Raw genomic sequence first — 71,081 nt, forward strand, 5'->3', positions numbered from 1 at the left:
AACTCAACAACCCTAGTATGGATCTGAGCATGGCTCAATTAGGTCTTTCAATTAGGTCACAAATACACACACACACACACAACCATAGCGGAGCCCGCGGCCGGGCTGCGGAGCCCGCGAGGAGGATTGAATTGATCTAGAAATGAAGTCCCTCAATCTTAATTGGCTTAACACCATCACCAACATTCTGAAACATCCATTAACATCCACGTTTGCCTCAAACAATGTTAGGCTTACAGCCCATGCAAGTAGTTGTGAAATAATGTTCTTGTTGTTCTTTTAATTGTTTGTTACTCTGACCATTCTGTTTGATATTGTGGAAAAGATGTTAGTGAATGATTCAGAGCATGATGCATTTTAGATGGCATCGCTTTTGGTCTTGTGTCTTCATTTTTCTTAAAACAATTGTAGCTGAAAATAAACATAGCCAAATTACAGCCAATAGCTTCAGTCAATGAGGTCAAAAATAGGCCCAATGCTAGGCCTAGATTTTTAAATTTATTTTTACAAATCAAGAGTAGGCCTGATTATATAATTGGCTTTGCATCCTTTCCTTCTGCCCTTGTAGTCCAAGACATGCTTCCCACCAGCTTTCAAAGTACAATGCTGCCACTGGTGGATTTGTATCAACTCACATTATTATCCCTCCCTGCTATTTTGTAGCTCCCCAAAACACCCTGAAACAACTTGAGTCTCAAATACTTATGCCACAATACGCCACTAACAGTGCAAGGAGGCCAATGGCAACCAAGCACGCAGTCCTCCCTCCCTCACTTTAAAAACCACCCACTGATTTCTTCGCTGTGTTCCTTAATGACAGAGTAACAAGCAATTCCATGCAGATGGAGACTCAGCGATTGCGTAACTGCGATTGCATATTATACGGACAAAGGAACAGATAATAAAAAATAATGATTCAGTGCAACGGCAGAAAAGACAAGCTAGGTTTGAATTCGAATTAGCAAAGCTAACACAGATGGTCTTTGTTTCTCTCCGCCCCATTTCATTTCATATAGTGGGGTCGTTTAAGGTTCAGTCATTTCAAATTGGTGTTAAAGTTTGGTTTTCACTTCCAAGTTGAAGTTAAGGGTCTATAGAACAATTTGAGTCCGAGTGTCAAACACACAGATAGAAAATGGCCTCTAGGGGGCGCCTTAAAATATGTAAACTGCTACAACGTTTGATTAGATTATCCAATTTTAACATATGATGTATGTATGGATTCAGAATTAAAAGGTGAAACAGGTATGCCAAGCACTGGTGACCAGATTAAAAATAAATACACTTTTAGCCCAATATATTAAATGGACACAAGCAAAATTATGCTTTTTTCGAAGATAGTCTTGAAATGTCCTCAAAGCTGCTATGAAACATGATTTTTAAAGTTATTGTAAATAAAGGCTGTGTAATGACTCAAATGGATTTAAGATTGGTGTTTAGAATATCCCTATAGCACATAGATAGCTACAAAGATACCCATACACAAATATGGCTGCATATAGCCTACGTGATATGAAGCACCCAACTTGCAGGTCCCTGTGATGGTAGTGGACCAACCCCTCTATGACCTGCATTTATGAAAAAAATGCAGTGGACCTTCCCTGACATCTTCGGAGAAGACAAGTTTGTGGTGATGTTAGGTGGGCTCCACATTGAAATGGCTTTGTGGAGTACCATGGGAGATCTTCTGCGTGGATCAGGATGGCCGAAAGCCCTGAAAGAAGCTGGGCTAGTGAATTCAGTGGCACATCATTTCTGAAGGCATCCAATGTGATGAGAACAAGATATGCCCATCGAGTTACTGTTGTGGTACTCCACAGCCTTCTAAAGCGAGCCTATGAGGACAGTGGAACCGGGATGGTCCTTGAGGACTGGGTTGAGAGAGTTGCCCATGAGAGCCCAACATTCTCCTTCTGGCTCCTTGTATACAAGTACCAACAGAGTATCTTCATGTTCATACGAGCACATCGCGAACGGAAGATCGATCTCATGGTCACAACCCTGCAGAAGCTTGTTCCTCTGTTCTTTGCTCTCGACCATCATAATTATGCCCGGTGGCTTCCAGTCTTTATAAAGGACATGGACTGTCTCCCAGATAGTATCCGGGCAGAGTTTGAAAATGGACATCCGACGGTAACTCGCAGCAATCAGCGTTTTTCAGCTATGCCGATTGACCAAGCACTCGAGCAAGCCAACAAAAGGGTGAAAGGAGTGGGTGGCAAAATTGGCCTCACAGAGAACCCAAACATGTTGGAACGCTGGATTGTGACTGGCCCGGAAATCAGCCGTGTCCTGGAGTTTACCACTGTAAATGACAGTGATGACTCCGAATGGCGTCCTCATCATGAGGAAGGATCAGCATCACAGCAGCGTTTTCAACGTCACACCAAAGACCTGATGGAGCTGTTGCTCAGCAATGGGAATACCTTTTAGGAGAGCAGTAAAGACCTGGTTACTTTAGATAACAAGCTGTGCGAGTCTGCAGCCGCTGCAGCATCGGTCCTTAAAGTTGAGTCAATGGGACAAGAGCAGTACAACAACTTCAAAAAGACTCTGCTGGACTCACATGACACACCACTGACAGCTCTGATCAAGTGAAACAACCTGATGTTGTTCCATGAGAAGAAAACACGCAAGAAGACAGCAGCTTAACTGAGAACGCAGCACTTCAAACATCATGCAGAGCTTTATGGGAAAGCTCTCATTGTGCTGGAAAGCCGGAGTGGGAATTTGGAAGAGTTTTTTCGCCACGAGTCTTCTCCATACCCACCTGCATTATCATGTGAAGGATCCCTCAACTCCTGTACCAAGTCAGATTTGTTGTTTTACATTCTGGGAAATCCTATGAGTGGAGGAATATCTGACAATGAGGTGATCGTTGCACCAGATCTTTATGATTCCATTTTCCCAAGAGTTCAACGTGACTTGAAAAGATCAACACGAGTGGACATCGTCTGGGACCAGTATCGTGCTTTGGCAATCAATGGAGGAACGAGAGAAAAACGAGGATCAGGCATCCGACAACGCATCTCTGGCACTGCCAAAGTCCCAAGAGATTGGCAGGCATTTCTGGCAAATAAGGATAATAAGACAGAACTGTTTTCATTCCTGTCAACTGCGCTTGTAACAAATGGACAATTCCCAGATGACAAAGATGTCTTCATCTTTGTCAATTTTGTCCGCTATTTCATCCGCTATTTTTGTCGTTTTTGTACTGCAACAGCTTCAGACATTGCATCACACTAGGTCAGATCAGGAACGTTCAGCCTCAGAACGAGAAAAAAGAGAGTAAATGCTTCTTTTTTTTAAAATGCTTTTTAAAAGAGAGTGTCCTTTCACTAAAGCACTTTCTCATTTCCATGTTGCCAGTGGCTATCCTCCTGACATTACCCACGATCTCTTATAAGGCATTGTGCCTGTTGTAATAGCATATTGTCTTACATAACTAATATCAAAGAAGTATATCACCTTGGATGATAATAATAATTCCATTCAACATTTCCCATACCAGTGGACAGACAAAACATATAAGCCCCATATTTTGCCACAGAATAGTTTATCACAAAGTGTATCTCACAGACAGGGAGTTCAACCAAGTTGCAGAGGCGCTAATCTTGAGGCATCCATGTTTACAAGAAAATGGCTCCGACACTGGCTATGGGGGTTGGAAGACCAGCCTCAAATACAAGTTATCAATCAACCGCACACATCTCCGGAAAGTGGGATGTCCTGAAGTATGTGTAAATGCTTTGAAACATAAACCAGATGGAAAACGTTCCCCTGCTTTTGCTGTTAAGAAACCAAAGAGGGGTAAAGTGGCTTACTGCACCTCTTTTCCACTCGGAGAAAGTCATCAGTCCCTGGAGAAGATGAGGGTTGAACTCCTTTCAGATATCAAGCAGCGTAATATTAGAGAGACAGTTTGGGCTAAAATGGAGAAAGCATTTGCATTACGAAGGCAAGAAGTCATTCGTGATGCCCCAATGATCATTGATGTACAAGTGAGATGGCCTGCTCTCTTCGATGTAATGGAGGCAAGAAAAAAGGTTTTCAATAATGCTGACTTGTGCTTAAGATATTATGTGCAACTGTAAGAATAATGCTTGGCTCTATTAGGATGCAGTTAAAAAAATGAAATGATGATTAACAAGCGCATGCTGTGAATTTCGGAATGTGTAGTTTGAGTGTAACAAATGTGTGTTTATGGTTTTATGTTTCAGATAAACGCAGAGTTCAAGCGTGTCACCACTATGCCTCTACAGTCAAGGTTTATATCACAAATCAACCTAAACTATGCAAGTCTGCTCAGGGTGTTTGAGAAGCGTTCGGGGCAGCAGGGCAAAAAGCTCAGAGACATGGCTGCCATGATGACGGTAAGAACTTTATAACATATTATAAATTGTATTGCATTAGGTCAGAAGATTGACAATGTTCAATATGTTGTAATTCTTTAGGATGATATCGATGCTGGCAGAGAGGCCATCATAAAAGCCCTCTGCATTTATCTCAACGAGGATCCTGAGTATCTGGTGCAGGAGTACATGCTGAGTGTGCACTGTGGGTGTTGCCACATTTTCTTTGCAACATTTGAAAAATATATATGTTTCAAAAGAAAAAATAGTCCAAATGAGGTTGAGTTTTAAAAAAAGAAAACTAAAACCTATATTTTCTTTTCACCAGGACTTGACTGACGCTAACACCCTCGGGGCCATAGAGGGCACAACCGTTGGCATTTATGTCATCAGAGAGACTCCCAACAGCGACGTTTCGGATGTGGGTGTTATCATCGAGGGTAAAGTGGCACTTCAAGATCTGGAGACGGTGGCACTTGCAGCAGCCATGTTGTTTGGGCTTTTTTACACCCTCAACATGAGCTATCCTTCAAAGCTCCGTTACACCTTTGAAGTCATTCCAAAGCTCATCATGGAGTTGGATGCAGTTGAACTATCAAGAAAGGCTCAAAGCCTAAAAACTAAAATGCACCAGTGAGAACAGACTAACATGTTAGTGATTCATGGACTTAGTGGTATGGCTGTTCCTCTTACCACCAGTTTTGATGTTTTACAGTTATTACTGTAAAGTTCTTTGACTTATTATCATTGCATCTATTGTTGTGATTATTGCTGTATGGATTTTTTTTTTGTTACATTATGGACCATTATGGGTATTATTATCATTTTATTATTATTATTATTATTTTTTATTTTTTTATTTTTTTCATGACATTATTGTTCGTTGTTACATCTGGGTTCTTACCAGGCTCAAAGCCTAAAAATGTAAATGCACCAGTGAGGAGAATTGACTACCCCGGTAAAGTCATGTGTAAGGCATTCCTTGACTGCAGTGGTGTTGCTGTTCCTCTTACCACCAACCAGTATTGATGTTATACAGTTGTTACTGTAGACTTTTTCATCAATACTCTACTTGCTGTTGAAGTTGTTGCAGGAATAAATATTAGGACTGCTATTATAATTGTATATCTGTTTCATCATTTTAAATGGGGAAAGTGGTTAAGAATCAAGAAATTTAAAGTCTGAAGTAAAAGTTTTAAGACAAGAGAATTGCCATTTTAATTGTAATTTGATACATTTATTTTTAAACTGTTTTATAGTTTGGTTAAATTATGTATATAAAATGTAATTTAATTATTACAATAATGAAATCATAATTGATAGATGACACCTATTGATCATGTTAAAGTTAACTGATCAAATAGTGTCTCAATATAATGGAGTGAATTGAGTTGGATTAAAGTGATCGAAGAGATTTAATTTAAGTTATTTAAATAACTTTGTATCAACACAAAGTAATTGTGTTGATAAAACATTAGTAGTTTTTGTTGATTTAACATAATTCTGTAATTTTAGGCCAAAGCAAATATTTTATGTGCAACCGATGTCCACTATTAAATTGAGTAAATCCAATGTATCTTTTTTTTCAGTGTAGGCTACTATAGCATATCGGATTATCAACAATTGTTGTGTTCGTGTATGTGCTGTCATGTAGGCTATAGACTGATTGCTTGCATCCATGACATATTGTAATGTTATAGGTCAACTGCATATTGAGATAATTTAGATCGGTATTGCGCAACAATCGGGGGTTGGCCATGTGGCAGTTTGGTTAAATTTGACTTAATACTCTCGACCGTCCATAACTGCACTTGCTTATACGATAATATGATAAAAATACAAACGTGCTAATCTCTCGCTATTTGTTTACGTTGACGTTTATGCTTTGATTTGATTGGTGTGAAGCCAAGGGCCCGGTGGCTTCCCTTGGCACCCTGTTGACTGATCACAGGAGGGCAGTGCCATGAAGGTAGCCTCACCTGATTGGTTAATCCTTCTTTTATTTTTCATCAAGGGATGCCATCTCGGGCTGGCTTTTATTCTTATTTTATTTTTTAACGTTGAATTTTTTAACATTGAAAAATAAAGGTGAATATGATTTATTGAAAATATAAAGAGTTAAATTCAGAGGCAAAAAATTCAGATACGTTATTTCAATGCATAAATATTCAGTGCTTATAATTCAATGTTTTTTTAATTTCAAAACCCGATGGCACAGATTTCCTTCCATATACTTGCTCGCTCTCCTCGCTCGTACACTCACTCGCTGACGTCACTCACACACGCACTGCCATTCTCTCGCACACACATACGCTACTCAAGGACGGATTAACATGACCACGGGCCCTGGACACCAATCAGCCATGGGCCCCTACCAACACGCAAATACACGCACTAGCACACCGAATTTGGTCGCATATTATAACTCATGCAATCCACAATCACACACATTATAATGCAGCGCGCAGCCAGGAGAGAGAGAGAGAGAAAGAGAGAGAGAGAGAGATTATCTAACCCCCGCGGTAGTGCAGCCGCTCGTTTTAACGGCAGAACATAGAATCTGTCAGGTTAATATCATGACTTTAAAAGCACCTAAGGACTTCCTTTAACGAATTTCGTTAGTTTAAAATATAAAGAATTGTAAAATATAATTTCCATGACGCTGTTCGGTCAGAATCTGACGGATCATCAGTAATAAGTAAAGCATACGTAACTTTTAAAAAGGGAGCCATAAAGGAGACTTTTTTTTATTTTTTATTTACACATGTAGCCTATAACATCTTTCACAGGTTGGTTACACTACATTTATTTTTAACATCGCCCAACGTAATATTAGGACATCTTATTTTTACCATAGACCCACAATTGTAAGAGTAAAAACAGACCAAAGTTCATAGCAATAAGTTAAACATTAATAAATGACCATCAAATGCTGTATGCTATTTCGCACAGAACAGGCTACCACAGTTAAACTTGTCTTACCTAAATAAGATGCCTTTTCCTGGACTTTTTGGAAGAAAAGTCATTGATCAATTCATCGAAATCCAACTCCCGGACGAGTTCTGATTCAATGGCCATGAGTGACAGATTGTTCAAGGGAAGTGGAGGCTGAGCTGCTGCGCCACCGCTCTCGGACGGCTCCTCCGCGCTCGGGCCAGGATAGTAGTTAGCGCTGTAACATCTGCTGGATGGACGTCGTCTAGGCTAACTGATTCTGCATCGTCACCTTGTTCTCTTTTTTTTTTATCAAAAAAACGTTGAGATGGACGGTATAACTTTAGTGTCTTTTTCTTTCTTTCGTTTACGCTTTGCCGACCCGCTTAGCACACGTTTCTCCATTTTCACTGTGAAATTGACCGTTGACCAAGCACTACGACATACATTTTTTTTTTAAATGTGATGTATTTATTTGGCAAATCAAAAAACATTCAAATTCTTTTATGACCAAAGTTTAGGCCATTTGAACTTTTTTTTAAAATATATATATATATAAAGATATAGATATATGAAGGCCCCCCCCATTGGCCAGGGCCCTGGACATGTGCCCACTTTGTCCATGCGGTAATCCGTCATTGACGCTACTAGGCGTCAGTTCCGCTGGGGACTAGTCCCCAGTGTTCGTCAAGATTAATTTTGTACCCACCACTTATACCCACCACAAAACTCGAGTTGAATTATTATGGATTATTACACGGCTCTTCTCAATGCTGTAGACTGCTCCATTCACTTGCATGGGCCTTCCCAACGTTCAGCTGTCAATTATTTTGGCATATTACACGGCTCTTCTCAATTCATAAAAGTATGAAGAAGAATAAGTCCCGCCTCCGAGGCTCCGGTTCCATCGGTCAAATGTCTATGGGAAATAACATGGGGTTTTTGAATGATCGTACATAACAAACTCTCTAGGTGGCGAAGAAGTAAAAGCTGCTCACGTTTTGAACTACACGCTATTTCCATCTAGATTCCACTTTGGTTTTGGATTGTCAGTGCCGTAAGTAGTAAACGTTTATAAATGCTACTTTAACGGCACCGACAATCCAAAACACATCGCATCAGATCACACACATCCAAGGTTAAGGTAAGCCGTGCACGAGCCGGGCATATCAATCAGTTTATTGCCCTGCCTCTCGGTGATTATCCCTTACCTATTACACGGCTCTTCTCAATGCCGTGGAATGCTCACGTCCAGCATATTTGACCGCTGTCAAGGAAAGTGAATTTTTTCACGTCATCTGTATCACTCCGCAGTCCGGTAATTTATCATCCCCAGTGTATTCGGGTGCTAAGCGACGTCAACGACTTTGGAGAACTATTTCTCTGCTGACCAACGCTACGAATGATAACAAAAACAGTGGAAAAAGACACACTGTGTGAAGTTATTTTTTTCGTTTTGGCAAGTAGCCATTACTAATAATACCAATACTCTTTGGCTGGGATGCAGGGATGAGGCATCAGACAATCAAGTAATTTTAGCCTGAATACATAAGTAAAAAGCACCAGAGCAGGTTGCTAGTACCATGGACAGTATCAGAACGATAACCTGTAGAACTAAATGGATGTGGTAGGCTACACCACGGGATGCATCTGCAGACCACTGCCACATAAATAAAGGTAAGACGCGATATTTATTGCTTAAGATTTGCTGGTGCTGAAGCGAGGTCTTTTGTGTTTTTTGTACTCAAGTGATCGGCTGTTTTAACTTGCAATTGATAGTCAGTGGAGTCGGTCTCTTGTTGAAACAAAGTGACTTTTGGTCATTCTTGCTTTGCTTGAATTCTGGAATAATTGTGGGGGGGAGTGCATGAGTTTTGGTCAGAACGCCTGATGTAGGCTGGTTTTGATGAAATGCGTGTTGTGAATTGAGAACAGCGAGCTCATGATGAAATACAGCGTTCAGCTGCGCAACAAATGTTTTTTTCTTTTTCAATCTTGACAACCTTTGTAGTGCTGTGTAGCCACACTTTTGGCCCTTCTGAACCTAAACACGCAGTTCATTTTCTTTCCTAGCTCCTCTTGTTTATGTTGGTAGCTTAGCCATGTCATGTCACGTTGTCAACATTGAATACATGTAGCAGAACATAGTGGGTCATATGTCCGATGCTTTTTGTAAACCTTTCATTCATAAAACGTGCCAGACAGATTTTGTATTACATTTTATTCCTTGGTAATTAGCTACATGGGTATGCCTTCTTTGAGAACCTTTCATTACCGGCACTGAAGAGAGAAAAAAAGAGTGCATCCTCATTGTACTCAGCACTTCTGAAAATACACTTCCGAATGCGTCTCTGTCCCCAGCACATTTCAAACCAAACCAATCCTGCATGTCTATCTTTTTATTTTGTGCTTTTGTGTTTCGAGCAATTATTTTCTTCATGGATGACTTAAACCCATTGGTGAAACACAATACTGCCAATGTGGCAGTTCCATGCGCAACGGGGATTTCTGAAGGTTACAGTGGCGGCGACTAGCGTCAGAAGCTGAACCATCACTATGGTAGAGATAAGAAGGTTCTACGAGCGCTTCAGACCAATCTTACCAACGAACGACGTACGTAAGAGATTCGTAGCAAAGAACGTTTCAGGAAACACGCGAGATGTTAAGGTATAACTTAAAGCAGAGGTTACGAATGACGTAGCGTTAAGAAGGCTCTAAGAAGGTTTCGGGAAACCGGGCCCTGAACAGGTTTGACTCACAGAGAGAGAGGGTGGAAAGCCCCAGAGCCGCCCCTCTCAGTGCGTGTCACGTGTTTTCTGCTAAAACGAAGGTTTCGCAGCACACACACACACACACACACACACACACACACACACACACACACACACACACACACACACACACCCCATCATTGTGTATTATCAATCATAAAAATATAGCCACCCCTCCCTAATATGAGTCAAACCACAATTTGGCAACACTATAATGACCATCATCTTTATCCCAACACATGAAGACATTCAGACACGTAATCACTCAACATTCATTGTTTCATGTTTTGGTCTTCATTCAACATAAACAAATAGGTTAAGTCAGGAGAATGCCTAACAGAAATATCCAGGATGATATAATCACTGTATACAGGGGAACGAGCACCACCGTTCAGCGCCTTGTTCCCCGTGATAGAAACAGAACTCAAACATGAACTAAATAAACTGTTCAGTTACACATTCAGGGAGCTAGCTTTGGTTAAACACACATCATCCTTTCTCCCCCTTAGAGCTCTCTGTTAAACACATACACGCAAACACAGGTGTACGCGGGCACACACACACATAAAAACTGTCAGACAGTGCATAGGCAAAACATAAAAAAATCTTTTTCAGTTAAAGTTCTTCAAATATGTGACGAAACGGACCGAAAATAGTGTACCTTTCCCCCTGAAAAGATATTTTCCATTAAGAATGTACAGATTCAATTTTCTTAGATTTTGATTTCAGAAAAGTGTACATGATTGCGAAATATTAACTTATAGTAATGTAAAGATTATGATAGACAACTGTATCCTCCAAACATGCTATAAATTTGCAATTGTATAGCAATAAACCAAAAAGTAATAAAACACAGAAAACACACTTTGAAGAATATAGTGGAATCTACTAATGTATAATGGCCAATATTTTTTAAATTAAGGGTTATTTTTCCTAATGATTTCTTGTTAACTCATTGTTAAATGACAGCAGTACAACATTAAACCATCTCAGATCTCATAGTTGAGATTCTAATTCAGGAAACATTAGTTGTTTGATTATTTTATTATTAAACAAAAGTCCTAGTCTGTTTAATTTACAGGTGATATGATCAAAGGGGCAGAGTTTACACCTCCCTCATGTAAACATGGTATTACGACTGGCTCGGAAGCCACAACAAAGTACGTGGACAGACCAGAGTTTAATTCCCGAAATAAAGTGTTTTACTTTCATGACATAAATAATGGTTAAAAGTCTGGACAGTAGCACATGTCACGAGAAAGCAATCCCCCTTCTGAGGCTGAAGGCAAGGCTTTTAAGCACACCTTCGCAGGTGTGCACAATTAACTTTATTGTGCCGTGCACCACCCAAAGAGCCTTCCACTGCACCTGCAAGGCCAGTGGGGGTGTAGAGGGGTGTAACAAGTTCAGTGTAGTACACACCTGCGACCACTCAAAATGGAAAGCCACACCCACAACACTGATCACTAGTGCGGCTCACACCCACAACACTGATCACTAGTGTGGCTCACACCCACAACACTGATCACTAGTGCGGCTCACACCCACAACACTGATCACTAGTGCGGCTCACACCCACAACACTGATCACTAGTGCGACTCACACCCAAAACACTGATCACTAGTGCGACTCACACCCAAAACACTGATCACTAGTGCGGCTCACACCCACAACACTGATCACTAGTGCGACTCACACCCACAACACTGATCACTAGTGCGGCTCACACCCACAACACTGATCACTAGTGTGGCTCACACCCACAACACTGATCACTAGTGTGGCTCACACCCACAACACTGATCACTAGTGTGGCTCACACCCACAACACTGATCACTAGTGTGGCTCACTACCACACAAACAAAAGTTGCTGCCTTCACCTGGCTAGCAACCTACACAAGTTATCTACAAAAGTGGGCTGACCACCATCTCACAAAAGGTCAGTTCCACGTTCAACTCACTCATTTAATAAGCATCAAAACTGCTGATCTTCACACAAAGTGGGCATGTCCACACAGATATGATAACACCACAAACACCACATGCTTTCTGTTAATGAGCCTGCACTGACCAGTCAATCAGCAGCAATTAACTCTCACCAAAGGCTACACGTACAAAAGCTACAGATTTCTTAATGAACAGGTTAAATACATGGCTCAAAATTGCTCCAGACAAAAGGGTGGTGAGTATGGCTGTTTGTCAAATATCGGTACACAAGTTGACGAGGAAAGCAATCCACAGACCTATTCAAGTTAGCTAGAATAACCTTACCATCTTCTGAGTCATACTAGGCTCGAGGCTAACATGCCTTCTCCACGGGGTAGCCTCTCCCACACTAATCTGTCCAGGGAGTGCAAAAACAAGTTCTAACAAACAACTATACTCACCAAAACAACAAAGAAAATCTAACAAAAAACTCTGGTCCACTCTCCCTAAAAGGTTCAAGAAGTCTTGATGAGCCCCCATGTTACGACTGGCTCAGAAGCTGCAACAAAATATGGAGACAGACCACAGAGTTTAAATCCAACAATAAAGTGTTTTACTTTAATAAATAATTGTACGTTAAAAGTCTTGATAGCAGCACATGTTGTCACGAGAAAGCAAGCCCCCTTCTGAGGCTGAAGGCATGGCTTTAAAGCACACCTTCGCAGGTGTGCATAATTAACTTGATTGTGCCCGTGCACCACCCAAAGACCATTGCACTGCCACTGCAAGGCCAGTGGGCATGTAGAGGGGCATAACACATGGAGAGAGGATTGGATAGAGAGGCTCTTTAAAGGTGCAGCCAGTAGCAGAGTAGATATGAACCCTGGCTTCCACATCATAGAAGGAGACCAGACCCTCATCATAATCTACAAAAACCCCCACCTTCTGGAGCTCAGCTCTCAAAGGGAGACGAAAACAGGGTTATCATTAAATACCAACCCATTCATGTAATAGTAAAAAAGTGAGTGAGTTATGAGTGTGTAAGTTATGGGAGAGATATTTTTTTTAATGACAATGTATTTACAAGAAAAAAAAGCGTGCATACTCCATGAAACTTGCTTTCAAGTCAAAATGCTGCAGTTATTACACATATAGAAATATAGAGCTACTGTATGCCAATGGATTTTTGTGGATAGCTTCTCATTTTGTTATTCACGTTCATAAATATTCTCTACAATGCTGATTATCTTTACACCTTCATCATCATTCAGTTCTCTGATTTTCTTCAACCTGTAGATCTCTTGGTCAGAGAAGACCCCTTTTCTTTAACCCGCATTAGGCTTTTTACTGACTTGACAAACATCAAATAGTCTTTGATTTTCACTTCTTCCATGTTTTTGACAGACTGTACTCTACCATGGCCGACGACCTCTGAGTTTGGTCATCTCTGTCATTGTGACCAAACAGAAATGCTGCCCAGCAATTGCTGGCTGGCGGCAAAGATCACAAAACACTCCCTAGACACGCTGTATTTACACACTGACAAGGAAAAATGCAGACACAAAGGATAAAACAGTTTGAAAGTCACTCACTCTATAGAGACCACAATCCCACCATGCAGCAAGGAAGGAAGGGAGGGAAGAGACTACAGCCGACACAGAGACACTGTGGAACCATAATCATATAACATAAACCCAGCGTAGAGGTCCTGAGTGAATGTAGTCTGGAAGGTGTGGATGTGTGTCAGTGTGTCTGAGGTCCCTCCTACATCTTGGGACACTTCATAGAAGGACAGAATGCCAGCAGGCTGGTCCAGATACACTCCTATTCTGTTAGAGCAAGAGGGGACAGGTATGTCTGTTTGTCTACCGTTGAAGTTGGCAGAGTAAAAATCATCACCATTATTATCATCACAATGAAGACACCAAGACATGTTGTTCTCTCCAAGCATGCTGTCATCCTCACTTCCTCTCCTTGTGATTCTTCTGTATGTCACTCCTATATCCACCCTTTCTCCCCACTCTACCTCCCAGTAACAGCGGCCAGCCAGACCCTCTCTACACAACACCTGTCTACAGTAGTCAAATCTTTCTGGGTGACCAGGATACCCTTGATTGCATCTAAGCAGTGTCACCTCTCTGTTGTCCTCAGACAGAGAGAGATGTCTGTGGGCTGTGTTCAGGTCCAGTGTGAGTTCACAAGCATCTGATGGGAGATGAAGACATGATTAGGCTGCTTAGTCACAGAAATGCCTTCATGTATACAAAGTTTCATGCATATTGCACTTTCCTAGCGGAAATGGCAGCCTGTTGAGTATGCTGCACTTCAAAGGCTTATTATAGCGCCACCTATAGTTAATTCTGGCCCATCCTTGCATCCATATCTCATTTTAAGAGTTCTACAAGCCCGCCAATAATTTTTTTTGACCATGTCGTTTTTGAGATATGGCCGAATTTGTCGGGAATGAAAAATAAATAATAATTCTAACGAATACAATAGGGTTCCTACGTTTTTTGTAGGACCTCTAATAATACTAACGAATACAATAGGGTTCCTATGTTTCGAGGCCATGTATCATGTATTTCCTGCAAACTTGACAATAAACCAGATACATTTTATGTCATGTTTTGAGTATAGAATACACATAATTACTATAATATAAACATTACGTTATGTGTAATAAAATAAAAAAATGAATTATTTACCAACATTTATAATAGTCCTAGTAATAACAATGAAAATAAGTGGGTTATTTTTAAATAAAAAAACACATTACAGCCATTATTAATAATGATAGTACCATGTTTGCTGTTCGCTTGTGTCTAATAATAAATAAATTTATATTTAAATAATTAAATGTTTAATATAAATATAAAAGGTAGGATTAATTGTGATTGTGATCGATAACAATATTAATATACGTAAGATAATTGAAGTCGACCATCATTTTTATTCACAGTAGGATTTAAATGAACGTACATCACTTACTGCTGTGTACATGGACTTTCCATCTAAATAGTTGGTGTGTGTTGTGATAAAGCAAACAAAACAAACACTTACACTTCTTTATGCCTGGTTTCAGGTCAGGCACCTTCTTCATCTCCATGTTCAGTGTCTCCTCTAGCTGATCCAGGCATCTCCTCAAGGTCCCTACGTATGACGGAGGACAGACCTCCACCGCCGTCCAGTCCCTGCTGGGTGGAGGCTTCTTCAGGGATCTGAAGGCCTGGAGGAAGTGGAGGTGGTCTTTATTGTGTGAGAGCTGCTTCACCTCTGAGCTTCTACTAGTCAGGTCTTTTATTTCCTGCTCCAGCTCTTTGATGAGGTCTTCAGCTTGTTTCTCAGTGGAATTGAGTTTCTCTTTAACCGCTCGATGGAAATCATCCTGGCACTTTGCAATGCGGCGCTTCAGAGCGGTGAGGACCTTCACACCATCGGCAATTGCTCTATTTGCCTCTTTTTTGCTAAATTCTACTGTGTCTTTAATCCCCTGAATCATTCGTATTCTGTTCTGGATCATTTGCTGAACTTCAGCCTCTATTTTCCCCAGCTGGGCCATCTTCACTTCATACACCTCCTTTAGAGATACAACAGGATGGAACTTGTGGTCTGTCTCGGTGCAGGATTGACACACACACACCTGTTCAGTCTTGCAGAAGAGCCCCAGAGGTCGGTCGTGCTTCTTACACATCCTATCCATAGGCTCGACCAGCTGATGTTTCTTCAGGCCTGTTACTCTATGATGTGGCTCCAGGTGGGTTTGGCAGTAAGAGGTTAAACACACTAGGCAGAACTTCACGGCCAGCTGGGTCCCAGTACAGACGTCACAGGGAACTTCTGCTGATTTAACAAAAGGCTGCTCTTTTACTCGTACAGACTTTTTAATCTGAGCTGTCAGCTCTGATAAGAGTATATTGACACGTAGATGAGGTCTTGCGTGGAAAAGCTCGTTACAAACAGGACATTTGTACTGGACTTGTTCATCCCAGAACATATTAATACAGGTTCTGCAGAAGTTGTGTCCACATGGTGTGGAAACTGGACTGCTGAACACATCCAGACAGATGGAACATGAAAAGTTCTCCTCAGAGAAGGAAGTGTTAGCAGAGGCCATTCCTAGACACAGACGACAAGGTTTATCTATTGAAATAATTCCATTATTTTTTTAATTCCCTAACGGGAAAAGTTTTTTTTAACTTCTCTCAAAGTTGTGGTGCTTTACTCACCTTGTTGTTGTTTCTGTCTGTCAGACTATTTAATGTGTGTTATTTTTCTGCTGAAAGAGAGAAGTGCTTCCACGTCGGGTGGGTTTGGTTTCTATGAACCTTAGGTTTCGTTTTCTCAACCTGACGTCCACTCCTCTCCTCCCCTAACGCCTGGCTCCTCCCCTAACACCTGGCTCCGCCCCATGAGTGCACTGCATCAATGCGCACTGTGTGGCCTCTTCAAATGCGTTGATGTGTGTTCACTTCATTCGGGAGTTAAAAGAGAGCCGGTGCAGAACGAGAGATTTCCTTTTGTTTTTGGAAAGTTTGCCCCGTTTGAAGAACTTGTGCACCCCCTGCTGGTAAAAGTGGGTCTCACACACGCACACGAACACGCACATACACACACACAGGACATTGTGACACGTATTCGCACGGTTAAGTTAGGAGAATGCCTAACAGAAAGGTCCAGGATAAGATGAGCCAATAGAATCACTGTATACAGAGGAACGAGGACCACTGCTCAGCGCCTTGTTCCCCGTGATAGAAACAAACCATACAGGAACAAAACGAAAACATGAACTTTATCAAGAAACTGTTCATTTCCACGTTCAGGGAGCTAGCTTTGGTTCAGGAACACACATTATCTCCGCCTTTTCTCTATATCTGTTACAAACAGACACACACACACAAACACAGGGGCAGGTACGCGCCCACACACACACCTGTCCAGACATTATAAGGCCAAAAAATATGAAGTGTATTAAAAAACATTAGTTGTGTTCCGGCTGCTCAGGGACTAAAGTTGTAGCAAACCACTCAGGTTTGTGTGTGTGTGCGTGTGTGTGTGTGTGTGTGTGTGTGTGTGTGTGTGTGTGTGTGTGTGTGTGTGTGTGTCTGTGTGTGTGTTTGAGAGAGAGAGTGAGTGAGTGTGTCGTGTCGGTCAGATAACAGGCGTGTGTAAGTCCTGGTAAAATTACCAGGCGCTGAAATAGCCCTTGTAGTTACATTTAATAGATACAAGCTGTGTGTGTGTGTGTGTGTGTGTGTGTGTGTGTGTGTGTGTGTGTGTGTGTGTGTATGTCTGGAGGGGGAGGTAGAGAAGGAGGAGGGGGGAGAGGGAGGAGGAGGAGGAGGTAGAGGAGGACGAGGAGGAAGATGAGAGAGGAGAGGGGGAGAGAGGAAGAGGTATGAAGGGGAGGAGGAGGAGAGGAAGAAGAGGATGGAGGGTTTGAGTGGAGGTGTTGAGGGACGGGAGGGGTAGGATGAGGAAGGGGAGGAGAAAGGGTGGGTGAAGAGAAAAGTTAGGATAGGTAGGGGGAGGGAGGAGGTGGTGAGGGAGGGAGGAGGAGGGATAGAGGAGGAGGAGGAGGAAGGAGGAGATAAGAGAGAGGAAGAAATAATACCTAAACCCTAGAATAACGACGGCTATCCACAGATACTCGAATGAATACGTAATCACATGTCAGTGTAAACCTTATTTTTTTGTTTTTAACTGAATCAACAAAGTTATTTTTCGATAAAAGCGTCTGCTAAATGACTCAATAGCAGGTCTCCATGGTGACAGATGATGGAAGTATTGGCACCTTTGGGTGCTGGGCCTCCGGTGCTTCCCTGCCGCCCCGGGGCCCAGCTCCGCTTGGTCGGGTGGTCGACGGCGGCGAGCTTGATAAGCGCCGAGAAGACGTAGGCTGGCGTGGAACGCACTGATGAACCAGCCCATGGCGGTGGCGGACGCCACCTTGGGCAGCGAGTTCCTGGCGTCATCATGGTGATCACCGTGGGGACGTCCAAACAAACAAACAAACAAATTAATAAAAGCAACACATAGTGACACAGGGTTTAGAGTTTGAATCTGTCTCTTTCTGTCCAGTTACCTCAGTGTGGGGCCCCGCCTAAAGCTTTGGCCCCGCTACACGATGCTTTCAACCTGAAGCGATCATTAAACCATTGAGCAGGGCACATTTAACCAGTGGCGTGGGCCGCTCTGCCGGTCTGCGGACTCACATGACAACCGTAGTCTTTGGGGAACACAAATCTTGAGACGGAGGACAGATAAATGCAGTGTGCTGCTCGCCCTGCACTAGAGAGAGTGTCTTCTCCCACGATGTCTCGACACCATCACAATATTGACGGACAGACATGTACGCCGTACAGCTCGCCACTGGGGTTATTTTTGCAGCGCTCTGCATGGAATGAAAGCGTCAAAGACGGAAAGAAAGAATATGGTGTCCACCTCCGTCCGTGAAGTCCACACTCACTCCACTGTCTTTGATGCTGACTTACTGGCATAATGCACGTTGCTAATGTTGTTGTTTTTTGCGAAATACAAATTAACAGGCAAAAGTGTGACATATTTTGTTATGTTGCTAATTTTGTGGGAAGTTGGACTGGTGATGTTTTCTGTGTCATTCTTGATTTGTATCTGACCAAAGATATCCTGCTTCCACACATAGAGAGAGGGACAGTAGTGAGAGCGGGAGAGAGGGGGAGAGAGAGATGAAGAAAGATGGAGGGAAAGAGATTCAGAAAGACGTAGGGAGAGAATGAGAGAAGAGTGTGGGACGTGAGGAAGAGATGAACAAACATGACAAAAAAAAGACTACACACAGATGACCGGAGATTGATACAGAAAGACAGAGGGAGAGAAAGACCAGTGTGACATAATGAGAGACAAGGAAGGACAAAAGAGAGAGAGTATGGGACACACAATTCTTCAGTGAGAGAGCGAGTGAGAGAGAGATAGAAAGAGAGATAGACACACACACACACAGGGGCAGAATATCTGTCCACTGTTACCGATAGAAAGCTGAGGAGATCTCTGCCAACGTCCAGGCTCAGTGGACATAACCTGGCCATAGAGCAAGGCCATCACAGGAAGACCTGGCTACCCAGAGAAGCCAGGCTGGGTCCATTCTGTCCCCAGGAGAGTGAGACAGATGCCGACTTCCAAGTGCAATGTATGAGAGACAAGGAACTAAGAGGTCAATAAGAGGACGAGGGGTACAGAAAGATAATTAGAGATACAGAAAGACAGAAGGAAGGAAAGACCACAGAGAGAGAGACAAGGAGAGTAAAGAGAGAAAGATTCGGTGGACCAGGAGAAAAGAGAAAGAGAGAGACATATGAACTTTGATTAACTGTGTGGATGGAAGACATAGGCCCAATGCTGTTCGTATAGAAACACATAGATGACACTCAGCTGTAGGAGGGAGAGGATGAGAGGGGGATAGAGAGAGGGGAGGAGAGAGTGGAAATGGGAGAGAGGAAGTGAGAGAGGGGAGGAGAGAGAAAAAGAGGGAGAGAGATGGGAGGAGAGAGAAAAAGAGGGAGAGAGAGAGGAAGTGAGAGGGGAGGAGAGCGACAAAGAGAGAGAGGAGTGGAGAGAGAAAAAGGGAGAGAGGGAAAGGAAGTGAGAGAGGGGAGGAGAGAAAGAGATGGAGAGAGAGGAGCGGGAAGGAGGCAGAGGGAGAGAGAGGGTGAGTCAGGGAGTTGGAGAGGGAGGGAGATGGAGGGAGGAAGGGAGAGAGAGAGAGAGAGGAAGACAGGAAGCCATTCAGGGTGTGTTTGTGAACTACTAGTCCTACATTGGGCCAGATGACACAGTCATCCAGGCCAGGCCAGATGAGTACAGCGGTTATTCACACAAAGACCTCTGAGCTATTAGGATTTGTTTTGTTATGTTTCAGTGAACTTATTTTTCTAAGACGACACATATTTGACTACAAAATCAAAATAGTACCTACGTAATGTGTACAAACGTATTATACCGTTTGCCCTGAAAATATATTTTCCACCAAGAATGTTCGGATTCCATTTTTGACATTTTATTGAAATCCGAAAAATGTACAAATATAATCATAGTCATTGATGATTCAGAAATATTAACTCATAGTAATGTAAAGATTATGATAAAAACATATCCTTCAAACATGTTAGAACTGCAACCATTTAGAAATGTATAGCAATAAACAAAAAAGAAAAAAAATTAAAACACACATTGAAGAAAATAGTGGAATCTAATAATTTACAATGGGCTATATTTTATAACGTAAGTGTTATTTCCCTAAAGAATTTATCATTGATAAATGACAGCACTATAACATGAATGCAGTTCTCTCTGATCTCACCTAGGTCAACATTTGTTATTTTGGTTATTTGTAGTCTGTTTAAATGACAGATGAGAGGACCAGAGGGCCGGAGTTTATACCATCTTCTTCATTATATGTAAAGAGGATTGGATAGAGAGGCTCACCAAAGGTGCAGCCGGTAGCAGAGTAGATATGAACCCTGGCTTCCACATCATAGAAGGAGACCTCATCATAATCAACAAACACCCCCACCTTCTGGAGCTCAGCTCTCAGAGGGAGACGGATATCAGGGTCACCATTAAACACCAACCCATTAATGTCAAAGTAAATACTCCAGAAACCATTTTCAGGGGCCCATAAGGTCTCATCTATTCTGTCAGTGGACTCTCTGGCCACTCCTAAACACCAGTCAGTATTGTCTTTAACCTGGACCTCAAAGTAGAAGCTCTGCCTCGTGAGAACACATGCATGCTGTGTAAATCTCTTAGGGTTGTCCGGGAGTTCCTTCTCTTCACCTCCATCATGTACTTGTTTCCCATCCTCAGACAGAATGAGGTGGGGATGAGCTGTATCAGGATCCAGAGTCACATCTAATTCATACTGCTGAACACTCTTCAGTTCAGCATCATGCAGCTTCTTCATCTCCATGTTCAGTGTCTCCTCCAGGTGATCCAGGGATCTCCTCAAGGTCCCTACGTATGACGCAGGACGGACCTCCACCGTCGTCCAGTCCCTGGTGTGTGGAGGATTCTTCAGGGATCTGAAGGCCTGGAGGAAGTGGAGGTGGTCTTTAGTGTGTGAGAGCTGCTTCACCTCTAAGCTTCTATAGGTCAGATCTTCTATTTCCTGCTCCAGCTCTTTGATGAGCTCTTCAGCTTGTTTCTCTGTGGTTTTCAGTTTCTCTTTAACTGTTTGGCTAAAATCATCGCTGCACTTTTTAAGTTGACGCATCAAAGCAGTGAGGACCTGCACACCATCGGCTATCTCTCTGTTTGCGTCTTTCTTGCTCAATTCTACTGTGTCTTTTATCTCCTTAATCTTACGTTTTCAGCCCCTATCTTCCCCAGCTTGGCCGTCTTCGCTTCATATTCCTCCTTCAGAGGTACAACAGGATGGGACCTGTGGTCACCCTCTGTGCAGAACTGACACACACACACACCTGGTCAGTCTTGCAGAAGAGATCAAGTAATTGATTGTGTTTCTTACACATCCTGTCTTCTAGACAGTCCATAGGCTCGACCAGCCAATGTTTCTTCAGGTGTGCGACTCTGATGTGGCTCCAGGTGGTTTGGCAGTAAGAGGTGAAACACACTAGGCACGACTTCACAGCCTTCAGCTGGGTCCCAGTACAGGTGTCACATGTCACATGGCCAGACTGAGCCAACGTCGGCACATTTTCCACATAGCCTGCATTAATAGTCATTTTGTAGTTTTTATAGCTTTAATAGCTTTTTATAACTGCTAGGCGTAAAGAGTTCACCGTTCAAGCGGGATGTTTATTGCGGGGGAGAAGCCGCGGCGGCAGTCGCGATCGTAATTTCCGGTTAGTGCACCACGGAGTATTCGATTTGGAACAACACTGACACCTGAAAATCAGCGCACTTAGTGAGTGCGGATAGTGTACGTTTAAGTGTACTCATGGCAGTATGGATATTGGAAAACAACACATGAGTACAGTTGCCTCTTGTACATACGTCATCACGTCATCACCAAGCGTCCCGTGCTTAGTAGAACAACAATGGAGAACAGCGAAGAGAACACAATTGATACTTTACTGACTTTGTTGCTTATTTGGAGCTGTTCTACTCAGATACAGACCTCTCACTGAGCGTTCTTACACTGCCAAATATGCTGTTTTATGCACGCCATTTCCTTTTACCACTCCCCGTGGTAAATTGCCTGCTTGAGCTATAACCCCAATTAATCCTCCCGGACCATGCACACATTCGCGGTTTATGGGGTTTCATTCTGTTTTAAATGCAGTGGCTCTGCGATTCGTGATCAACGCAGCGATATGATCATGAGCAGTTCTAACTGGAGAGAAAGTGAAATCCGGGAGCTGCTGATCATGTGAGAGAAGGTCATGCAGTCGCAGTGTTTCCCACAGACAGGAAGCAATGTGTGGTGCCGGGGGGTGGTGGGGGTAGACGAGGAATCCTGTATTTAACTTTTGTGTAAAGGAAAATCAATAGTATAATGTGACAATATAAATATTATAATAAAAATACTAATAGTCCTTCAACCAATCAGACCAGCGATCGCTTCGATGCAACAATCGCTTCCCTGTCGTCATTGGGTTAAACCAGCCAATAGCGCTCCAGGGGGAAAAAACAGCTTGGTGATTGGTTCCAGTAAAAGCGGATCGGTAAACAGAAAGAAATGTATTGCTCTCCAGACCCTGCTGCAGAGCGAATTCATATCGCCGGAAGAACACACTGGGGGTACCCAGTCCGTACACCCACTGTAGCCTATCTCAACTATAACCGCATTTCACATTAATCGCATCGTTTGCTGCGTTACCAACGTTATCTATGCTGACTTGGTTACGGGATGTTCAATATCAATAACGTTGAGTTCATAAGGGCTAACATTATCTTTTCTGAGTTAAAAATAATTTCGGGCAGGTGTTATTCAGCACAGTACATCATACTAAACTTTGGTAAAACGGTCGCCGACCGTGTTCTCTGACAAATATCCCGCTGCTTCGGGTTTTCCTTTGATAGGCGCGTTGAGAGGAGGAGCGGGTGAATCAGCTGTTTATAAGTGTACCCGCGCACCACTGGCATGAATGCGCGCTTGTCTCTGTGCGTGCGTGTTTGTGTGCGTATGCCTGTGTGAACGAGAATGTCAGGGAGAATAAGTGATGAACGTAATAATATTTATATTTAAAAATCGCAACAAAAAAAAAGAAAAAAGAAGTGGAATCAATTTGTGGCGCTCGGTGTTGTTGTGATCTACGCGAGAGACGCAGAGGAACTGTGCTTATGAGGCTTTTGTCGGGATAAAAAACAAGTGGTCAGCAAAATAAAGAATATGTTGGCGTTTTTGCACTTGTCAATAGTTAATCGCGTTTGTAGCCTACACTCAGACGTGAAGTTATTCGAAGTGTGCTCAGGCCACGGAATTGAACTGTACTTACGGTTGGCGTGCTCACTCTAGCCAAACGATCTAGACTTTAGGGGCGCACTAGGTGTCAAACGGTCTTGGGCACGGTATAGATGGGTGGCCTAGTGTGAGTGCGCCCTAAATGGAGTGAATGTCCGCCGTCTGAAGGACTAGTGCTGCCCCTGACGGTAGAAGTAGGCATTACACATCAGCCCAGCGATTACACTTACACATCTAATTTCGCTGACCTAAAATATGATCACATTGAAACCACTGAAAGAATGAAGACATTCCTTCAACATTTTTGTTGAAGGAAATTCGTTGAATATATTTAATGAATGATGATGGGGACAAAATCAGGAATTTCAGAGGAGAGCTGAGAAGAAAAGGTCACGGTGCTCACACACGTAGTCACTGGGAGCTTTGTGTAAGTGTGTTACACAGGTTGGGTTGTTGGCATGGTACTGATTAAAAGTCATTGACTGGCTCACCAGCTACAAAAAGGTGAAATTATTCTGTGATTTCAATCCTTCCTTGAATCCCATCAATTGTAAAAGGGTTTTAAGGCAAAAAACAACTGTTGCTTTTGTTTTATCCCACTGATAATGGACCTAATCTACTGAATACATATTGTACTGAGATTGTGCCTATTCCACTGAATACATACCTCTTACATAGAATCTACCTCTTACACAGAAAATGTCCGAATTCTACTTTTTTGTATTTTTTTATTTTAATCTGAAAAGTGTACAAACATTGATATAGTGTTTTCAAAAATGATTCAAAAGAATAAACAAATATAACTATTTGGTTTAAGAAATGATTGATAATGTTAGCAAAATTAACATTTCACATTTTGAGCTAAGCTAATTTTACACCATTAAACATAAAAAAATAAACATGAAGATCATTCAGAACAAAGATATTGGACGTTATTGTGTAACCAGTTATAATGGATAATAATATAAGTTATAATCTTTTTAGTAGTGTTGGTTGCCTTATTACTTTTCCTCTTATTAAATGACTATAGTGAATAGTACGATATGCAGTTCTCTCAGATCTCCCATGGTAGAGATTCTAATTCAGGAAACAACTTTAGTTGTTTTGGTTGTTTGATTATTTTATTATAACACGATACCTTAGCCTGTTTGATTGACAGGTGAGATGATCAGGGGGCCAGAGTTTCTCCAAAATTCCTGATCACATGGACAGAGGAATGGATACAGAGGCTCAGTAAAGGTGCAGCCAGTAGCAGAGTAGATATGAACCCTGGTTTCCACATCACAGAAGGAGACCAGACCCTCGTCATAGCCAAAACACCCCCACCTTCTGGAGCTCAGCTCTCAGAGGGAGATGGACAGCAGGGATATTAGTAAATACAAACCCATCCTTGTTGAAGTAAAGAAACCAGTAACCTGTCTCAGGGGTCCATGTGGTTGCACCTTTTCTGTTGATGGGCTCTCTGGCCACTCCTAAACACCATGCAGTCTTGTCTTTAACATGGACCTCAAAGTAAAATCTCCCTGGGGAGAAGCTTTGCCTCGTGAGAATATATATATGCCATTTAAATCTCTTAGGGTTGTCTGTGAGTTTCTTCCTTACACCTCCATGATGTACTTGTTTCCCATCCTCAGACAGGATGAGCTGTATCAGGATCCAGCGTCACATCTACTTCATACTGCTGGACCCTCTTCAGTTCAGCATCATGCAGCTTCTTCATCTCCATGTTCATTGTCTCCTCCAGCTGATCCAGGGATCTCCTCAAGGTCCCTACGTATGACGCAGGACGGACCTCCACCGTCGTCCAGTCCCTGGTGGGTGGAGGATCCTTCAGGGATCTGAAGGCCTGGAGGAAGTGGAGGTGGTCTTTAGTGTGTGAGAGCAGGGGCGTAGCACCAAATTCTGGGCCCTATGTACACAAATTCCTCCTGCTCTTGCTTTGGGTTGTCTGTTTGTTTTAGCCACGATAACGGAGGTAGTTAAGAATGGGGTTTCATCTTGTGTGTTTAGACGAAAATGAGTTAGTCAGAACCTGACTTCCTTCATTTTGTCTTCCCTCCCTGTCTTTCTTCACCTTTCTGACTTCAATTTATTTAACTGTGGCTGTGACATATTTCCGCATCTCCATCCAGATAAAAAAGTCTCACGTAAGCAAGGTGCGATTCGCTGTGAAATCAGCTGTGCGGACTGAAACATTTTACGCTTTTTGAAAGGGGTGATCAGAGTAGTTACAGCAGTCTTTACTTTTAACAATAATATACCAATTTATTAAACTATAGTCTAATAAGCATTTAGATCGATATGACATTAAGTTATGTTATTAAACTATTTGAACAACAATCAAAAAATATTTAAATTTTAAAAAAGCGAAATTTCCCAAGGGCTGCCCCCCAGTCCGTCGGCCCTGAGCCCATATGAGGTAATTAAGAACGCCATTCATTAATTAGTGGCAGGAGGGTGTAGTTTTTCCTTAATCATGCGATAAAATACAAAAGAAAACAATATTACTCCCACACTATTGAATAAATAGTCAAATTTGATGTACCACAAAATAGTAGGATTAGGCATTAGGGGACGCAAAGAACGTTCCGCCCTGTGGTGATACCCGCTCCCGCCACTGGGTGTCGCTCATAACACTGATTATTGGACTGCTGCTTGTATGCGCCAGGGCACAGGTAGTAGACTATACCAAAGAAATGTCAAACGGGTATTATTTACACACATGTAATGTATATGCAAGACAATACTTAAGCCAATCCTGGATGAGCTAGAAAGGAGTGCAGACATAGAAGAGGAGGAAGAGGAGAGAGAGAAGAGAAACTAAGATGAGGGATGGAGAGGAGAGAAGAGCTGACAAGACAAAGTCACGGTACTCACACACATGGGGAGAGCCTTTACATGTAGTCACTCTGACCTTTGGGTTAGTGTAGAACACATGTTAGGTTGCTGTATGGTGGAGATTAAAAGTCATTGACTCACCTTTTTCCCATTTTTATTGAAATCAAAAATGTGTTTACATGATAATCATTCATGATTCCGATATAGTAATGTTTAGATGATTATGAAATACACATTAATCCTCAAAACAAGCTATACGTAACTGCAACCATTAAAAATTGTAAACCTTTAAAAAAGTGGAAAAAAAGACAATGAAGAATATAATGTTATCTAATAATTTAGAATGGGTTATAAATAATTTATAATAGTCAGGGTTCACTTTCCACTCTCACTTACTACTCTCTATCTACTAGTCCTATATTGGGCCAGATGTTGGAGTACAGTGGTTCTTCACACAAAGCCCTCGGGGCGATCTTCTTTTTTCAAAGAAGAAAAACATTTGACAAAACAAATCAAAATAGTACCTATTTAATGTGAACAAACGTAATGTACCATTTCCCCTGAAAACATCTATTCCACTATGAAAGGAAAGATTCAATTTTTTGTACATTTTATTTAAATCAGAAAAATGTACAAATATAAATTGGTTGTCATTTATGGCTAATGTAAAGATTATGATAAACAACTGTAACCTCAAAACATTAAATAACTGCAACCATTTACTAAACCAAAAAGAAAAAAAACCGGAGAAAACACACGTTGAATATAGTGGAATCAAATAATTTACAATGGGTTATAATTTATAATAGTAAGGGTTCTTTTCCTAATGAATTTCTCCAGCAGTACAACATTAATGTAGTTCTCTCAGATCTCACATAGTAGAGATTCTCATTCAGGAAACAACCTTAGGTTTGGTTGTTTGATTATTTCATTATCAAACAAAGGCCTTAGTCTTTTTGATTGACAGGTGAGATGATCATGGGGGGAGAGTTTATACCTTGACCATTATTGAAACATGGAGCGAGGAATGGATAGAGAGGCTCACTAAAGGTGCAGCCAGTAGCAGAGTAGATGTGAACCCTGGCTTCCACATCATAGAAGGAGACCAGACCTTCATAATAATCAACAAACACTCCCACCTTCTGGAGCTCGGCCCTCAGAGGGAGATGGACAGCAGGGTTATCCTGAAATACCAACCCATCCTTGTTGAAGTAAAGAGTCCAGTAGCCCATCTTAGGGGTCACTATTATCTGACCTTTTCTGTTAATGGACTCGCTGGCCACTCCTAAACGCCATGCAGCATGTTCCTTAACTTGGACCTCAAAGTAAAAACTCCCTGAGGAGAAGCTCTGCTTTGTAAGAACAAATACATGGAGTGTAAATCTCTTAGGGTTGCCTAGGAGTTTCTTCGCTACACCTCCATCATGTACTTGTTTCCCATCCTCAGACAGGATGAGCGTGGTTTTAGCTGTATCAGGATCCAGAGTCACATCTACTTCATACTGCTGGACCCTCTTCAGTTCAGCATCATGCAGCTTCTTCATCACCATGTTCAGTGTCTCCTCCAGCTGATCCAGGGATCTCCTCATGGTCCCTACATATGATGGAGGGCGGACCTCCACTGTTGTCCAGTCCCTGGTGTGTGGAGGATCCTTCAGGGATCTGAAGGCCTGGAGGAAGTGGAGGGGGTCTTTAGTGTGTGAAAGTGGCTTCACCTCTGAGCTTCTATTGGTCAGTTCTTCTATTTCCTGCTCCAGCTCTTTGATGAGGTCTTCAGCTTGTTTCTCTGTGGATTTTAGTCTCTCTTTGAGCATTTGGTTGAGATCATCCTGGTACTTTTCAATGAAGCACATCAAAGCAGTGAAGATCTGCACACCATTGGCAATCTCTCTGTCTGCGTCTGCTTTGCTTCGTTCTACTTTGTCTCTGATCGCCTTAATCTTTACTAATCTCTCCTGGATCATCTGCGCAACTTCAGCCTCTATCTTCCCCAGCTGGGCCGTCTTCACTTCATATTCCTCCTTCAGAGGTACAACAGGATGGGACCTGTGGTCACCCTCTGTGCAGGACTGACACACACACACCTGTTCAGTCTTGCAGAAGAGCTCCAGAAGTCTGTTGTGTTTCTTACACATCCTGTCTTCCAGACGGTCCATAGGCTCGACCAGCTGATGTCTCTTCAGGACTGCGACTCTCTGATGTGGCTCCAGGTGGGTTTGGCAGAAAGAGACAAAACACACTAGGCAGGACTTCACAGCTTTCAGCTGGGTCCCAGCACAGACGTCACAGGGAACTTCTGCTGGTTCAACACAAGGCTGCTCTTTTAATTTTACATTTGTCCTAAACTGAGAGGCCAGCTCTGATAATAGGATATTGACACGTAGATCAGGTCTAGTGTGGAAATGCTCGTTGCAAACAGGACATTTGAACTTGACTTGTTCATCCCAGAACATAGTAATACAGGTTCTGCAGAAGTTGTGTCCACATGGTGTGGTAACTGGACAGTTGAACACATCCAGACAGATGGAACATGAAAATGTCTCTTCAGACCAGTAAGTTTTAGCGGAGGCCATTCCTAGACACAGACAACAAGGTTTATGTATTGAGCAATAACATTATTTTTCTAATCCCATGACCATAACGGAAATATAGGTTTTATCTTCTCCCAAAGTTGAGCTTTTTTACTCACCTTGTTGTGGTTTCTGTCAGTCAGACTATTTGCTCCAAAATGCGTGTTATTTTTCTCCGGAACGAGAGAACTGCTTCCACGTCGGGCGGCTTTGGACCTATTAAAGGTTTCTATGAACTTTAGGTTTCGCTTCCTCAACCGGACGTCATTTCCTCTCCTCTAACGTTTGGCTCAGCCGTAAGCCCTGGCTCCGCCCCGCGGACACGCAGTACTGACGTTTCGACTTTCTCACTCTGACTTTGGGCACATGCTCGGTGTAGGTAACGTCTATTGCGTTTATGTTCCTCGCCTCTTTTTCTGGAGTTAAAAGAGAGCCGGAGTAAAACGACTCCGAGAGACATTGTTGTGGGGATATAGCGGTGATTTGCTACTCATCGACCCGGGTATCCGGGGCTTCCTCGAATACTTTATCCATCACCGATTCGATTTTCAACAAAGAGAGCAAAGAGCAAAGAGCTGTTTATTGGCGCCACGTTGCTGTTGGAACTCGGACACGCGCACAGTGCACACACGAGCAGCAGAGCTATGAGAGCAGACAGCAGGGTTCGAGCTATGATTCCATTTCTGTGGGGGTCTCTAAAAAAAGATAAAAAATATAGATCCTCAAGCAAATATGTAAGGGATAATGTATAACGCTGGTGATCACGGCTTTGTGTCAGGGGCGTCACTAGGTTTTAAGGACAGGGGGGGCTTAGCCCCCAGGAGATGCACAGAATGTGAGCGAACGTTTAATTTCACAAACAGCTAACAAATACTGAGAAATTGCACGTTTTGGACAGATTTAACAGAGATACTTTACTGTGCAAATGTTTTAGGCCACCATTACATTTTTAACACAGTACAACAACAAACACAGGAAGTACTGTATGTTTACAGCATTAACAACAACAACAAAAAGAAAAAAATCCACATAGTTACAGTGCCGTATTTAACCAATGCTTCTTATTCATTAAGAGCCCACATGTATTAGCCAAAACTGTATGCAAAAAAAAAGAGCACTGTGTTCTCAGAAAGTACATCATTTTAAAATAACATGGCTACAATTGGCAGTTACTTGGTGGGTGGAAGCATCAAAGAATGTCGTCTGTTTTTAAGGGTGGCAAAGGCGTCTATCACTCTATTGTGATTTAGGTGCTGAAGCTCCTCTTTTTCAATTGACATGACTGCAAGACTGTGAAGTCTTTTCTGACCCATTGTTTGACGTAGCCAGGAGTGCAGCCGACGCAGTGCACTAAAGGACCTTTCACACGAGCAGCTGCTTACAGGCACTGTTAGGGCAACTTGGATGGTTGACTTCAGAGAGGGAAACATGTCTGAAACAAGGAGGTTGTGCACAGTCAACATATCTTTGGGTGAACATCCAGCCTCTGTTTTCCGGGCAAGAAAGTTTCTGGCCACCAGAACCTCCTCTGTTTGGAGGTCAATGCTGTAGGGTTTTGCAAGTTCATTCAAGTGCGATTCACTCAAGAAGTTCTCAGACTTAGGACTGCATGCCTGTATGCCTCTTAGTAGCCCTGCATCTACACTGCAAAATCTTTGCTCAAGCTCACCAACCATCCTATCCACACAAGGGAAAAGTAACTCTCTTCTCAATGTGTCTGAGTTGTTCAATTCAGTGCGTGCACCTGCAGTTGTCTCCAGCACAAAATCATCCATTTTCCTCTGTTTATGCCTTGTCCTGGCACCTTGTTCAGGGATACTCTGGGTGTGGCAAAGGGCTTTGGTTCTCTCATAAAGCTCTGTGGCAAATGCATCTGTGCGTTTGCCCTTAAGTGTGTCACACACTGCTTGTTTGCAGATGAAAGCTTCTGCCAGGTCTAAAGTCTCTTTCTGAAGGAGCTTGTGGAGTCCTTCGGTTACAGACAGAAGTGACTGAAACATCAGTAGTGAATAAACTGCTGAGAACTTATAGAGCTTTGCTCTGAGACCAACAGCTATAGGGGATCTAATAGCAGAAAGGCACTCCAAAATGGCAGACAATGTGTCAAGAACTGCACTGATTGACCGCAGCTGACATGCCCAGCGAGTGTTTGAAAGTTGCACAAGTTCAACTGTTGTCAATCCAAGCCTTGTCTGAGCCTCCATGAACTTGTGATGATTCACTAGGGAGGTGCCGAAGAAAGAGTCAACACACTCCAACAAGCTGAAAAGCTCCACAGCCTCTGGGATGGCCTTGCAAGTATGGCATAACACCAGGTTGAGTTCATGAGCATAACAATGCACATAGATAGCTTCAGGATGGAGCCTTCTAAAGTGTGCTTGTACACCTCCAGTGGTCCCACTCATGACAGCTGCGCCATCATATGTTTGTGCTACACACTTAAGCTCTGCAAGACCGTTGTTTTGAATCTGCTGCTGCAGCTCATTTGCAATGGACTGGGCATCAAATGATCTCATCTCTGACCTTGCCTGTTGATCTTTTTCTCCCTCCGCATCTCCTTCTGCCTGACCCTTCAAGATACATTTAACACAATGATTTGAATTAATAACTGATCAACAAAGAGGGTAGTGCCATGACTTTCACTCACAACACAATAATTGTTTACTCCCAAATATTTTGAAGTCACACAGAATATATTTTGGGCACATATGTGACTAAAATGGTTGTAATTTTAAGCCCTGAAAAAATATAACTTAATAAAATAAATTACAGTTATATTAAGGTACTCTTGAAAATATTTGGGCCAGGCTAATTTGGCTAATTTGGCTGTCTGACAAATAAAAACCTGGCTTACACACTCTGAGTGTGTAAGCCAGGTTTTTATTTGTCAAACAGGGAGCATTTGGCAATTACGTGGGACTTGCTGTTAGCTGGGGGGCTGCAGCTAACTTATTGTTACTATCAGCAGTGATACTTACTCTCTTGAAAAATTTCGTATGTCCATTCTTGTTCATGTTCTTCTCCTAATGCTGCTCTAGTCGGTTCTGTGTGCTCCGCTCCCGGTACACACACTGCAGGTACCCAGGTACCGAGTGCAACCTAGGTTGCAGGGAAAACGTGGACTGGATTTCAGTGATGTGGGCGTGCTCTATATGAACAAGTGGAATGGACTCGATAACGACGCACTGACTGACTCTCTACCGCTTCCATAAGGGAAACTAAGATTTATGATCACATTTAAGTTAATAATAACTGGTTATATGATTATTTATCTAAACTAAAATTCTCGCCACATTATATTGAATTTGTCGGCACTTTTTTGTAAAAAAAAAAAAAATAAAATTAAAAAAAAAAAATATTTATAAATGAACATAAAATTATTTAGGGGGGCTTAAGAATATTTTAGGGGGGCTGAAGCCCCCCTAAAATAGGCCTAATGACACCACTGCTTTGTGTGCATACAATCACCGCTGTCAAGGAAAGTGAACTTTTTGCCTCTGATTCACGTCTTTCGTATCCAGTGACGGACTGGGATAAAAAACGGCCGTGGCATTTGTACCCACCAGCTGCCTACGGTGCACGCGCGTAGATGCAACTTTTCACGCACGGAAAAAACCCGCACCTTTGATAGCCCCAGTGATGGTGAACTTAAAACTTAAATACGTTAAAACAACTAAACCAAAAACATTGACATATCAATGCACAACCGCAATGCATAAAAAAATCAATAGATCGTCAGAGCCAGCCACTCCATAATAAAAACATGTCTTACCGTCAAGCACAAAGGAGCTTGCTCTTCTCCGCAACCCTGTCATCCGTATCCAAGTTCATTTTTTTTGTCAAGGAAATCTTAAGATGCCTGCACCTAACATAATAAGCCAGAATGTGAGTTGAAATAAATACTAGAATTAGAAGTTGTCTTTAATTTGGATTAAAATAGTTTCTGAGAGTGCATTAATGGATACATTTTCTAACCTATTTTCTTTGAACTCACCCCAATATGTAGACTTAAATCATACAAACTCTAACATTTGTTTAGCTTATTTATATTTTTAAAAAGGAGGACATCCTGAGGACTCAGGAGAGGGGAGCAGGAGGTTTTAAGGCAAGTAAAGAAAAGAGAGTGGCCAGAAAACAGGCCCTGATAGATGCTCTGCTGTACTCTCTACTGTAATAAATGATGAATTAAAGAACCACTTTAAAGATGTGATAAAAAATTCGGCGCCCGCGTTCTTCGTACACTGCTAGGGGCTAAGCCACCCCAGCCTCTAAATCATAGTGACGTCCCTGCCCCATCTTGCCTAGGATTTTTCTTGTTTTCCATTTTCTCGCAAGGTATTACGGGAGCAAGTCACAACTGGAGCGTTCTCAGTTTCTTTGAGTGTGCCCATCGAAAATCTAAAATTTCAGGGGATATTAGCCCTTCCCCTTACCCCTTACCCTACCTTTAAATAGGTTTCGGGCATGGCTCCACGGTGCGTGAACGCGCAACAGCGTTGGGTAGGGCTGAGATTTTCCTATAATGAAATCTGAAAAGTGTACAAACAATGTATTGTGTTTTCAAACATTATACAAAATAATGAACAAATAAAAGTTATGAAGAGAAACTTCTTTTTAGGACACGTCGGCCAGCAAAAATATTTGATTTACTATTAGAGCATGATCATGGGAAAGAACAGGCAGCGAAGTTACCAAGGATACATTCAGTGATACAATGGGTGTTGGAGCCATTTTGATATTTATATTTGCAAATTGCAAAGTTTGCGGCGTTTAAAAAAAAAAAAACAACAACTTGCCTTTCTACTTTTGGCTTGACTCATATTTTTGCGTGTGAGTGAAAATGATTAGCCAGCTGATCAACTGCAACTATCACAGCTGATCGCGCGCCAGAGAGGCGCGGCGGGAGTCACATAACCATGACAACAACATCTTCACAGAGAAATATCCTAAAAATTAGGCTATCCAATAGGAAATGGGCTGCTGGAGCACCCGCTCTGAACGTCAAACATCGCCGGGGATGGCATAACATTGTAGTGAATTGAACCCCCTCTCCGTCTGCAGACGACGCCGAAGGGTACCTTTCCCGTCAGCCACCGACGCTATGGTGCCCTTGACAACAGTCGGTATTTGACGTTCTCGGAGTGAGACTGTGTTGCTCACACACATGTAGTCACTTGGAGCTTTGTGTAAGTGTGATATACAGGTTGAGTTGTTGGCATGGTAAAGATTAAAAGTCAATGACTGGCTCACCAGCTACAAAAATGTGCAATTATTCTGGGATTTCAATTCTTCCTTGAATCCCATCAATTGTAAAAGGGGTTTTAAGGCCACTGATAATGGACCTAATCTACTGAATACACATTGTACTGAGATTGTACCTATTCCACTGAATACATACTGAGAATCTACCTATTCTACTGAACGCATATTGTACAGAGAATGTAACTCTTCCACAGGAATTGTGCCTATTCTACTTTTGGTATTTTTTTATTTAAATTTGAAAAGTGTACAAACATTGAATTGTGTTATTATAAATTATTCAAGAGATTGAACAAATACAACTATTTGGTTTAAAAAACGATTGATAATTTGATCAAAATGAACATTTTACATTTTCAGCTAACCTACTTTTACACCATTAAGTAAAAAAAACGAACATGAAAATCCTTCAGAAAAGAAGATATTGAACGTTATAGTGTAACCAGTTATAATGGGATATATATTTTATAGTACACAGCTTAATTATTTTTCCTCTTGTTAAATGAAAGTGAATAGTACGATATGAATGCAATTCTCTTTTATCTCCCATGGTAGAGATTCTAATTCAGGAAACAACTTTAGCTGTTTTGGTTGTTTAATTATTTTATTATCAAACAAAGGCCTTAATCCGTTTGATCGATAGGTGAGATGATCAGGGGGCCAGAGTTTCTATCAAATTCATGATCACATGGACAGAGGAATGGATACAGAGGCTCAGTAAAGGTGCAGCCAGTAGCAGAGTAAATATGAACCCTGGCTTCCACATCATAGAAGGAGACCAGACCCTCATCATAATCAACAAACACCCCCACCTTCTGGAGCTCAGCTCTCGGACGGACATCAGGGTCATCACCGAAGAACAACGTATCCTTTTTGAAGTAAAGGGTCCAGTAACCCGTCTTAAAGTTGAATTTGATCCGACCTTTTCTGTCGACGGACTCTCTGGCTACTCCTAAACACCATTCAGTCTTGTCTTTAACTTGGACTTCAAAGTAAAATCTCCCTGATGAGAAGCTCTGCTTTGTAAGAACAAATATATGGTATGTAAATCTCTCAGGGTTGTCTGGGAGTTTCTTCCCTACACCTACATATTGTACTTGTTTCCCATCCTCAGACAGGATGAGCTGTGGATGAGCTGTATCAGGATCCAGAGTCACATCTACTTCATACTGCTGGACCCTCTTCAGTTCAGCATCACGCAGCTTCTTCATCTCCATGTTCAGTGTCTCCTCCAGCTGATCCAGGGATCTCCTCAAGGTCCCTACGTATGACGGAGGACAGACCTCCACTGTCGACCAGTCCCTGGTGGGTGGAGGATCCTTCAGGGATCTGAATGCCTGGAGGAAGTGGAGGTGGTCTATAGTGTGTGAGAGTGGCTTCACCTCTGAGCTTCTATTGGTCAGATCTTCTATTTCCTGCTCCAGCTCTTTGATGAGGTCTTCAGCTTGTTTCTCTGTGGATTTCAGTCTCTCTTTAACCATTTGGTTGAGATCATCCCGGCACTTTTCAATTTGGCGCATCAGAGCAGTGAGGATCTGCACACCATCGGCTATCTCTCTATCAGCATCTTTCTTGCTCATTTCTACTGTGTCTCTGATCTCCTTAATCTTTATTTTTCTCTCCTGGATCATCTGCTGAACTTCAGACACAATCTTCCCCAACTCTGCCCTCTTCACTTCATATTCCTCCTTCAGAGGTACAACAGGATGGGACCTGTGGTCACCCTCTGTGCAGAACTGACACACACACACCTGTTCAGTCTTGCAAAAGAGCTCCAGCAGTTGATTGTGTTTATTACACATCCTATCTTCCAGACGGTCTATTGGCTCGACTAGCTGATGTCTCTTCAGGCCTGCGACTCTATGATGTGGCTCCAGGTGGGTTTGGCAGTAAGAGGAAAAGCACTCTAGGCAGGACTTCACAGCCTTCAGCTGGGTCCCAGTACAGACGTCACAGAGAACTTCTGCTGGTTCAACACAAGGCTGCTCTTTTACTCGTACGGATGTTCCAAACCGATCAATCATCTCTGAAAAGAGGATATTGACTCGTAAATAAGGTCTTGTGTTGAAAAGCTCGTTGCAAACGGGACATTTGTACTTGACTTGTTCATCCCAGAACATAGTAATACAGGTTCTGCAGAAGTTGTGTCCACAGGGTGTCGTAACTGGGCTGCTGAACACATCCAGACAGATGGAACATGAAAAGTTCTCTTCGGACCAGGAAGTCTTAGCAGAGGCCATCCTAGACACAGACGACAAGGTTTATGTAACGAGCAAAACCATTATTACGGTATTCTTTTTTAATTCCATAACGGCAAAAGTGGATTTAACTTTAAAGTTGCTGTTTACTCACCTTACTATGGCTTCTCTCTTGCAGACTATTTCAATTCCAAAATACGTTTACTTTTCGCCTGAAAGAGAGAGCTGCTTCCAAGTCGGTGGCTTTGGTTTCTATAAACCTTAGGATTCGTTTCCTCAACATGACGTCCTCTCCTCTCTTCCCCTAACCCCTGGCTCCTCCCCCACGGCACATGGCTGCACACTGCATTCAAGCATTATGCTGGCCTCTTCAAATGCATTGATGTTTGTTCTCTTATTTTTGGAGGTAAAAGAGAGCCGGTGTTATGGAAGTATTAAATCTGTGCCATCGGATTTTGCAAATAATTAAGTCATTGAATTCTAAGCACTGAATATTGATGCATTGAAATAACGTAGCCTATCTGGATTTTTTGCCTCTGAATTTAACTCTTAAAATTGTCAATAAATCATTTTCAGCTTTATTTTTCAATGTTAAAAATTCAACCTAGAAGAATTGGGGGGAAAGGACCTTTGGCCTTGACTCTGTGAAGTCCACGAACCGCGACATGGAGGAGAAAGGTATTGTACTCCGGGGACTGGGCTGCCGGACTGCCGCTGAGCTCCCCCCGCCGGAGCTGCTCTTCCGCTGGTCCACAAAATCTTAGGTATGGTCTGATTGGAGGGGAGTGGGGAAGTGGGAGGTGATATTCAAATGTACCGAAACTGACTAGCTCGTTTGGGAGCTGTAGGCGGGGCACTCTCAGAAATGCACATCCCACTCCAAAAATCATGTAGACTTTTTTAAAAGTTTATATGCGTGTGGGAGAACCAGGGACCAAAAACAACCCCCCAAATCCCAGGAAAAGTGTTTTCATAATATGGCCCTTTAAAGAACACACATTATCACCCTATCTCCCCCTTAGAGCTCTCTCCCTGCTACACAGACACACACGCAAACACAGTCTAGACAGACACACACAGAGACACACGCAAACACAGGTGTATGCGGACACACACACACACACACACACACACACACACACACACACACACACACACACACACACACCTGTCCAGACAGTGCGTAGGCAAAATATATTAATAAATATTTTTGAGTTAAAGTTCTTCAAATATGTGACAAAACAAATCGAAATAGTACAATAGTAGAAATAGGTACACAGATACAATTTTCTGAAATTTTATTGAAATCAGAAAAGTATATATGATTGCGAAATATTTACCTATAATGTAAAGATTATTATGATAAACAACTGTTTACTCCAAACATAATATAACTGCAACCATTTGCAATTGTATAGCAATAAACCAAAAAGAAAAACAATGGGAAAACACACATTGAAGAATATAGTAGAATCTAATAATGTATAATGGCTAATATTTTATTAAGTATGGGTTAATCAAACAAGAGTCCTAGTCTGTTTGATTGACAGGTGCAGAAAGTAGCAGGGTATATACGAACCCAGGCTTCCACATCATAGAAGAAGACCAGACCCTCATCTTAATCAACATACACCCCCGCCTTCTGGAGCTCAGCTCTCAGAGGGACACGGAAAGCCGGGTTATCATTAAGTACCTACCCATCAATATAATAGTAAAAAAAAACTTCAAAATTCACTGGTGAGTTATGACTAGAGTGTTTGATTTATGTGCGAGTAATGAGTGTTTATAAGCGTGTAAGTCATGAGACAGACATTTTTTAAAAAAAATAAAAGCAGGGCTGAGAGATCAGCCCTGCTTCAAGTCAAAATGTTGCAGAGTTATCGCCCCACAGAAATATAAAGCTACTGTATGTCAATTGATTTTTGTGGATATATCTGTTTTAGATACACATGTTTTAGATTCAAACAGATTTTCTGCCTGCTTCTTGTTTTGTTATTCACGTCCACAAAAATTCACTAGGATGCAGATTATCTATTCACCATCATCATCATTCAGTTCTCTGATTTTCTTCAACCTGTAGATCTCTTGGTCAGAGAAGACCCCTTTTCTTTAACCCCCATTGGGCTTTTTACTGACTTAAACAATTGTTTTTTTTTTAATATTCTTTGATTTTCACTTCCATGTTTTTGACAGACTGTTCTCTACCAAGGCCCACTACCTCTGAGTTTGGTCAACTATGTCATTGTGTCCAAACAGAAATTCTGCCTAGCAATTGCTGGCTGGCTGCAGAGATCACAAAACCCTTCCTCGACCCGCTGTATTTACACACTGACAAGGAAAAAAACACAAAGGATGCAACCATTTGAAAGCCACTCAGTCTATAGAGACCACAATCCCACCATGCAGCAAGGAAGGAAGGGAGGGAAGGAGACTACAGCTGACACAGAGACACTGTGGAACCAGAATCATATAACATAAACCCAGCGTAGAGGTCCTGAGTGAATGTAGGCTGGAAGGTGTGGATGTGTGTCAGTGTGTCTGAGGTCCCGCCTACATCTGGGGACACTTCGTAGAAGGACAGAATGCCAGCAGGCTGGTCCAGATACACTCCTACTCTGTTATAGCAACAGGCAAAAGGTATCTTTGTTTCACTACCATTGAAGTGGGCAGAGTAAATTTCATCATCATTATTATCATCACAATGAAGACACCAAGACATGTTGTTCTCTCCAAGCAAGCTGTCATCCCCCCTTCCTCTCCTTGTGATTCCTCTGTATGTCACTCCTATATCCACCCTTTCTCCCCACTCTACCTCCCAGTAACAGCGGCCAATCAGACCCTCTCTACACAACACCTGTCTACGGTAGTCAAATCTTTCTGGGTGACCAGGATACCCTTGATTGCATCCAAGCTGTGTCACCTCTCTGTTGTCCTCAGACAGAAAGAGATGTCTGTGGGCTGTGTTCGGGTCCAGTGTGAGTTCACAAGCATCTGACGGGAGAACAAGACATGATTAGGCTGCTAAGTCACAGAAATGCCTGCATGTATACAAAGTTTCATGCATATTGCACTTTCCTAGTGGAAACAGCATCCATCCGTAACCCATTTTACAAGTACAAGTTTATTTTAATTTATGTCGTTTTTGAGATATGGCCGAATTTGTCGGGCGAGTGTGTGGATGATGGCTGGTTTAAGCAGCCTCACCTGGCAGAGTCAGATTGGACTCTGGGGCTTGGTGAGGCTGCACGTAAACCTTTTCCCTTTTGGGTTATCAGTGGACACAGGTTAAACCAACCATCTCCACACTCACTCAGGAGTTATCCTCGAACAACATCACCAGGCCATGCATCATGTATTTACTGCAAACTTGACAATAAACCAGATACTTTTTATGCCACGTTTTGAGTATAAAATACACATAATAACTATGATAGGAACATTATGTTATGTCTAATAAAATAATGTTAGCAATGAACAATTATAATTATATCATTTATAAACTGAAACAATGACAAATCAAAGAATTATTTACAAACATTTATAATAGGCCTAGTAATAACAACTTAAATATGTGGGTTATTTTAAATAAAAAGAACACATCATGGCTATCAATAATAATGATACTACCATGCTTTTTGTTTGCTTGTTTCTTATTATGAGAATTAAAAAATTAAAATAATGAAATGTTTAATATAATTATAATAAGTAGGATTAAATTTGATTGTGATCGATAATATCAATATACCTAAGATAAATGAAGTCGACCATCATTTTTACTCACAGTAGGATTTAAATGAACGTACATCACCTACTGCTGAGTACATGGACTTTCCATCTAAATAGTTGGTGTGTGTTGTGATAAAGCAAACAAAACAAACACTTACACTTCTTTATGCCTGGCTTCAGGTCAGGCACCTTCTTCATCTCGATGTTCAGTGTCTCCTCCAGCTGATCCAGGCATCTCCTCAAGGTCCCTACGTATGACGGAGGACGGACCTCCACCGTCTTCCAGTCCCTGGTGGGTGGAGTATTCTTCAGAGATCTGAAGGCCTGGAGGAAGTGGAGGTGGTCTTTATTGTGTGAGAGCTGCTTCACCTCTGAGCTTCTATTAGTCAGGTCTTTTATTTCCTGCTCCAGCTCTTTGATGAGGTCTTCAGCTTGTTTCTCAGTGGAATTGAGTTTCTCTTTAACCGCTCGATGGAAATCATCCTGGCACTTTGCAATGCGGCGCTTCAGAGCGGTGAGGACCTGCACACCATCGGCTATCTCTCTATCTGCCTCTTTTTTGCTAAATTCTACTGTGTCTTTAATCCCCTGAATCATTCGTATTCTGCTCTGGATCATCTGCTGAACTTCAGCCTCTATCTTCCCCAGCTTGGCCATCTTCACTTCATACACCTCCTTTAGAGGTGCAACAGGATGGGACCTGTGGTCTGTCTCTGTGCAGGACTGACACACACACACTTGTTCAGTCTGGCAGAAGAGCTCCAGTAGTTGATTGTGTTTATTACACATCCTATCTTCCAGACGGTCCATAGGCTCGACCAGATGATGTCTCTTCAGGCCTGCAACTCTCTGATGTGGCTCCAGGTGGGTTTGGCAGTAAGAGGTTAAACACACTAGGCAGAACTTCACGGCCTTCAGCTGGGTCCCGGAACAGACGTCACAGGGAACTTTTGCTGATTCAACAAAAGGCTGCTCTTTTACTCGTATAGAATTTTTAATCTGAGCTGCCAGCTCTGATAAGAGTATATTGACACGTAGATCAGGTCTTGCATGGAAAAGCTCGTTGCAAACAGGACATTTGCACCGGACGTTTTCATCCCAGAACTTAGTAATGCAGGTTCTGCAGAAGTTGTGTCCACATGGTGTGGTGACTGGGCTGCTGAACTCATCCAGACAGATGGGACATGAAAAGTTTTCTTCGGACCAGGAAGAGTTAACAGAGGCCATCCTAAACACAGAAGACAAGGTTTAAGTAAAGCAATTCCATTATAATTCCATAACAGAATTATTCCCGCTGCATTACTCACCTTGTCGTTGTTTCTGTCTGTCAGACTATTTTTTCCAAAATTCGATTTACTTTCTTCTAAAAGAGAGAACTGCTTCCACGTGCGGTGGCTTTTGTTTCTCTGGACCTTAAGTTTCGTTTCCTCAAAATGACGTCCACTCCTCTCCTCCCCTAACGCCTGGCTCCTCCCCTAACACCTGGCTCCGCCCCCATGAGTGCACTGCATCAGTGCGCACTGTGTGGCCTCTCCAAATGCGTTGATGTGTGTTCACTTCTTTCTGGGGTTAAAAGTGAACCGGTGCAAAACGAAAGACACTGTGGTGATTTACTGGGGATTTGCGACTGTTTTATTTATTTTTATCCTTTATTTTACCACGAAGGTCCAATTGAGATACAAAATCTCTAAACTATAACTGCAACTGGGATCATCGGCGTTGATCTACCCGGGTTGTTTGGAAATGGCAGGTTGATACGCTGCATATAAACAACCATATCAGCCATCTATTATAGTTTACAAGTTGTTCCAAAAACGCAGGCCGACTTCAGATTCAGTGACAACGACAATTAAGAACTTTCAAACATACGAAAATATACAATTTCAAACAGTTCCACAGTCTGTGCTATAAACCAGTCAAAGGAGTGAATGGGAAATATAGACCTCTGGCTTTGCTATAGTAGAGCTTGCACTGTTTCAGGCACTATTGCACGCCCTGTTGCTAAAAGTTGGTCTCACATAGGCACACACACACACACCCATACACAAACACAGGCCCACACAAACACGCGCGCACTTAATATTCATATCTTAATAATTTTAATACGATTTTAATCATTGAATTACGATACACAAATTATGGTAGTTTATTGAAGTAAGGCTTGGTTGTCAAAATTAGATTTCATTTCGAGTGTCAACAGTTATAACTATAACGATTGTTTTGTAATAAAGGCACAGCAGATTACACGTCATCCTTCATAACATGTGTGTAATCTGTGTGATATATTACACGTTGCCATCTGTGTAATCGGCTCAGGGTTCCAGGACATTCACTTCAAACCCCACAGATAGTATGTTGGTTTTACCGTGTTAATTGTAAAATACAAAACTGAACATAAGGCTGTTCATAAATAATACACAACATCCAAGACCACAAAATATATAAAAACTTCACTAAATTAAACAATTTATGTCTTCTGGTTTCGGATGTAGAATTCCGGAATCATTATGGAAATGTGGTTCCTTCAGAAATAAGTCTGACGAGTTAATGCGGAGTGAGTAGCGCAAGGACAACATTAAAGTGCCAATATTTTACCAAGCAGGTGTGCGCACTGCGCACACTTTGCCGTACACGCCGTTCTGTGCAGAGGTGATCGCCATCTTGCTGTTTTGATAACATTATTCTGAAAACGTATTCTTACCTAATCAGAATAACCACGCCAGCTGTGTTTGTGTGTACTTTATTTAACTTGGGGAGATGTGGGAACAAGAGGCAGCAGACCGCCAGGAACATTCAGTGAGGACATCAGAGTGATCGAGGCGGTTCCTTTCACAGTAAACATAGTGCGAGAGACACTACAACGCCAGAACAACTTTAAAGTGGACAGTGTGAGAGTTCAGTGGTGGGCCAACATTACATTTTTTTTAAGAAAATAACACTTCAAGAGCAAGCTTACTTTGAAATGATGCAACTATTTGGCTTAAGTGTCACAGACCACGCTACAGCAACTGTATTACAAAAGGCCTTGAATGTATATGAAATGGTGCACGCACACACACACTCCCATCCATTAGTTTAGAAAGTTATAGTTGGGACTTCATTTTCACTGTGCATCTTGGAAAGCAGTAGAATACAAACGCCAACCATTAACAAACTGGTTTACCTGCTCAGAAATCGCACCACCGTTTTTACCCTTGATCAAAATTCAACCTCCGAAAACGAAAAGTTGAATCTCCAAGAATGAGATGAAAAGACAATAAACAGGAAAGAACGTCGAAAGGAAATGGGACTTTCGGAAACCGTTAACACAGGGCCTGTCTGCAGACCTCAGGTAGAGAATTGGGCCGCCTCCAAGTCACAAAAAAAACAAACAACGAAACAAAAACAAAAACAATGAAATAAAAACAACGAAATCTGCTAACAACGATAATCGCTTCCCTCCCGGAAAAAAAAACGAATTAACCATTTCCAGGAGAGAAAAGGAGCCTAGAATCGACGACGCTTGCTGTTGGGGCCCTCAAAGGTCCCCGCGACTGGGGCCCCCCTGCCGAATCCTGGGACCACTCCACCTGGAGGGCCTGCTTGCTGCTGCTGCTGCTGCTGCTGCTGCTGCTGCTGCTGTTGTTGTTGTTGTTGTTGTTGTTGTTGCTGCTGCTGCTGGGGGGACTCAACCCCTGGCCGGCCCCCTAGAGGGCCCCCTTGTGGGAAGCGCTCATTGCGCTGTAGCACATCGCCAATCAGCAGTGGTACGACCACGCCACAATGAGCGTTTGGCGGTACACAAGAGTTTACGTTTGATCCACGAGTGGCGAGCCACAAAAGAAACCATGTGAAGTGGACCGGGCCGACGAGGGAAGGGGGAAAGGTGTTGCCATTAGTTACAGGTTATTTTTAATATGTAATACACACAAGCACAAATTTAAAGGACGCTCTTCAATTATTTGATTGGAAGTATTTTGGGCCCAAATATTGTATGTCGTTTGTGGTTTAAAACGACCCAAAAAGGAACAAACTCGAAAAATGAAATACGAGCGCAACATCCTTTTTGCGCCCACGTTACCATGGCTCCGTCTTCTGGCATCATAGCTGCTCCCAGATTTGCAGCTCCGTCGGGGCCTATGGCTCCACCCCTTGCACCCATGCCCATGCCCATCATTTGAGGGGGAGCCTGGCTGCCACAGGCCCCGGCCACGGCAGGATTAAAGCCATCTGCACGCAAAACAACGAAGCAGGGGTCGGTCACCGTGGTCGTTAAGACAAAGCGCTACCGTACGCCCCCTGCTCGCGTACGGCACCAAACACCAAAAGGTTGGTGAACGCTAGCTTGAGCATCACTGTGCTCCAAAGGATATCCAACGTTGGCTTTTGGTGACTTGGTTGACTGACTGATTACTGACCTCTTTCAACAGTCCAATTGTTGAATTGTGATTAAAAAAAAATGACACGGTTAAAAGTGTAATTTATCTCGTGTTTTTGCACAAAAAGACTCAAGACCATTTGGCTGCACTGGATTTTCTTTGTGCCCAAAAACTCCGGAATTGCAGCCAAAAGCCAACGTTAAGCCGTGAAAAGTTGTATTCAAGACACGGTGGGAAATATTTCAGAGATACTGAATATTAAAAATATACTTTACAGATCCTAAATAGACTTTAGAATAAAAAAAGGAGAAAGTTACAGAAGGCGCAGGGGCGTGTTCAAGGGACGTCTTCCATATCGTTTGGCTCGCTAAACCCAGGATGGCACATCAGCATGGTTAAAAAGCAACTGGAACATTCCTATCAACTGCTATGACAAACAAAGTAGGCCCTTTTTAGGCTTTTAACAAAAAAAAGAACATGTAAACATGTATTCAGGGTTAGGAATGAACCAAGTTGTTCAGATTCCCGGTTTCCAGAGACTCAAACAAAGCTGCGATCGGATTGGACGCGCTTCGAGTGATCAGCGTCATGGGGGTCCAATTTAAATTCTTTGAGTTTTGTGTTGATGCGTCCAGCTGGGAAAACCCGGGCGGGCCGCTAAGCCCGCGGTAGCTTCGACGCTAGGTTGGGCTTCAACGCTAAACTACATAGAAGTACTTGGGAACCCGGACGATGAAAGCTCACCATGTGTCGGCCACGCTAGGCCTTAAGAAAATGCAATATACATTTTATAAAAACTTGCATGACTTAATGAAAGGCTGCACTAATTAAAATTAAGTGTTGGGTGTCGTAGTGACTTAAGTTAAGTGCGCATTTTTTGTCTAGCCGCCGTCAACAAAATATGAAGCGGGAACTGAACCGAAATTTCCACAGGCCATGAAGACATTGCCATCATCGCACAAGTTGACCGGCAGTGTACCCTGTAGCGTTCGGTAGGCTTTGTGTAAATCGCATATAATCGTGTATTAATCACAGAGGTGGGAGCAGGGGCGAAAATAGGTGTCGCCCCTGCGTGTTCAATCCCAACCATTCCTCCCGTTCCTAGGTTGCTTTATTACCATAAAGGTTCTGTCCAATGGACGCTGATGTGCAATCCTGGGTGGGGACAACGACCGGTATGGAAGGCCACCGTCAACCTCCATGCAGTCCCTTCCAATTCTCGTCTCATTAAATATGTCCCTGCCTGACGGAAGTCCCCCAGGCACTCACTGTACAACGCTTTCAATGTCAACTGTGCAGACCCCCGAATCCTCAAACCATGTGAAATACCATACATTATTTAATAATTGAAATGTTGTTAAATTTAGGAAAATGCCCCAAGATTAGCTCGGGTACCCACAAACGTAGGAATATTAAGCTCTTCAGGTTTTTCCCAGGGTCCAGGTATTAACATTTGCCAGCATCATAGAATGAGAGCGTAGGGGCCAGATAATCTAGTTATGAACCCAGCCCCCCCACTACAGCAGAAAACAGGACGAGTACACACATTGATCCCTATAGGCTGATTAAATAGCTTAACTAATTTGGAACTGCATGCAAAAATGTTGCTATAAATCTGCAATTCTGCCATGTTGCCTACTTGAACAAGACGGGTTGTTAAAATAAGTCAACTTTAAAAAAAGATACAGGTCTATAAAATAACAGTGGTATTTAAGCACTTGGTTATCTAGTCTTGGTTATATCAGGAGAGACCACGCCCGTACCTCCCATATTAATGGCTCCACGAGGGCCCAGCTCACCCATTCTCATTTCCTGTTCCCTCTGGAAGAAGTGAAGAAGACACTTGAGTACAAAGCCCTTCTTAACCATAGGTCCTGTGTGGATGGGTCTACAGCTAAACACTGCCAACCACGAGACAGCGCTGACGGCATGTGGAATCGTTGCGGGAATTTGGACATCTCCACCGGTCACGTTGTCTACTAATTAGTCAACTTGTAACGGGCAGGCATCCGATTTCTTATGCTACGATCCAATAATTAAAATAAGACTTCTAAACAAGGCTTGGTTTTAAAGAAGCTACACCTAGCTGTAATTGCCCTTTACTACATTTGTGTTGAATAGCAATGCTCTGTAAAGTCAAGAAAAATACTAGAAAAGCTAAACCTAATGGAAAACAAGTAAGATTCGTAAACAATATGGGGAATGTCCCCTGTTGGGATATAAGGGACACTTTCTATACCTGCTACAATTAGCTTCTAGCAGCAACACACTACCTTACAGAATTGTGGACAGAGATTTTGGGTTTATAAAATACAATTATAATAATATGCCCACTAACCATAACCCTCAAGAATTGTAATGCTAAATCAAATATGGGGAACTAAATTAAACATGCTTTGTAATCTTAACTGATTGGGAACAAAATGAGTAAGGATTATACATAGCAAGTAACACACATATTTACAAACATTATTGGTGCGTGCGCACAAACACACATACACACACACACACACAATAAGACTGGGAGAAAATGTATAACAAATTCCTTCCTTTCATTTCACTTGTACAATTATAATCAGACTACTTGGAGTTAGCAGATAGTGAAACAAAAACCATTCCATGTATCCATTACATATATTTAGAAGCGACAGATGCTTTCGAACTTAATAGCAAATATATAAATCTTTAACGTAAAATTCTAATTTCAAAACTAACTTAACTTAGTCAAATCAATAAGAAAATGTTGGAATAAAACTACCATAGTGCAAGAACTGCAGGCTTAAAAATCACACACACACACACACACACACACACACACACACACACACACACACACACAATAAACAAACACGTAGCAAAAAATGTTGTTATAGGATTTGGCCGGTTTTTTAAGACCCTTCCATTGTGGATATTGTCTTTGTTGAGATGATCCAAAATTTGCCAATTGCTGCTAAACACTACACACTTGAATATAATGGATTTAAATAGATGGAAAACATCACGACAGTCTCAACATTGTGAATGTCATCAATTATCCCGAGGTCTTAACAAACCGACCAAATCCTTTAAATCCACTATATATACACCCATCGAAGTTGAATCAAAATGACCCAGGGGAAAATGTTTAATGTTAAAGGAAAATGGGAAGGAAATATACCTAAAAGGTGTGGTAGCTATGTAGGTATAGTTTTACAAGCAATGATCAATAAAGTTCTACAGCATATATATATATATATATATATATATATATATATATATATATATATATATATATATATATATATTCAATATAGATAGATTGATAAAGTTCTACAGCATTTATGTCTGGATGTGTGATCCAACTTTGGTATGAAGATTGTGAGAGATTTGTAGCATCTCAAAGAGAACCATTTGGACCTTTAAACCTACAATCCGTAATGTATGCACTGACGCGGTGGTTATTAGCAGACGCATCACAAAATTAAGAAGATACTCCAATAGGAAATTTCTGGCAAAATACCGGTATTTATACGGTAGGCTGCGATCCAACCATATTTTGTAATTGCGCCATGACGTTAATAACATTGAACATTTTCGGATAACATATATATTAACTAGCAGCATTTTGCTGTAAATTGCATTTTCCCAGCATCTATCATTATCAACTATTCTGGGGAATGCACCTCATTGGCTGATAGATCTGTACATCCCTATTGGTCTGATCAAAGTCAGACCATCCCACCTGACGTTGGTTATAAAGGATGGTTCACCTCATTAACAACAGACCGGCAACCATTACCTTGACAACAACCATTTAGTTTGTCAAGTTGCCATGAAACATTCATGGGTAAGAATGGTGTTTGCATATTGATTAAGGATTGTAGGTTTAATCATTTAGCCTGCCCCCATAAAGCGAAAGTTTTTTTAATGTAAAAAAACCGACAAAATAGAGAAGTCTTTAGCACCACATGCCTGGAGAACTTGGAAAAGAACAAAACTAAGAACACAAATTAAAATACACCTTAACTATATATGTATTTTTTGAAATGTAAACAACCTCTTTAGGTTCTACAAATGCATGATTTGTTGAAAATTACTGAAAATTTACAGTATGGAATATTGTAGGGTGCTATTGAGGATGAGAATATATCTGCATATCTAAATATCAACGTCAATAATAAACTCCTATAAAAACAACAAAAACAAATTAGGTTATAAATATAGTGTTGGAATCCCAACCGCACCGGTTATAGTATTTTATGCTGGATGTGAACTGTATGTGATGTCATGTCTCCTAAAATGTGTAATCATGATTCTTATGCTGTAGTTAAGTTTGTGTGGTCAGATGAACACTCCAGCGGGACCTCTCAAAACGCCAAAGGAATAGAGGAGAAAAGTTATTGCATAATCACAGGTTATACATATCTAAATTAAAATCAGCAAAATTCTATCATCATCAAGATTATATACATTTCCTGACATTCAAAGAATATCCATTTAGACCTTTATCCTTGATTCACGTGAATTAACACAAAAAGTTATTTCATAATAAAATTACATAATTCAATTAAATACAATTAACATGAGCATTAGCACCATAGCATTATAGTTATTCCAAATCATCATATAAAAGTGTTAGTTTTGATTTGTTCAGAAAGACAAAGAATGGTATAAGATCAAGTAAGTATAGTTTAAATATATAGTGAAATGAGTTCACAAGAGCATCTTATAATAAATTCAAAGATCAGGACGAAGAGCTTTAACCAACTAGATATTGCCTAGCGTTAATCATACTAAGTAAGCAAAAGGTCCCTGCTTTCAAAAGGTGTGGGTAGCCAACCACCAACAATACTCGGATAAACGATTTAACTGGCATTGTAGTAGTTAAAAAATACTCTGGATCTGAACCATGAGAACTGCAGACAAAAAGTCCCTGGGTTTGAATGAACCCCAATCACCACGGTCTACCTGCCTCTCAATGACATGCATCTGCTTAATAAAGTGCGCGCATATATATAAATTATATATGCATCTTCACAATAAAATAAAAGTACAGACAAGGCTAGGCGAGGTACGAAAATACGGTCTTAATTGAGATGGAATTATAAACAGTTGGCTGTCATGGTTGGACTTGCAGAGCTTGCGCGTAAAAAAACGAGGAGATCAAAGAAAAATACAGCCCCTCAAGATATTGTATTTACCATACAAGTACTGGAAAGGTCAAAGTCATTTATCTGGAGCGACATTCAGTTTTTCACTTCTCCAAAAGGGCATAACTACTTAAGTCATTACCAAGCATTAATACATCTGTGTTTAGCAAGATAATGGTCAAATCTCGCTTTTTAAACCAAACATAAAGCACAAATATATATATGTGTGAGTGTGCATGTGTATGTGCCAAGTCGATGTCGATAAAAAATAATCACAGGGAGTGCTCTATAAAAAAGGTAACAGATTTAAACCAGAGTCAATGAGGACTTTAAAGGGTTGATATTCTGCCACCAGGTGTGAGTTTAATTAGCCATTACAAGCCGTTTGAAAATGTGGGAGTGTCCATCTAGATGTATGCTAGATAGATCATTCTACCAGCCTACCCAGGGGACTGTAGCAAATGTTGCAGATCTATCCACACTCTCACTTATGATATCACTTGTGATGTTACTAAAATACAGGAAACGGCAGATTTTCAAACAGCTTTCCTCAATATCAACCCTGGAAAAATGGCAGGTTTTTTAAATGTATCACAGCTCTGCCCTCTCTGTGTGTGAGTGAGTGAGTGAGTATTTTCTATTTTATTACTTTTAACATTTTTAACTCATGCACTTTTTACCCTTAATGAATGGGTTGGCTGTAAAACCAAATTGCCCCTCTTGGACTAATAAAGTCATCTGAATGTGAGTGAGTGTGTGTGTGTGTGTGTCTAGGAAGTACTCACGCCCTCCATGAAGTTAGGTTTGAACCCGTCAGGCTGATCTCTGTGTCTCATCATCTCGTCCTCTCTCCTGCGCCTCTCCTCTTCATGCCTTTGGAAGGGAAACAAGTCTGCTCGTTACCGAGGGACATGAAGCGATAGCTTTTCACTGCCAGCAAAGTTTATCACCCACAAGTGACGCTAAACAGCAGTTTGCTTATTCGATGAATTCCATGTCCTCGATTGATTCGTGCAATCATTGGATTATATCTCCAATTTCAGCGCTTATCGTACATCGCTTTGGACCAAAGGCGTCAGCTCAATTAATGTAACGTTGTGATACAAAAGTCGGGGTTAAGGTAGAGGAAGACCTCAATTTCACGACCACAACTAGTGAAGTTAACCAACGGAGGACAACGTCATCCACTCCGTCCCTTAGGCCTGTCCGTCTCCTAGGCCTTCTCGGCCAGATTCAATGTGTAAAATTCTGTCTTCTTCAGTGGTGGCGCATGTTGTTGATGTTAACGTTAGCGGTTTACTGTCCGCCGCCGCTGCTGCTGTCCTGGCCAAGTCTCTCTTATACACTGAGGCTTCATATCAATGGGACCTACACGGTGACATTAGGGTTCAATCAAAAAAGGACATACGTATGTATACAAACGGCTCATTTTCCGTTTCCTGTGCGAAGGACTAGGACACCATCAGCAAGCGAGAGCGGTGCGGCGGGTGTGAACACGCACCTCATCTCAATCTGCTTGCGCTTCTGCAGCTCCTGGTTCCTCAGGTCCTCCAGCCTCCGCAGCTCCTCCTGTCGACGCATCAGATCTGGACCGGACGGGGGGGGGGGGGGGGGGAGGAGGAGTTATATTAACTAACAACATGCGTCACAAACAGGGCTGGTACACCACCATGCATCATTGGATGCTTTTGTTGCCGATACATTTTGTGTTACATGAATATATGAGAGAGACGCAGAGAGAGTGAGAGAAAGAGGGGGAGCGAAAGAGAGCGATGAGAGATGTAAAACCCTGAATCAACGTAAAAATAACGTGACGCAGGCAAATCTTTGTTCAACCACGTCCAAAAATGTCCCGGTTACTTACCAAACAATGACCAAAAAAACGTTACTGCCAGTAACATTTGTATGTTCCTTTGCTTCCAAAATGGAGGCGGTCGTGCTTATGGGACGCCACGACGCTCACGCCCCGCCGCCCCTTTGCACACAGCTGTCCCTCAGACACACTCACTTATCCATGGGTGTACCAGAGCACGGGCGGCGCACTGAACTGGGAGTCCAGTGCACTACTCGCTCCGTGGTACAAAAACAAGGCCCGTGTCGGCCCCCCCCCCCCCCCCCCCGGTGGAGGCGGATGCGTGCGTGCGGGGAGACCCACCCTGTCTCATCATCATGAGCTGGTGCTCGTGCTTGGCCGCCTCCATCTCCGTCTCCAGCTTCTGGCGGGCCTCGCCGATGTTGCGCTCCACCTGCTCCCGCTGCTGCCGCTCCATCTCGTCCAGCGCCTTCCAGCGGGACGAGTACTCGAACTCAAAGGTGCCCGGCTGGGCGAAGCGGGGGGGCTGCTCCCTCTCCCTGCGGAGTGAGCGAAAGAAGACAGCGGGGAAATAAAAGTGGGAGAGAGCGTGGCGGCCGTTTGGGAGACTGTCCTGTAGGTCACTCAGTAGGGGGTGACCTACAGGAGCGTGGTGACCACCGGTGACAGAAGGACAAAAGGTCTGCCTGTGCCGACCGCAACTGTACTCGACACTCTGGTCAACGTGTTAAGGCTAGGGTTGGCCATTTTGGAGATATCCGCCAGAGTCGGCTCGGTTTTGTATCGAACCGAAAAGAAATACGCATCTACGCCGTCTTTAGGTCTCCCTTCAAATCCACTCCCCCATAACACATGACGAGCTCGTTCACTTAAGCAACAGCTCTGCCTAGCCTTCTGGAAGGTTCCGGTCGTGTGCAGTGAGTGCACAGGGCGAGTGCATACAGTTAGTCGGGTACGTAGGTAGACGGACAGGGAAGACAGCCGATCATTTCATTCTGGCCGAGTGGAATGATTGGACTGGCTTCTTACAGGCCTGTGACAAAATACAATAGATTTTTTAATTTTCTTGATTTATTGATTCCTGTCGGGATGTGAAGAGAATTCCAAAATGCTTTTAAAATAAATTGCCTACCCTTGCTTTTGTTTATTTCACAATGTTTGCGACAAGGCATGTTAACTATCTCAGACTTCTTTACCAATCACAGTGAGTTGAAATCTAGGTTCATTTAGAATTGACCATATACAAGAGACCACCCATAGAGCGTGGGGGCCGTTTGGGAGACTGTCCTGTAGGTCACTCAGTATGGGGGGGGGGGGGCAACTCAGGTCGCTTGGATAGGGTTCCACTGCGGCGTGGTTTTAGGTCGCGGTACGGAGACACCCTCGACGCCCTACCAACGCTAGCCATTGGTTTAATTTTTAGATTTTCATGTTTTTGTTTGTCTTTTAGTTAGTGAATATATATACTGTTTATTAGATAGATAAAGAGAGCTCGCTCTCGCTCTCTCTCTCTCCCTCCCTCCCTCTCTCTCTCCCTAATATCAAACTATATAATAATACTAATAATACATTGGCCACCTACTTGTGGTACAGGGGCGTCTTCTGCAGCAGCTTCTCCGCCAGACCGTCCTCATCGTCCAGCTGCTCGGTGGGCTCCACGATGGCCGGGCGGGGGGTCCTGCCAAGACCACCACAAACTCAACAACCCTAGTATCGATCTGAGTTTGGCTCAATTAGGTCTTTCAATTAGGACACACACACACACACACACACACACACACACACACACACCTTCCTGTAGGACAAAGTATGTATCCTTGAATAGGCACTCTTATATATTATTTTTTATGTCTTGATGACGATTTAGCGGTACACATAAAGTTAAAGGTCGCGATCCACGGCTCAAAACAAGTCAATGCATCATCCATGATCCTCTAGACGGCCAGGTACCCTGGACTATCATGATAGTGGGGGTAACAGGGCAGGGCCATGTTCACGATTTAGACCATTTTGAAGCTCTACAGTAACTTCAAGTCTCATGCACGGGGTAGTCCTTCCACCATCAGGGACCCCTCCAGCGTTTCACCCCCCCCCCCCAGCGGGTCTCTTACGTGGTGAGCAGTAGCGCGCCGTCCGCACACCGGTCCAGGGCTTTGCGGGCGGCCGGTTTGTTGGCGAACTCCACGAAGCCCTTCCCCGTCGGGCGGCCGCGGTTGTCCACCACCACCACGGCGCGCTCCACCGGACCGAACTCGGAGAACGCCTGCGGGGGAAGGGAGGGGCGGTTCACTTATCCTACGCAGCTGCGTTAGCGTGGTGACCACCGGTGACAGAAGGACAAAAGGTCTGCCTGTGCCGACCGCAACTGTACTCGACATTCTGGTCAACGTGTTAAAGCTAGGGTTGGCCATTTTGGAGATATCCGCCAGAGTCGGCTCGGTTTTGTATCGAACCGAAAAGAAATACATATCTACGCCATCTTTAGGTCTCCCTTCAAATCCACTCCCCCATAACACATGACGAGCTTGTTCACTTAAGCAACAGGTCTGCCTAGCCTTCTGGAAGGTTCCGGTCGTGTGCAGTGAGTGCACAGGGCGAGTGCATACAGTTAGTCGGGTACGTAGGTAGACGGACAGGGAAGACATCCGATCATTTCATTCTGGCCGAGTGGAATGATTGGACTGGCTTCTTACAGGCCTGTGACAACAAAATACAATAGATTTTTTAATTTTCCTGATTTATAGATTCCTGTCGGGATGTGAAGAGAATTCCAAAATGCTTTTAAAATAAATTGCCTACCCTTGCTTTTGTTTATTTCACAATGTTTGCGACAAGGCATGTTAACTATCTCAGACTTCTTTACCAATCACAGTGAGTTGAAATCTAGGTTCATTTAGAATTGACCATATACAAGAGACCACCCATACACACATAAGTAGTTACTTCCCCCTTCACGCGTACCTCTTCCAGAAGCTCATTGGTCACCGCCGGCGACAGGTTGCGCACGGTGAGGGCGGCGCCATGGGTGGCGAAGCGGATCCTTATTGGCCGGTTCTTCAGAACAATTCCATCCAATTCTGCTTTGGCAATTTCTGCCAGTGTACGGCTCTCCTATAAAAGGATTTCCGGAAGATACCAGAAGGTGTTACCATGAAATCAGTCTGGCTAGAGAAGGTACAAAAAATGTAAACATGGGAAAAGAGATTGTGTGAAGTATTAAATAGACAATGGTAAACTACAAGAGCACAGTTCAATAAAAACTGAAACCACTCATCGATACAGATGAAAATACAGTATACATATAAAACAAACAAAAACAATTATGGAAATTATGAACTAGCCAACAATAGTCCCAGCATAGGACAAGCAAAGTCAAACCATAGACCTAGACTCACATATAAAGACGTGAAAGTAAGCAGCTAGTGTTGATAGACTTCTGGTCATATTGATTGTCTTCTGGCCATATTGATTGACAGTCCTGTGGGTGGCAGCCTCTGACCCATCCTCCTCCCACTAGCCCCAGTAATAGATTGTGTGCATGCGAGTATTAAACCAGTGTGTGCATAGTTAGAAACACATGGCCATAAATAAGAGCCGACATCGGGGGTGCATCATAAACATACCAGGCGGATGAACCCGAAGCCCCGGTCTCGGTTGATGAACACCTCGTTGGCCTCTCCGTATTTGGAGAACAGCTTCTTGAAGTCCTCCTCGGAGAGGTCCGTCGGCAGGTTCCCGACGAACAGCCGACAACGCTGAGTGAATGTCTTCTCCCAGGGCTTCCTGAAGCTCTTGAGGTCCAGGATCATCTCCAGAGACAGGGCACTGGGGTCCGGTCCGCTTCCCTCCCCGGGTCCTCCCCCCTCGCCGGCGGCCGGCGGGGAAAGAGGAGGCGACGTCTGGCCTTCTTTATGAGGCGGTGCTTTCTGCTCCACCGCGGCGGGAGAGTTTGTCCCGTGTCTCCCCGCCTGCGGGGAATGGTGGCTCTGCATGTTCATTTGCTGTACATTTCGGTGAGCCATCGTTTTATGACCCCGCCACTCAAAAAAGACTAGAATCGCATGCAGTGTGTTCAAACACTCGACAACGTTGTGCAGTCAAAGGAAGAAGAACACGGAAGAAGCAGCGCGTATTTCCGGTGGGAACCGGAAGTCAGTTGGAATATATGGAGCAAATGTATATGAAGCTCCTTAGTTGTAAAACCTGAATGATACTCCATTTTGTTTTGTTTTTTCTTTACCATTTGCATATTCTTGGCATGTGCATATGGTTTTCATTCTTCATTCTTTCATGCTGGCTGTAACAATAATTGTATTGTAATTCATTGTAATTAGATTTAGCTGAGATCCTACAAGCCCTATTGTAATTGTTACATAATATTGTAATACTTTGCAATTATATCATGATAACCCTATCAAATGTGTGTGTGTGTGTGTGTGTGTGTGTGTGTGTGTGTGTGTGTGTGTGTGTGTGTGTGTGTGTGTGTGTGTGTGTGTGTGTGTGTGTGTGTGAGCGCGCGTCTGTCTATATGTGGAGTTTTCCCAAATCTGACCAGTTGGTGGCATCCTGTCCCGCTTCATGTGTTTCCCGGACGTACTGTAATTACATGATCAGATGCCATCCTGAGTTGATATATCACAAAACTATATCACAACATGAAGTGATAAACTCCTCGTCCTATTTACCATGATACTGTTCATACTGTGGGTGAAGGTCCAGAGCAATGTTGATCTGTTTGTGTGGATTGCATCTGTAGCACTGAGTAAACTTTTTTGTAATTATTGTAAATATGTTTATGATTATTAGTTGTACAAGTTGTGGACATAGCCGAAGAATGTGTTTACTAAATGGAATAAATCATAGTTAATCAGTAGAAATTTAGTTTGCTCATATAGTAAATGTTGTTTAAATAATTTCTAAATGTTTGATTATTAATGGTTTTGTATTAGGGGTCCTAAATGTCTGTCTTTAATCCTTTTGGGATAATGATAATTTAATAAAAACAATTCTTGTTTTGTTTGCCACTGGTATCAGCCAACATTGTACTTTTAGTTTTAGTTTTTTGTTCAATACAACATCAATGCAACTATACCAACTGCATCCAATAGTGACTGTGTGTGTGATTGTGTGTGTGCGCACGCTTGTGTGAGTGCCTACGTGCGTCCATATGTTTGTGTGCGTGTGTATGTGTGCGTGTGTGTGTTCGTGTGGTGACCCTGGTTCATGTTTTGTTAAGGCTCAATCCCTGGAACTTTCAGCATTCATAAAGGAACTGCTGGTCTCAGCAAAGATCTTTGGGCATGTGCACACACGCATGGCCACGTGTGTGAACCCACAGGCAGTCAATAACCAAATGGATGCCACTTAGGGAGCAGAAGAGATAGTAATGGGGACATTGAAAGATTTGGTCATTGTAGGTCAATTAATACATTAACACCAAAAAACAACTGCAATTATATTTGGTAATGTTAGGCTATTAGAGACTAGGCTACTCCCTAATGAATCTTGAATATAAATCCCTTGATCAAACTGTTCAAACTATACAAGACTAATAAAGGCTTAAAATTAAGAAAAATGTCTCTGTCATTTTTGGAGAAAAATAGGTGAATCGTTCAGATGTGGCTTATAGCATGATCAAATGTTCCCGCCATGGCCGACAGAAAGCAAGACTCCACAGCACAGATGTGGTACAAAAAACAGTTTATTTGGTTACACCTTTGTAAACATCTGAGGTAAAGGACCACTTACATCAACATGTCCTCATATAAAAGGCTTTGACCCAAGGCACTTTCTTAACACAGGGAAAAAATGCATAAAAAAGGCATGGGCCTCCCAATCACCGCGTGTCTGGTCTCTATGAGACCAACAACACAGCATTGTGTCTTTTCATTTGTTTGGTGCAAATTATTCATTTGTAGAATAAGGGGGTGTGGGGGTTAGCAACACATAGTCATGGCGTCACACTTTTAAAGCACAAGGTCCCAGTTGCCAAAATTAGGACAGAAAATGTCACCTTTGCTTTTCATTCTGATGTATTAATATTCCAAATTTCTGTTTTTTACATGAAAAAGGTCAGGCGTATATTTCTCTCCATCTTGGACAGAGCATATTTTTTGTTTGCTTTGTACTTCTAGACGTTTCTGAACTGTGCAAATGTTAATCTCTAGGTACAAAACAATTTTTTATCCCAAAAAATGATGAATAAAAAACAATAATCAAAAACGTATTTCAACAACCTTTCAGATTTGTTAGTAGAGCCCTATAAAATAAACTATGGTCTAACCAACAACTCTGATTTCAAGAGGATGATAAATAAGTTGCACTACGGTACGTTTTTAGTATCTCTAACCACAGACCTTTTTACACATCACATAACTTAACACAACTAATGTTAAAAAAAATTCTCACCAAAGTGATTTGTTGTTGAAGTTAGCTATTTACCTATATTTTATATAAGCAATGCTTTAGATACTCAAACAGTCACTATTTGCTGGTCAGCAGTCTCTAAAATAATATAATAAAACAGCATATAATAATGAAATCCTTTTGGCATTGCTTGGTAACTTAAATATTCTACAAGTCAGTAGAAGTTGGCAGTAGCAGAACATCATGCCCAATTTTAACAATAACAAATATCAATATCACAAATAGATATTGGTGTTTTAATGTATGACAACTGAATGCCTATTCATTTGCATATTAAATAAAAGGTGTGAAATAATTAAAGGCTAAAATATTTAAGGTGAAACCATCTATATGCTTATTACTAGCCATGTGTTAAAAGCATTTTTGGATTCCAAGAACAAGTTAAGATTAATAGTCTTTAACCTCAGCAATAACAGCATTGCATTACACCAGTACAGAAATTATTGTTAGGCTACCGTTGATAAGCCTTTTCCCTAACAAAGTGCTGTTCTCTAAGTTAAATATATTTGTTTTTCTGTGCAGGAACACAATTTTTAATTGACCGGAAGAACGACGAAATTCCGATACGCCTTGTTAGATTGACACAGAAATCGTAATCAGCTTAAGCTATCTTTTAAGGGGCTTCAATTCATGATCTATAGTAAAGCCTAAAGCCTAACTTCCTATTTTTCCACTAGTCTAGAAGCTGACTGAACCAAGCACTTATTCATGAAGACCACCATAGCAAGGCCCTGCGTAAGAAAAATAAAATGAAGCTCTTTACAATGAATGAAGGCACTTCCGTATCACACTGCAAACACGAGCCTCACACCGGATCTATCGTTCGTATTGGTAACTTCCTGGCTGCATTAAAAAAAAGGCAAACCGTTAAAAAAAACGTTTCCGATAAAAACGATGGTTTCTCGTCACGTTCGCCTTCACACATGTTTCACCTGTAAAGCCTTAAGAAAGTATCTCAGTATGGGACAGCTTTTTCACACGGCACACCTTCTCCTCTCCTTAGTTTACAACACATCCCATCTCTTCATTGACGCTGAGCTGGCTCGGTGTAAACATAGGCACAGGTACACAAACAAACATACTTCCAAGCTCTGAGAAGCAGGAGCCTTCCGACATAGGGGTCCGGTCAATATGGGTCGTGTGATCCACATGAGCCATAGATAAGTAAGGTCCCCTCCCTCTAATCACACTAATTTCCACAATGGGACATGAGAGCTGATGTTTATCCCTCTTTTCTCATCGGCCAACGTGTGCTTGACGCCCCACTCCATCCGCACATAGACTAGTGGGGGAGCATAATTTGGCTCGGCATTTGATCCACAACGCATCTTTTTTTCACTTTCGACAACCAAATACTAAACCGGCACGCTCTATGCAAAATGTCCCCACAACCATATTTCGCAAAAGTGTGTAAGTACAAGAAGCACACTTGGATAAGTGTAGATAATAGCACAGGGGGGCACCGCCTGACACCTCGAGTGACCCGACATGGAAGAGTCCGGGGGGGGGGGGTGGGGGGGCTGCTGTACGATGTCACGCCCCGGCCGGAGGAGGAACACGCGCATTGTATTGAACGTAAGTGAATCCACCGGCCCAAACCTTTTGGCTTCAAAACGGCCCAGAAAGGTGCATAGATATGACGTCACAGAAGTAAAGTCCATGTATATGATGCACTCTGCAGGCCGCGTGCTGCCAAGAAATCAAGTCTGGGTGGACGACTCCTTTCGCCACAATCCAGCATCCTCTATTGTCCTCCTCTTTGATCATACAGGCTCCCGGAAGGAACGGCCCAAAACTGGTCACCACACGGCATCGGTGCATGTGAGTGCATGCTGGATAAGGGGAAGGTGTAGAAGATTTAAACTGAACAGGGAACACATGTCCAGGGACACATGTCCAGGAACACATGTCCAGGGACACATGTCCAGGGACACATGTCCAGGGACACATGTCCAGGGACACATGTCTAGGGACACATGTCCAGAGACACATGTCCAGGAATACATGGCCAGGAAAACTTGTCCAGGAACACATGTCCAGGGACACACGTATGCAATATAAAGGTGTGGTCGTGTTTGCGTGTGTGCATGCATGCGGGAGAAGTGTGCATGTGTGCTTGTGCATGTGTGTGTGTGTGTGTGTGTTTATATGCGTGTGTGGGTACATGCATGTGTGTGTGTATGTGTGTGTGTGTGTGTGTGTGTGTGTGTGTGTGTACATGCGTGTGTGTGTGTGTCTGTGTCTGTGCGTGTCCGTGTGTGTACATGTGTGTGTGTGTGCGTGTCTGCATGCGTGTGTGTGTGTGTGTGTGTGTGTGTGTGTGTGTGTGGGAGCTACACCACCAGGTCGTCGGGTCGCCCGCGTGGGCCGCTGACTTTGCTGGCCCGACTCAGCCTCCGCACGTCCGTCGCCACGGCGGCCGGAGGCGGCCTGTGCATCTGCGCCCTGGTCACCACGGTGACGCCGCTGGGCAGGCCGCCGTCCTCCGCCTCCTCGTCCCACATGAGGTGCGAGGGGAGGGAGGGCAGGCGTGGCGAGGGAGGCCCCTCCCATCGGGGAGGAGCTCGACTCTTCCCGCAGGAGGAGGAGGAGGCGGAGGAGCAGTAGGAGGGCGCCAGCGCAGAAGGTGCCGGCGAGTCGGCCTTCCCCATCGGACCACTCACCTCCAGCGCCGCGTTCCTCCAGTTCTGCTCCAACGCCGCCAGGTGCCCGGGGACCTCGCCGCCGCCGCCGCCACCGCCGCCGTCGCCGCGCAGGAAGTCGTCGTCGTCGGGGAAGGCGTCGGCGTTGATCTTCATCGGCGCCGTGGTCGCCGCCGCCGCCATGTCGGGGCTCAGGGCGAGCGCGCAGGAGGAGTTCTGGACGGGCAGGTAGCGCACCCGCTCCATGGTGCTCCTGCCAGTGTAGCCCTGCAGGCAGTGGTCCGAGACCAGGGTGGCGCACTCGGGGGCCGCGCGGTGGTCGCCGGCCTCGTCGTCGGGGCCCAGCTGCAGGGACCCGCAGTCCGCCGCAGACTTGTGGGTGACGCTGTGTTTGACCTTCTTCCAGCCCAGGTGGTACATCTCCAGCAGGTTGAGCAGCAGGGAGATGCAGGCCACCACCAGCATGAAGATGATGAAGATGGTTTTCTCCGTGGGCCTGGGAAGAGCAGGAACAACGAGGCAGTCTTGGGTTTCAGGACGCGTGGAGGTGACATACAGTTTCATATTCGTCTTGGGACAATAGTACAAATTCGTTATTAGCAAAGGATGAAGTCGTTTGAAAAAATAGAGGAACACATTCAACCAAGCAACATAAATCGATCAAAAGTTCCGTGTATGACATGCGCATTAACGCACAGAAGCAAAGAGATACTGGAGCAAGGCATCAACAAAGCATAGTCTACATAATAGGTATAACGCGTGAACGGACGAAGAAGCACACAATAATAGTGTGAACGTAGGAGCGAGAAATAGACGGGAAAAACAGAAAAACAGAAAAAAAAGAATATTTTCATCGCTGTACCCCGTGGTTCGTGTTCTCCCGGGCCCCGGAGTGTGAGCAAACCTCTGACCTGGATATGAAGCAGTCCACTGTGTTGGGGCAGGGCCAGCGCCCGCACTTGTACAGCGGCTTGAGGCGGAAGCCGTAGAGGGAGTACTGGCCCAGGATGAAGCCCACCTCCAGCAGGGTCTTGAAGATGATGTTGAAGACGTAGGTCCGGAGCAGCGCCCCGCGGATGCGGATCTTCCCGTGCTCGTCGCGGATCGGCGGCCTCTCCTTCTTCCCGCCTCCTCCGCCGCCGCCGCCGCCGCCGCCGCCGCCGTAGCCGCCGCAGTCCTGCCCCAGGAGCTCCTCGCTGCGCCAGCCCGCCTTCCGCAGCTCCTCCTCCTTCTCACGCCGCTTCTCCTCCATGCGCACGATGTGCAGCACGTGACCCAGGTAGATGAGCGTGGGCGTGGACACGAAGATGATCTGCAGCACCCAGAAGCGCACGTGGGAGATGGGGAAGGCCTGGTCGTAGCAGACGTTCTCGCAACCGGGCTGCTGCGTGTTGCAGGTGAAGTCCGACTGCTCGTCGCCCCACACTTCCTCGGCGGCCGCGCCCAGCACCAGAATGCGGAAGATGAAGAGGACGGTCAGCCACACCTGGGTGGTGGGTGGGGCGGTGGTGGTTAGGGGAGGGATCGTAAGATCCGCACGGGCGGACGTGGATGAGGGACGAGGGAGAGGAGTTGGAAGAAAGAGAGGATGGAGAACGTGTGAGAGAGGGAGTGCATTGCAACGCAATGCATTTAATTGCAACGCAGAATTCAATTAACAGAGTTATTAGGTTTACAGAAATGAAGGTTGCCAGAACTATAGGTTTACAGAACTATTGAGTTTACCGAATTATCGGGTTAACATAACTATTGGGTTTACAGAACTACTGAGTTTACCGAAATATTCAATATGGGGATATGTTTTCACCCAAGAATGAAAACACGACTTTTGCCTATTCATTGTAAGTCACTTTGGACAAAACTATCAACTAAATAAGTACAATGTAGTGTGATATTTTGCTGTAAAACATTCAACAACTGATTCACCTTGCCGATCACAGTCGAGTGTTCCTGAGCATTCTCCAGAAGGCGTCCCAGAAAGCTCCAGTCACCCATGCTTCAGTCAATTTCTAGCCTTGGGAAAGGGAGGGGATCCTGGGGTGAACTCCACAAGACCTCCTCGGACCATAAATAACCTAAATTCCTCCCGCTAATTTCAAGAGTTCAATGATCTGGTGAATACTGAACTTGATTAAACAACCAATTATATACAACAAAATGAAAGATTATAAGGATATATATGAATAAAAACAAAAAATATATATTTAGCCAAGAACAACAAAACACATTATTACTAATCATCTACTAATGTGGGTGTGTGGGAGCAATATCGGCAAAAGTGATTGCAGGATTTCAAGTTAAACAATTCCTACACCCTTCCTGTTCATGACAGTCACATAAATGTATTGTGTCAAAACATGTTCATACTTCTAAATCTCAAACGCTGTGATACTTTTACATGGAAGAATGATTCGCTAGTGCGTGTGTGTGTGTGTATGTGTGTGTGTGTGTGTGTGTGTGTGTGTGTGTGTGTGTGTGTGTGTGCATGTGTGCGTGCGTGCGTGTGTGTGTGTGTGTGTGTGTCATGCGGGCTATCTGCTGAACAATGGTGGGCCATCTATAGCCAGTGAATGCGAGGATAACAAGTCGTCCATGTTGACCACTAGACTCATCACATTGCAGAACTGCTGAGACGGACAAATGTTTGTCTGGGATAGATTGATAGCCTATGTGTATATACAGACAGACTACAGCACAAGCTCACACACACACACACACACACACACACACACACACACACACACACACACACACACACAAATACACACACACACAAGTCGTAGACACATGCCTGCATACCTGATTCTTATACTAGCATTTGCTCTTGTGAGTTATGTTTTTGCAGTTCAATTAACAGTGACCGATTTATATTTTAACTGTGAATTGTTCTGGAAACCGGAACCAGTTTGACACGTTTCTACAAAAACTAATACAACAGAGGTCATTCGAATGCTATAGTAGGGTGTGTCGATGTAAATGTATATCCTATTGAAATGAAATAATGAAATGAAATAACGAATGAAATACTGAAACCAAACGAACAAACTAGTCTATGAAACGCAACTTGATTAATTAACCATTTATTTGATTATACTATCACAACATCAACCTCTGACACAAACGTGCCCTGGCTGAACTAAGTGAACTGTTACCCGTCCCAGCGAACAAAAGAGAACCAACCACACACACACACACACACGCACACACACACACACACACACACACACACACACACACACACACACACACACACATAAACACGCACACACACACAAACCGGGGTAACAAAGGCAGGGTCACTGTCGTGTTTCTTAAAAACCCAATACTGTGTTGCGGGGTTTGACGATATTATTCCTCGCCAAATGAAACGAACCGGGGGCAGAACACTGGTTCCCGCGCCGTGCGTAAAACGCGCGCCTCCGGACGCACGACGGCTATCCAAGACCTGGTAACCACCAGAGACGCGGTATCCGGTGGTGACAGAACACCAGATAATCCACACAGGTGGGGAAGAAGGTGAAGGTCCCTCCTCCCCTCCCTCCGCCTCTTCCCACCCCCTTCCCCTCCCTCCCACTCCCCCCCAACAGCCGAGGGCGCCTCGCAGCAGCTCCGATGCTTACCTCTCTTCTCTCTGAGTGGCCGGCGGAAACTTTTTTTGGTTTCTCCTCTTGGGGGTTTATTTCCCACGGCGGGGACTCGAGGCCAAAAACGTACGGGAAGGAGAGAAAAAAACGACAGCGACAGAAATGGGAAATTGTGATTGCGTAAAGCAACAGCGATAAGAGAGAGAGAGAAAGAGAGAGAGAGAGAGGGAGAGAGAGAGAGAGAGAGAGGGAGAAATTAAGAGACTAGTCCACGGGCGCGTGTACAGCGTGCCGTTTGGGGGGCACGGCGAAGCGCTGCCGTTGCGTCCCGCGTGGCCGGACCGTCGCGTTTTGACGTTGTGTCATCATGCGCGGGGAGAAGGGGGGGGCGAACGTAGTCAGATGACCAACCAACACCCTGCTGTCCCCCTAGTCTACCCGCAATTATATAGATATATATAGATATATAGATATACACTCTGCCCCCCTAGTCTACCAATTATAGAAATATATTCAAATATTATATATATATTATACATATATTTACCCCAAAAAACTACGCAAGGATAAAAAACAGACAGAAGTGTATTTTTTACAGTGGAAAGTGTTCAGAGTCACATTTGATTAGCTGAGATTTGATTAGAAAAAAACAACATTAAAACAAGAGCTTTAAAATCCAGATGGAGGACACATCACAGAGACATTTGAACATGAGTCTGTACAAACATTGTATCTAGCCTGATATTAGAGCTGTATTTTTAAAGGTTGCTGACCACTATGATATGCAGGGAGAGAATCAGTGGCTCAAGCAAAGTAAGAGGACAGACAACCAATCAATCAATCAATCAATCAATTAATCAATTCATCAATGAAGTCCAACTCCATCCTGCCCCCGAAGTGGAGTTCAGCAATGGGGGCCCGACTACTTCCAAGGGGCCCATTTATATAGCGAGGGCCCCTGAGAGGAGTAGGCGGAGTCAGGAACCGGACCTCTTAAGACTTCCTGGAGGTTAGAGAAGAACATGATAACCTAGCGTCAACACAAGACTGACAGGGTCGGTATGAGGTAGCAATACATAGGATACCTAATGAAAACAAGGACATATCTTTTGATGTATTCATTTTTGCATTATAGCTAAGAACTTTCATTCGAGAAATTGAATCCCAAATCGCTAGAGGGTCCTGTTGACACAATGATAGATGCCCAAGACTTTACAGTCAGGGTACAATTATCAACCTAAATACCTATAATTAGTTATTGCGATAATAAGCACCGGTTATTAGCAGTTAACTCATCATTAACTAATGTTGCTAATGTTAACTAAGGTTATTATTATTAAATAAGGTAATGGTCAGTGTAAGCGTTGTATGCATTGTAGCTAAGCTCTTGTTACAGTTACTCTGGTTGCACTGGCACATCATCTCCAATCCTTTTACCTCCAACCCAGCCCCCCTAGCCCTAACCCTAAACCCTATGCTAATGCTACACAATAATGCTTACTGCATTAAACGTTAATAAAGGTACCCATATTGCAAAGTGTTACCGACGTTCCTACCAGCAGATGGAGCTGAACGCTAAAGTGCGGCACCACCGTCCCATACCTAGTGACGGCCTTGGCGACCAGGTAGGCCAGCTCGGCCACATTGAGGAGCATGCAGACGCTGGAGGCGGACGCCATGAACACGGTGAACACTGTCTTCTCGGTGGGCCGCGACACGAAGCAGTCCACCACGTTGGGGCAGGGCCACTCCACGCACTGCACCAGCCGTGGCATCTGGAAGCCGCGGTACAGCGCGTACAGGACGTACCTGGGGAAGAAGCAGGGGGACAGAGGTGGGGACAGAGGGGGGGACAGAGGTGGGGACAGAGGGTGGGACAGAGGTGGGGACAGAGGGGGGACAGAGGGGGGACGGGGTTAGACGAAGTCCCACTCTTATCCCGCATTCATCACACAGAGAAAAAAAAGGGGTTTTCAAATGCTCAACGGAAGGCATTTCATTTTGGTATTGGGTGACCGCTTTCGTTTAAAGGGGACATATTATACCACCAGGTGTGAGTGTGATTAGCCGTTACAAGCCATTTTGGCGGATAGCTCACTCTTCCAGCCTACCCAGTGGACTGAAGCAACCGTTGCTCATCTATCCGTCATACATCTAGATGGACACGCCCACTTGTGATGTCAGAAGAGGCAGATTTCAAAACGGCTTGTACCGTCTAACCACACTCACACCTGGTGGTATATGTCACCTTTTAATACTGGTCCCCCCGCTTGGAATATAATAATTATGAAGTAATGACATCATATGGGGTCAAATCAGACAGCATGGGTGGTCAAACGCTCAGATTATTATTGAAGGTTGTGATTTGTGGGGCGGGCAGGGACCCAGCCCAGGGCTGTGCGTGCGTACATGAAGCCTGCTTCAAACAGCAGCCGGACCACCAGGCTACAGGCGTACGTCCACCAGAGGGCGCCAGTCAGCTGGAGTCTCCGCCTCTTCAGGTTCTCAAGCTCCGCCTCCCCGGCCTCCGAGCCACGGGTGCCAAAGAGACCAGCCCGCTCAGATGCCTGGCAGGGAAACAAAGTAATGAAGGGAGTAGAGTAGAACTAAATAGACATCCAAAGACCTTTTAGCAATGCACACATTTGACTTGGAATGCAGCTTTAATTTTAATGCAGGAAGCTTTTTTGTTAGAAGTGAGTGATTTATATAATTTTGTATTTTATGTGTTTACTGTATGTTTCTTTCACAGAAAAATATGCGGCTTAACAAAGCACACAAATAGGAATAGTAAATGTATTAACGTTTGACAATGTATGGTATATTCAAAACATAAAAGTCTCTACTTTCTACGTTTTTTTTACCGACAAATATGCAGCTTGACAAAGCACGAAAATAGGAATAGTGTGTTTAATAATAACATTTGACAAGGTATGGTATATTCAAAACATAAAAATCAGTAATCTCCTAATGCACAAATGTTTTTACTTGTGGAAACAGTTGGAACTGTTTACGTAAAAGGGTTCAAACGGAACTGTTAAAAAAGCCAACTGACACGCACCTGCAGGAGCCTCTTTTTGTCACCGTGGTTACGGTAGGCCACGTACATGGCGACGAGGAGGGTGGGCGTGGAGACGAAGACCAGCTGGAGACACCAGAGTCGGATGTGGGAGACGGGGAAGAAGTGGTCGTAGCAGACGTTCTCACAGCCCGGCTTGGGAGAACGAGGGAGCAGGAGGACAGAGGCGTAAAAGAAGGGGGGTTGAGATGCGATTGCAATTTCCTACCAGATGGTGGTGCTTTTCTGAGCGTTGGCTTTATGTCAGCCTACCCTTTAACTGAAGCCATAACTGCTTAAACCAGGTCATGTGCTGCTGTTTATGGCTGGTTATCACATTGTTTGATGTTCGGTGTCATTTGTTTGATACAAAATAAAACAATAGTTTAATGTATTTTACTGTGGCTTTTTTTATGAGGCAGTTTGCAGCCAATTATGCAAAATATTGATAGTAATAATGTTGATGATGTACTGAAGCAGAGAGGAATTGTCATGTTATTTGCATCAATGTTGATTCTACAATTACCAATAGCGTCATGCGTCATTATAGAATCGGGTTCGAACTACTATCACTATTTCCCTACCAGATTCCACCTCATACCTGGTTACCGTGGGTGACGGACTCACCTGCAGGGTGTTACAGGTGAAGTCGGTCTGCTCGTCTCCCCACACGCTCTCGGCCGCCACGATCAGCACCATCACCCTGAAGATGAAGAGCACCGACAGCCACACCTTCCCCAAGCCGGTGGAGTAGCGGTTGACCCCGCTCAGCTGGGCCAGCAGGGCCCCCCACGACGGCATGCTGCTGCTGGGGGGACCACCAGACAGTTGGTTCAGGTGGGGTCGTGCTTTCGGGTGAGGACCACCCGAAAGAGTTCTAGTTGATTCATGCTTTTATTTGTTATTACCACAAGAGAGCATTCTATTCAAATAACGCTTTTACTTTGGAGTACCACAAGACATCTTCGTGGAGTTGTGCTTTTATTTTGGAGGACCACAAGTACAGTACTGGTGTTCAGTCTTTTATAGTGGATTAATGTATCAGTTACGGATCCCACAGAAAAACTAACAACTGAAGCTCTGTGTCTGAGATAATGGGATGCAAGGCAACCCATCGTGCCCAAGCCAAACCTTTCCTAACATGCTGATGCATTCTGTTGAAGTAATTGTAGGGTAGGCTATTATTAATGGCTACTCATTGTTGGATGGATGACCAATCATTATTGTTTGGAACGGAAAGGGGTCGATTTACAAGGGGAAAAAGTGGTAAGTCAGCAAATTTAAGAATTAAGATTGATCTGGTTGGCCATAGGCACAATGTGATTAGAAGATGGCATGGATGTTTCATAGAATGCAGGGCAACATATAGAATACAATTATAATAATAACCAATAATACAATTCCCCTATGCTTCCAAAATGGAGGCAGTCATTGTTACTTCGACAATCAATCCTTCATATATTTCAAAGTAAGAGTTTTTGGAGTCAGCCGCGAGAGATGAAAGCAAGAAGAAGAGAGGGATGAAAGAGGGAGAAGAAGATGAAAAGGAATGACATCCAGAGTAGGACGAGGGGAGGGAAGCGGGATTCATGTGAACTCTTGACTTGCGGTCGGCCCACTGCGCCGTCGAACTGTGGGCTACTGAATAGACCCCACTCAGGTCCTCAAACAATCATTACTCTCACTGCTGTCCCCTCGCCATTCACAAGGACATCCAGCAAAACACGGCTCGAACTCATTCACATTTATTAAAAAAAACCAAAATAAATTAATGTAACGGCTATTTAACGTTATGTCATCCGGAAATTTACAATTGCGGTTCAAAACAGAATGTGATCTCGCGAGATTTGGATGCTGAGATATTATTGAGGCTGAAATATTATAATATTATAAAAGTTTAACCACTTTTAGTAAACTGTTGATGATTAATATAGGCCTGCATTTAATACAATAGGCTCATGTGTGCATTGAGAATGCCTTACATTGCCTAGATTATGTCATCATCAAAAGACATCAACATTTGGTGCATTTTCAATTATCCCAAAAAGCTCAAATAGTCTTAAAACTCAATCTTTCTTTTAGGCCTACATTTTATATTTTTCTATGAAAGTAAAAGATAAGTAGATTACATTAAGGCAAACTATATGGTCACATCCAAGTTAGACTAAAACATGTGCAAAAAAAATAACTAAAGAAAATAAAACTTAGTTGTCTCACCTGTGTTTTAAGACGTCGGCGCTCCAACCTATAGCCTATGTGGGGTTTATCGTCTTTGTAGGCAACACAAAACACGCGGTCGTCTTTGTAAGACGCGGTAACGCTGATATCACATTTTGAAAACTATAGCGATGAAGTAACAGTCCATAAACTGGTTTTATATCAGAGGACAGGTTTTTGTAGCAGAGGTCAGGTGAGCTATGGTCCGCTGCTGCCTCTTCACGGGTCCGTCTCGTCGCTCCTGCTTGAGCCACTGGACACCTGAGTCCACCACGTGGGGGCGGGGCCCTGTGCGGGCCCATCTTTTTAAAACTTGGAGGATACAAGCTTTTTCTAAGTAGGTGATGCCCTTTTCTTCGATGTACTGTACTGTCTTCGCTCACAAAATAGGAAATGCATGAATTAAGCCCTGCAGGCTGAGGCAGCCAATCATTTACAATGGTGGCTCTAATCTGATCGGATCACCGACCAAGGGAGTCCGATTTTTTTTTCCTCTTGAAGGGGGGTGTGTGTGTGTTTACTATTTATTAACAACACATGAATAACTTTCTTCATGCATAACACACTCTTTCTAACGCACACGCAATGTAGAAGACTGAAAAAAATGTTAAACAACAACATGCAAACTCAAAAGTAAAGTGCCCCCAGAGATGAAAGAGAAAGACCTGAGTCTGAGATGGCCAGAGAGAGAGAGAGAGCGAGAGCGAGAGCGAGAATGTCTGGGGTTATAATCGACGGATCTGTGTAACTAACAGCGACACTTAACTCCCGATACACATCGGTAAATGGACAACGGTGGACAAACGCTCTATTGTCCACAGGGAGAGGTGTGTGTGTGTGTGTGTGTGTGTGTGTGTGTGTGTGTGTGTGTGTGTGTGTGTGTGTGTGTGTGTGTGTGTGTGTGTGTTGTGTGAATAAGTACATGCACACTGTATGCTGTGGGTACCTTCCAAATTTGACTATATCAACATGTGTGTGTTTCTGTGTGTGTGTGTGGGGGGGGGGGGGGGGGGGGGGGGGGGAGAGTGTGAGAGAGAAAGAGGTAACCGAGAACCTCCTGGACAGCCTTGCCAAGAGGAGGAACAGAGTGGCCACTGTCAGGAGTGGACACCCTATTATTGTCTCTCTTGCTCTCTCTCGTAACAACCAACAAATATGTATGGTTCTACAGTATCTGCTACGAAAACACCCCCCCACACACACACATACATGGCAATAGTACAATATGGACAGTGCATACAGCGTACAGTCTGCATGTACTTATTCCTACACAAACACACACACAGGGAGAGGGAATGCACACGTTAGGAGGACACGGTCTTGGAGCAGTGGGAGGTCTTGGCTTGCGGCTCCAGAGTCTTTGTTCAGAAGCCAGTAGGAGCACTGAGACGTCCCCCGGCCAGCTACTGCTGCAAGCCGTGGGACCGTTTTCGCACCGAACTGACCTCACGTGGTACTTTTACTTTGAAAGGAGCGGGAAAGTGGCAGGTGCATGGAGCAAACAGGTTGATTGTTATTTGTGTGTTTGTGTGTATTTATTCTGGGGTGATGAAACTAAAATAAGAAGTTTGGATTATAATTTGAATGCATGAGTTTGTATTGCTGATCAGATTTAAACAAAATCCATTTTAAATTGTACGTTTATTTGACAGGGACAATGCACAATATATAATTGAGCAAGATTATAGCCACAATGCAAATTTACATCTGTTGTCTAATTTACATTGTAATTTCTTGTCTCAAATTATTGATCTGAATTGGGCTTAAGGGTTGAGGTTATTTAAAATGAATACTCACTTGTTATGTCAAAAGTCTGTATGAATCTATATCATGGTTACCGTTCTTTACTTCTGTTGTTTTGAATATTCCTTCAGCCT

At 43.2% G+C, this 71,081-nt stretch overlaps 6 protein-coding genes across 9 annotated transcripts; all 6 read right to left on the reverse strand.

The window, feature by feature from the left end:
* Nucleotides 1-9,567: 9,567 nt before the first annotated feature.
* Nucleotides 9,568-16,300, reverse strand: LOC307074370 (E3 ubiquitin/ISG15 ligase TRIM25-like). Of its 3 annotated transcripts, XM_079734498.1 has the most exons (4): nucleotides 16,212-16,300; nucleotides 15,626-16,101; nucleotides 15,046-15,211; nucleotides 9,568-14,190 (listed from the first exon to the last, which is right to left on the reverse strand). In XM_079734498.1, the coding sequence occupies exons 2-4, from the start codon at nucleotides 16,097-16,099 to the stop codon at nucleotides 13,631-13,633; spliced, it is 1,200 nt and encodes a 399-aa protein (XP_079590624.1). In that variant the 5' UTR covers nucleotides 16,100-16,101; nucleotides 16,212-16,300; the 3' UTR covers nucleotides 9,568-13,630. The 3 variants fall into 3 exon arrangements, with proteins under 3 accessions (XP_079590624.1, XP_079590622.1, XP_079590623.1); XM_079734496.1 differs by having other exon boundaries at nucleotides 15,046-16,101; XM_079734497.1 differs by lacking the exon at nucleotides 16,212-16,300 and having other exon boundaries at nucleotides 15,046-16,165.
* Nucleotides 16,301-26,527: 10,227 nt separating this feature from the next.
* Nucleotides 26,528-36,541, reverse strand: LOC307074241 (uncharacterized protein). The gene is made up of 3 exons (XM_079734260.1): nucleotides 36,406-36,541; nucleotides 34,682-36,294; nucleotides 26,528-28,799 (listed from the first exon to the last, which is right to left on the reverse strand). The coding sequence occupies exons 2-3, from the start codon at nucleotides 36,291-36,293 to the stop codon at nucleotides 27,172-27,174; spliced, it is 3,240 nt and encodes a 1,079-aa protein (XP_079590386.1). The 5' UTR covers nucleotide 36,294; nucleotides 36,406-36,541; the 3' UTR covers nucleotides 26,528-27,171.
* Nucleotides 36,542-38,443: 1,902 nt separating this feature from the next.
* Nucleotides 38,444-41,401, reverse strand: LOC307074369 (tripartite motif-containing protein 16-like). The gene is made up of 3 exons (XM_079734495.1): nucleotides 41,285-41,401; nucleotides 40,136-41,205; nucleotides 38,444-39,242 (listed from the first exon to the last, which is right to left on the reverse strand). The coding sequence occupies exons 2-3, from the start codon at nucleotides 41,202-41,204 to the stop codon at nucleotides 38,683-38,685; spliced, it is 1,629 nt and encodes a 542-aa protein (XP_079590621.1). The 5' UTR covers nucleotide 41,205; nucleotides 41,285-41,401; the 3' UTR covers nucleotides 38,444-38,682.
* A 1,320-nt stretch (nucleotides 41,402-42,721) lies between these two features.
* pspc1 (paraspeckle component 1) lies at nucleotides 42,722-55,374 on the reverse strand. Of its 2 annotated transcripts, XM_079735799.1 has the most exons (10): nucleotides 54,901-55,374; nucleotides 54,239-54,388; nucleotides 53,389-53,540; nucleotides 52,860-52,955; nucleotides 51,620-51,816; nucleotides 50,966-51,050; nucleotides 50,250-50,337; nucleotides 46,099-46,156; nucleotides 44,038-44,186; nucleotides 42,722-43,697 (listed from the first exon to the last, which is right to left on the reverse strand). In XM_079735799.1, the coding sequence occupies exons 1-10, from the start codon at nucleotides 55,297-55,299 to the stop codon at nucleotides 43,464-43,466; spliced, it is 1,608 nt and encodes a 535-aa protein (XP_079591925.1). In that variant the 5' UTR covers nucleotides 55,300-55,374; the 3' UTR covers nucleotides 42,722-43,463. The 2 variants fall into 2 exon arrangements, 1 of the variants encoding a protein (XP_079591925.1); XR_013811837.1 differs by lacking the exon at nucleotides 46,099-46,156 and having other exon boundaries at nucleotides 43,557-43,697.
* Nucleotides 55,375-60,036: 4,662 nt separating this feature from the next.
* On the reverse strand, nucleotides 60,037-62,340 carry LOC307074114 (gap junction alpha-3 protein-like; the record flags this gene model as incomplete). Its single annotated transcript, XM_079734118.1, has 3 exons — nucleotides 60,037-60,841; nucleotides 61,257-61,831; nucleotides 62,272-62,340. The coding sequence occupies 3 exons, from the start codon at nucleotides 62,338-62,340 to the stop codon at nucleotides 60,037-60,039; spliced, it is 1,449 nt and encodes a 482-aa protein (XP_079590244.1).
* Nucleotides 62,341-64,809: 2,469 nt separating this feature from the next.
* On the reverse strand, nucleotides 64,810-67,788 carry LOC307075278 (gap junction beta-6 protein-like; the record flags this gene model as incomplete). Its single annotated transcript, XM_079735823.1, has 5 exons — nucleotides 64,810-64,932; nucleotides 65,532-65,738; nucleotides 66,339-66,496; nucleotides 66,991-67,143; nucleotides 67,615-67,788. The coding sequence occupies 5 exons, from the start codon at nucleotides 67,786-67,788 to the stop codon at nucleotides 64,923-64,925; spliced, it is 702 nt and encodes a 233-aa protein (XP_079591949.1). The 3' UTR covers nucleotides 64,810-64,922.
* Nucleotides 67,789-71,081: the final 3,293 nt, after the last annotated feature.

Source organism: Pollachius pollachius, assembly GCF_949987615.1.
Source record: "Pollachius pollachius genome assembly, chromosome: 4".
In the NCBI taxonomy this organism is placed as follows: Eukaryota; Metazoa; Chordata; class Actinopteri; order Gadiformes; family Gadidae; genus Pollachius; species Pollachius pollachius.

What these genes read in the sequence shown, in the direction of transcription:
- LOC307074369 (XM_079734495.1), bottom strand. Translation starts at nt 41,204, where the DNA reads ATGGCCTCTGTTAACTCTTCCTGGTCCGAAGAAAACTTTTCATGTCCC. An exon ending in GAAGCCAGGCATAAAGAAGT is followed by an intron (nt 39,243 to 40,135) that starts GTAAGTGTTTGT and finishes TTCTCCCGTCAG; the next exon opens with ATGCTTGTGAACTCACACTG.
- pspc1 (XM_079735799.1), bottom strand. Translation starts at nt 55,299, where the DNA reads ATGGCTCACCGAAATGTACAGCAAATGAACATGCAGAGCCACCATTCC. An exon ending in GCTTCGGGTTCATCCGCCTG is followed by an intron (nt 54,389 to 54,900) that starts GTATGTTTATGA and finishes ATCCTTTTATAG; the next exon opens with GAGAGCCGTACACTGGCAGA. An exon ending in GCTCATGATGATGAGACAGG is followed by an intron (nt 51,051 to 51,619) that starts GTGGGTCTCCCC and finishes CGTCCGGTCCAG; the next exon opens with ATCTGATGCGTCGACAGGAG.
- LOC307074241 (XM_079734260.1), bottom strand. Translation starts at nt 36,293, where the DNA reads ATGGCCTCTGCTAAGACTTCCTGGTCCGAAGAGAACTTTTCATGTTCC. An exon ending in CTCACCTATCGATCAAACGG is followed by an intron (nt 28,800 to 34,681) that starts ATTAAGGCCTTT and finishes GTCTGTGTCTAG; the next exon opens with GAATGGCCTCCGCTAAAACT.
- LOC307074370 (XM_079734496.1), bottom strand. Translation starts at nt 16,099, where the DNA reads ATGGCCTCTGCTAACACTTCCTTCTCTGAGGAGAACTTTTCATGTTCC. An exon ending in GAAACCAGGCATAAAGAAGT is followed by an intron (nt 14,191 to 15,045) that starts GTAAGTGTTTGT and finishes ATCTCCCATCAG; the next exon opens with ATGCTTGTGAACTCACACTG.